Source organism: Nicotiana tabacum, chromosome 19 (assembly GCF_000715075.1).
Source record: "Nicotiana tabacum cultivar K326 chromosome 19, ASM71507v2, whole genome shotgun sequence".
Taxonomy (NCBI): Eukaryota; Viridiplantae; Streptophyta; class Magnoliopsida; order Solanales; family Solanaceae; genus Nicotiana; species Nicotiana tabacum.
Window position 1 is genome coordinate 76,392,956 of NC_134098.1, and position 58,325 is coordinate 76,451,280.

General features: G+C 38.2%; 2 protein-coding genes across 4 annotated transcripts; one reads left to right on the plus strand and one right to left on the minus strand.

Moving 5' to 3' along the window:
• The first annotated feature begins 22,365 nt into the window (after nt 1–22,365).
• On the plus strand, nt 22,366–24,898 carry LOC107790989 (pentatricopeptide repeat-containing protein At2g15690, mitochondrial). Its single transcript, XM_016612967.2, is given in 2 exon segments — nt 22,366–22,483; nt 22,486–24,898. Coding segments are annotated over 2 exon segments (1,977 nt in total). The 5' UTR covers nt 22,366–22,422; the 3' UTR covers nt 24,402–24,898.
• Nucleotides 24,899–25,790: 892 nt separating this feature from the next.
• LOC107790991 (calmodulin-like protein 30) lies at nt 25,791–30,278 on the minus strand. Of its 3 annotated transcripts, none has more exons than XM_075238027.1 (3): nt 29,039–29,194; nt 28,801–28,927; nt 25,791–27,241 (listed from the first exon to the last, which is right to left on the minus strand). In XM_075238027.1, the coding sequence occupies exon 3, from the start codon at nt 26,644–26,646 to the stop codon at nt 26,089–26,091; it is 558 nt and encodes a 185-aa protein (XP_075094128.1). In that variant the 5' UTR covers nt 26,647–27,241; nt 28,801–28,927; nt 29,039–29,194; the 3' UTR covers nt 25,791–26,088. The 3 variants fall into 3 exon arrangements, with proteins under 3 accessions (XP_075094128.1, XP_016468456.1, XP_016468455.1); XM_016612970.2 differs by lacking the exon at nt 29,039–29,194 and adding an exon at nt 29,711–30,278 and having other exon boundaries at nt 26,794–27,241; XM_016612969.2 differs by lacking the exon at nt 29,039–29,194 and adding an exon at nt 29,711–30,233 and having other exon boundaries at nt 26,794–27,233.
• Between the last annotated feature and the right edge of the window lie 28,047 nt (nt 30,279–58,325).

The window sequence follows — 58,325 nt, forward strand, 5'->3', positions numbered from 1 at the left end:
CACCTGCGACTCTTCCTTCCGCAGGTGCAGAAATAGGAGAAGCAGCAGCTTCAGCTGCATTTTCCAACTTCGACAAATCCGCTAACCACCCAAAATCACCCTGACGCCTCGGGACCTCAACCAAAAATACCTACAAGTCATATATCAACATACAAATTTAGTCGAACCTTCGAATCACTCAAAACAACATCAAAACACCCAATTACCCTCGGATTCAAGCCTAAGAACTTCTAAATTTCCAAATTCGGCAACCGATGCCGAAACCAACCAAACCACATCCGAATGACCTCAAATTTTGGACACACATCACAAATGACACTACGAACCCACTCCAACTTCCGATATTCTATTCCGACCTTAATTCAAGCCTAATTCCATTCTAGACCTCCAAATCACATTACGGACGCACTTCAAAGTCCAAAATCACCTAACGGAGCTAATGGAATCATCAGAATTCAAATCCGAGATCGTTTACACATAGGTCAACATCCAGTTGACTTTTCCAACTTAAGGTACTAAATAAGAGACTAAGTGTCTCATTCCACTCCGGAGCCGAACCAACTAACCCGGTATATCATAATATAGCTTAAAAGCATAAAGGAAATAGAAATGGGGGAACGAGACTATAACTCCCGAAACAACCGGTTAGGTCGTTATAATTAGATACTGGCAGTGATTATAACATCTGTAATATGTTGCAAGGGTTCAAGATAAGTAGGAGACTAAAGAAAGGAGAAGTTAATCTATAAGTTGGAAATGGTGCAAAAGTTGCAGCCATAGCTGTAGGATCAATTTCTTAAATAATGCCTTCGGGCAAAGTACTTATGTTAGATGATTGTTATTATGTTCCTAAATTTATTTCGAACATAATTTCAGCTTCTATGTTGGACAAGCGTGTGTTTCGCATTAACATAGGCAATGGTATTTGCTCTATTTATTATGGCGATAATTTATATGTGAATGGCTATCTCCAACATGATGTTTATGTCTTACCTAATGTGAATGCTAATTCGATTATGCATGTTTCAAGTCTTAAGAGGAAAAAAGATGATCAAATAAATCATACATACCTTTGGCATTGTAGACTTGGTCATATTGGAGAGAAAAGAATTAACAAGTTGTACAAAGAAGGGTACCTTGACAAGTCTGATTTTGAATCATATCCAACTTGTGAATCTTGTCTCAAAGGGAAAATGACCAAATCTCCATTTACTGGAAGTGGAGAAAGAGCTATTGAATTATTGGGACTAATTTATACAGATGTTTGTAGGCCCATGAAAATTCAAGCTAGAGGTGGATATTCTTACTTCATCACCTTCACTGATGATATGTCAAGATATGGATTTGTGTATCTTATGAAACACAAATCTGAATCTTTTGAAATGTTCAAAATGTTCCGTAGTGAAGTTGAGAAACAGACTGGTAAAAGTATTAAGGTCTGATAGAGGTGGAGAATATCTTAGTGAAAATTTTACTAGGTATCTCAAAGAGAATGGGATTCTCTCACAGTGGACACCTCCAACAACACCACAACACAATGGTGTGTCTGAAAGGAGAAATCGAACCTGTCACAACCTAATTTTCCCTCCGTATGACGTCGTGACGACACCTAGTCTTTATGACTAGGTAAGCCTAACATTTGCAGAATAATGAAATGAAAACATGAATTAAACAACTAACTGTTCATAATACACAGTAATCCCAAAATCCGGAACATCATAAGTCACAAGCTACAGAAGGAAACTAGTATCTCTATACATCAGAGACTAATAACAGAAGTAAGGAAAGTAAATGACATAGGAGGGAATAAAGGGGGACTCCGAGGTCTGCGAACATGGTAGATATAACTTGAAGTCTCCGTACAGCAGCAAGCACTCTCAGCTAGTAGCGGGGCTGATAAGAAGGACCTGCATCTGCACACAAAACATGTGCAGAAGAGTAGCATGAGTACACTACAATCGGTACTCAGTAAGTGCCAAGCCTAACCTCGGTAGAGTAGTGACGAGGTCAGGTACGGGCCCTACTGGAATACGATAATAAAGCAAGGCAAAAATGAAATATCGCAGTAAAATAAAGACTAAAATTTAACAAGAAAGAATTTATAGAAGGTAACAGCTCAATACACAGAAATACAACAGCGGATATCCCGAGATACTGTCTCGTAGTCCCAAACGTAAATGTGCAGGGGGATCTCCCGGAATACCGTTCCGTAGTCCCAAAGTAAATATACAAGGTAGGGGGATCTCCCGGAATACCGTTCTGTAGTCCCAAAGTAAATATGCAGTACAGGAGGATCTCCCGGAATACCGTTCCGTAGTCCCAAAGTAAATATGCAGTACAGGGGAATCTCCCGGAATACTGTTCCGTAGTCCCAAAGTAAGTATGCAGTACAGGGGGATCTCCCGGAATACCGTTCTTTAGTCCCAAAGTAAATATGCAGCGCATACAATAGAAATACAACTACATCACGAAATATTACAATTTAGACTAAGTACTAGTCAAGGAAGAAGCAGGAAATTCACTAAGCATGCTGCACAGAGTTCACATAAGCAGTTAAGACACGTAGACATGTTGTATTAGACTAAACAGGATAGCTACACATATTGGAATAACTCAATTAAGAATGAAAATAGATTGATACTCATTAAAATGGTATAACTCAAAATAAAAGGAAAACCAGGTTGCTGCTCAGCAAGAAAATTGGGTTTTTCCAAATCTAGACCGTGTACGTACTCGTCACCTCACGAACACGGCGCTCACATATCACAATAGTTCCAAATCTTAAGGGGGTTTCCCCCACACAAAGTTAGGCAAGCCATTTACCTCGAACCAAGCTCAATCAATCGGTCACAATGCCTTTCCCACGAATATTCGGCTCCGAATGGCCCAAAATCTAGCCAAAAATAATTACATGTTATAAATACAACCATAATAGACTCATCGAATTAATGAAATCAACACTTTAACAAAAATTTCGAAATTAACTCAAACATCGCCCATGGGGCCCACGTCTCGGAATCGGGTAAAAGTCACAAAATACGAACACCCATTCACTCACGAGTCTAACCATATAAAAATTACTCAAATCCAACCACAAATCCTCTTTCAAAACTCGAAATCTCTGTTGAAGAAGTTCTTCCATTTTTATCCCAATTTCAACCCCAAAATCCGAAATTAAAAAGGAAATTAATGGTAGATTACCGGAATATAACCAAAATGGAGTGTAGAATCATTACCCAATCGATATATCTGAAACTCCCTCAAAATCTCATCCCAATCCGAGCTCCTAACTCAAGTTTTTGATAAAATGGCAAAACCCCCGTTTTTGGAATGTTTAAGCACTGCCCAATGATTCATTAATCGCGATCGCGAAAAAAGTCTCGCGATCGCGAAGAACAACTTTGCTCCCTCAGAAATTTACTCTGTGCAGACGCGTAACACCTCACGTGAACGCAAAGAGTAACACTCAAACTCCACTGCTGCCTCACTTCTTCTTCGCGAACGCGGCCTAGCCCACGCGTTCACAGTGCATTGCCTGATAACCTTACGCGATCGCGTCTTCATCTTCGCGAACGCGAAGAGCAATTTTATCTGACCTCTCAGATGGCCTACGCAATCGCGAGATCTCCCTCGCAAACGCGATGAAGAAAAATGTCTGCAATAACACCAGAAAATCTGCCAACTCCCTAAGTCCAAAAATGACCCGTTGAGCATCCGAAACACGCCCGAGCCCCCCGAGACATCTACCAAATATACCAACCAATCCTAAAATACCATACGAACTTATTCAAGCCCTCACATCACATCAAATAACGCTAAAATCATGAATCACCCTCCAATTGAAACTTAAATAAACTTGAAACTTCCAAATCAACCGATGCCGAAACCAACCAAATGACGTCTGATTGACCTCAAATTTTGCACACAAGTCATATTCAATACTACAGACCTACTCCAACTTCCGGAATCAGAATCCGACCCCGATATCAAAAAGTCCACTACCGGTCAAAATCTCCAAAAATTCAATTTTCGCCATTTCAAGCCTAAATAAGCTACGGACCTCCAAAACACAATCCGGATACGCCCCTAAGTCCAAAATCACCTAACGGAGCTAACGGAACCGATGGAATTCCATTCCGGAGTCGTCTTCACACAGTTCAAACTACAGTCCAAATCCTAAGGCTTAAACCACCATTTAGGGACTGAGTGTCCCAAAACACTCAAAAAGCCAAAATGAAACCTCCCGGCAAGTCACAATAGCAAAAATAGATATGGGAGAAGCAGTAAATAGGGGATCAAGGCTATTACTCTCAAAACGACCGGCCGGGTCATTACATCCTCCCCATCTTAAAATAATCACCCGTCCTTGAACGAGCATAGAGACATACCTGAAGTGGTGAAAAGATGAGGATAACTGCTACGCATATCCTGCTCGGTCTCCCAAGTCGCCTCCTCGACCGACTGTCCCCTCCACTGAACCTTTACGGAAGCAATGTTCTTTGACTTTAGCTTTCTGACATGCCTGTCTAAAATAGCCACTGGCTCTTCAACATAAGATAGATCCTTGTCCAATTGGACTGAGCTGAATACGTGAGCCGGATCACCGTGATACTTCCGGAGCATCGAAACATGAAATATCGGATGAACTCCTGCTAGGCTGGGAGGTAAGGCAAGTTCATAAGCAACCTCCCCAACACGCCGTAACACCTCAAAAGGACCAATGAACCTTGGGCTCAGCTTGCCCTTCTTTCTGAATCTCATAACGCCCTTCATAGGCGAAACCTGAAGCAAGACCCACTCTCCAACCATGAATGCAACATCGCGAACCTTTCGGTCCGCGTAACTCTTCTGTCTGGACTGGGCTGTGCGAAGTCTATCCTGAATCACCTTAACCTTTTTCAGGGCATCCTGAACCAAGTCCGTACCCAATAATCTGGCCTCTCCCGGCTCGAACCAACCCACTGGGGACCGACATCGCCTACCATACAAAGCCTCATATGGTGCCATATGAATGCTGGACTGATAACTGTTGTTGTAAGTAAACTCCACAAATGGCAAGAACTGGTCCCAAGTACCCCCAAAATCTATCACACAAGCGCGAAGCATATCCTCCAGTATCTGAATAGTGCGCTCGGACTGTCCGTCCATCTGAGGGTGAAATATTATGCTCAACTCAACCCGAGTACCCAACTCATGCTGTACAGCTCTCCAAAACCATGATGTAAATTGCGTACCCCGGTCAGAGATGATAGATACTGGTACGCCATGAAGCCTGACGATCTCACGGATGTAGATTCGAGCAAGCTGCTCGGAAGAATAGGTAGTCATCACAAGAATGAAATGAGCCGACTTGGTCAGCCTATCCACAATTACCCAAACTGTATCAAACCTCTGCTGAGTCCATGGGAGTCCAACAACAAAATCCATAGTGATCTGCTCCCATTTCCATTCCGGAATCTCCAACTTCTGAAGCAACCCACCTGGCCGCTGATGCTCATACTTCACATGCTGGCAATTTAGACATCGGGCCACATACTCTACTATGTCCTTCTTTATCCTCCTCCACCAGAAATGTTGTTTCAAGTCTTGATACATCTTTGCGGCACCCGGATGAATAGAGTACCGCAAACTGTTAGCCTCCTAGAGAATCAACTCATGCCAACCATCTACATTGGGCACATATAGCCTGCCCTGCATCCTCAATGCACCATCATCTCCAATAGTGACCTCCTTAGCATCACCGTGCTGGACCGTGTCCTTAAGGACAAGCAGATAGGGGTCATCATATTGACGCTCCCTGATACGATCATAAAGAGAAGACCGAGAGACCACATAAGCCAATACTCGACTCAGCTCAAAAATATCCAATCTCACAAACTGGATGGCTAAGGCCTGAACATCCAACGCCAATGGCCTCTCTACTACTGGTAGATATGCTAAACTCCCCAAACTCTCTGCCCGGTGACTCAAAGCATCGGCCACCACATTGGCCTTCCCCGGATGGTACAAAATAGTGATAACATAGTCCTTAAGTAGCTCCAACCATCTCCGCACATGCAAGTTAATATCCTTTTGCTTGAACATATGCTGCAAACTCCGATGATCGGTGTAAATCTCACAAGGAACACCGTACAAATAATGCCGCCAAATCTTCAAGGCATGAACAATAGCTGCTAACTCAAGGTCGTGGACATGATAGTTCTTTTCATGCACCTTCAGCTGTCTGGACGTGTAGGCAATCACCCTACCGTCCTACATCAACACCGTGCCGAGACCTATCACGAGGCATCATAATATACAGTATAAGACCCCGAACCTGTAGGCAATACCAATACTGGGGATGTAGTCAAAGTTGTCTTGAGCTTCTGAAAGCTCTCCTCACATTCCTCTATCCACCTAAACGGAGCACCCTTCTGGGTCAGCCTGGTCATATGTGCTGCAATATATGAGAAACCCTTAATAAATTGACGGTAATACCCTGCCAAACCAAGAAAACTCCGGATCTTCGTAGCTGAGGACGGTCTGGGCCAACTCTACACTGCTTCAATCTTCTTCATATCCACCTGGATCCCCTCACTCGATACTATATGACCCAAGAATGCCACTGAGTCTCACTAGATACTAGCAGTGCATAATAAGGCTCCTGGGTCCTAGAAGGGACCGGAATACCACTGGCGACTGGAAGAGCTGAATGGACTGGGTGACTCACATAACCCCTACCATGGCGAGTTGCTGGGGCGAGCATGCCCTCCAATCTCCTAGCGATACTCACAGCCTACTAATAAGAAATATTCATCTCCAACTCCCTGGCCATACTAATCCGGATGCTGGGGTGGAGTCCCTCAATAAACCGTCGAAACCTCTCTCGAACTGTGGCAACCAAGGTCGGTGCATGTTGGGCCAAATCACTGAAGCGAATTGTATACTCTGACACAGTCATAGCACCCTGGTACAGCTGCTCAAACTCCGTGCGCCATGAGTTCCTGAGGCTCTGAGGGACATACTCTCTCAAAAATATGTCCGAGAACTGAGTCCATGTAAGTGAAGCTGCCTCAGCTGGACTACTCAACTCATAAGCACGCCACCACTGATAGGCTACTCCTCTAAGCTGAAAAGTAGTAAAAGAAACCCCGCTCGTCTCCGCTACGCCCATAGTACGGAGAATATGATGACACTCCTCCAGAAAACCCTGAGCATCATCTGTAGCCAATCTGCTGAAGGTAGGTAGGTGGTACTTCTTGTACCACTCAAGTTTGAGCTGCTCCACCTCAGAAGTTATTGCCCTAACCTCGGGGCTGAGTTAGAGCTACCGGCTGCATTGGTACAATCTCTGGAACCTGGTCGACCTGAACCCGCTGCTCTGGAGTACCGGTGATGGGAGTTTGTGCTCCTCCCCCGGCCTGAGATGTGGCAGGGGCAAGTGGAATCAATCCAACCTGAGTTAAGGTGCTGAACATGCTCAGAAACTGGGCTAGAGTCTCCTGGAGGGCTGGTGCAGGAACAGGTGCCTCAGGTGCTGCCGTCCAGCTGGAGCTATTGGGGGCTCCTCTGTAGCAGCTCGTGTGGGTGCTCTGGCTGCATCACGTGGAGGTCATCGTCCTCTACCCAGGCCCCGGTCCCGGCCTCTCGCGGCTCTAGCAGGGGGCGCAGGTGCCTGGTCATCAGATCCGCTTGTACGTGTCCTCACCATCTATGATACAATAGAATACAGAAGTTTAGAATTTTTGAAATCAACAATTTTTGCACGACAAGGAATCAAAGTAGTGAAATTTTCCTAACAGTTCCATAGCCTCCCGAAGATAAGTACAAACGTCTCCGTACCGATCTGTGAGACTCTAATAAACCCGCTTGTGACTCACGACACCTATGAACCTAGAGCTCTGACACCAACTTGTCACGACCTAATTTCCCCTCCGTATGATGTCGTGACGGCACCTAGTCTCTATGACTAGGTAAGCCTAACATTTGCGGAATAATGAAATGAAAACATGAATTAAACAACTAACTGTTCAGAATACACTATAATCCCAAAACCTGGAACATCATAAGTCACAAGCTACAGAAGGAAACTACTATCTCTATACACCAGAGTCTAATAACAGAAGTAAGGAAGGTAAATGACATAGGAGGGAATAGAGGGGGACTACGAGGTCTGCGGACGCGGCACATATACCTTGAAGTCTCCGTACAGCAGCAAGCACTCTCAGCTAGTAGCGAGGTTGATAAGAAGTACCTAGATCTGCACACAAACATGTGTAGAAGAGTAGCATGAGTACACCACAATCGGTACTCAGTAAGTGCCAAGCCTAACCTCGGTAGAGTAGTGACGAGGTCAGGTCCAGGCCCTACTGGAATATGATAATAAAGCAAGGCAAAACTGAAATATCGCAGTAAAATAAAGACTGAAATTTAACAAGAAAGAATTTATAGAAGGTAACGGCTCAATACACAAAAATACAACAAGGGATCTCCCGAGATACCGTCTTGTAGTCCCAAACGTAAATGTGCAGGAGGATCTCCCGGAATACCATTCCGTAGTCCCAAAGTAAATATGCAGCGCATACTATAAAAATACAACTACATCACGAAATCTTACGATTGAGATTAAGTGCCAGTCAAGGAAGAAGCAGGAAATTCACTAAGCATGCTGCACAGAGTTCACATAAGCAGTTAAGACATGTAGACATGTTGTATTAGACTAAACATGATAGCTACATATATTGGAATAACTCAATTAAGAATGAAAATAGATTGATACTCATTAAAATAATGTAACTCAAAATAAAAGGAAAAACATGTTGCTGCTCAGTAAGAAAATCGGATTTTTCCACAACTAGCCCGTGTACATACTCGTCACCTCACATACACGGTTCTCACATATCACAATAGTTCCAAATCTTAACGGGGTTTCCCCCACACAAAGTTAGGCAAGCCACTTACCTCGAACCAAACTCAATCAATCGGTCACAATGCCTTTCCCATGAATATCCAGCTCCGAATGGCCCAAATCTAGCCAAAAGGAATTACATATCATAAATACAACCATAATAGACTCATCTAATTAATGAAATCAACACTTTAACAAAAATTCCGAAATTAACTCAAAAATAGCACGTGGGGCCCATGTCTCGGAATCGGGTAAAAGTTACAAAATACGAACACTCATTCACTCACGAGTCTAACCATATAAAAATTACTCAAATCCGACCATAAATCCCCTTTCAAAACTTGAAATCTTTGTTGAAGAAGTTCTTCCATATTTCTCCCAATTTGAACCCCAAAATCCGAAATTAAAAAAGAAATTAATGATAGATTAGTGGAATATAACCAAAATGGAGTGTAGAATCATTACCCAATCGATATCTCTGAAACTCCCTCAAAATCTCGTCCCAATCCGAGCTCCCAACTCAAGTTTTTGATAAAATGGCAAAATCCTCGTTTTTGGAATGTTTAACCACTGCCCAGTGATTCCTTAATCGTGATCGCGGAAAAAGCCTCGTGATCGCGAAGCACAACTTCGCTCCCTCAGAAATTTACTCTACGCGAACGTGTAACACCTCACGCGAATGCGATGCATTAGTTGTTCATACCTACACGATCGCAATTACCCTCACGCGACCGCAAAGAGTAACACTCAAACTCCACTGATGCTTCACTTCTTCTTCGCGAACGCAGCCTAGCCCACGCGTTCGCGGTGCACTGCCTGATGACCTTACGCGATCACGTCTTCATCTTTGCAAACGCGAAGAACAATTTTAGCTGACCTCTTAGATGACCTACGCGATCGCGAGATCTCCCTCGCGAACGCGATGAAGAAAAATGTCTGCAATAACACCAGAAAATCTGCCAACTCCCTAAGTCCAAAAATGATCCGATGAGCATCCGAAGCACGCCCGAGGCCCCCAGAACCTCAACCAAATATACCAACCAATCCCAAAGCACCATACGAACTTAGTCGAGCCCTCAAATCACATCAAATAATGCTAAAATCACGAATCACCCTCCAATTCAAACTTAAAGAAACTTGAAACTTCCAAATTCGACAACCGATGCCGAAACCAACCAAACCACGTCCGATTGACCTCAAATTTTGCACACAAGTCATAATCAACTCTACGGACCTACTCCAATGTCCGAAATCAGAATCCGGCCCGATATCAATGTCACGAACCAAACTAACCCTGTCGTGATGGCGCCTATCGTGGAACTAGGCAAGCCGACTCATTTCCAAAACAAACCGATATTTTCATTTCAAAGAAAATTTCAAGGCTATCTAACATAAAAACCTTCGTAAAGGAGTTCAAATCAAAACAAAAGTGGGAAAGAAAAGCCCGACATCAGGGTGTCACTAGTCATGAGCATCTACTATAATTTGTCTAACAATATCGAGACTGACATAGCCTGGAAAATAACTAAATATAACTAAAGGAAGATAAGAGGGAGAAGAGCAGGGGCTGCGATCGTCAAGCAGCTACCTTGCTATCCCTGAGAAAATCTACAACCAGAATAATCAACAACTGCTACCGTGTCCGGCTATACCTGGATCTGCACACAAGGTGCAGGGAGTAACGTGAGTACGCCAATTCAGTAAGTAACAACAATAAATAAAGACTGAGTAGTAGTGACGAGCAATAAAGCATATAAAGTTCATATCATGAAATCTCAGTAAAATACCACATGCTTTAAAAATCAGGGTTTGAATAAAAACATCTCGTTTAAACCCATTTCCAGTAAAATCATTTAAAGATATTTTTCAACAGATTTTCAAACAGAGGCTCAATGCAAAGATGAGCAAAAAATGATGAAATCATAAACAACCCCTCGGGCAATATCACTCGTATACAGCCCCTCGGGCAAACCTCACAATCACTCATGCCTCTCGGGTATACCTCACAATCACTCATGCCACTCGGGCATACCTCGCAATCACTCATGCCTCCCAGTCACTCAGCACTCGGCACTTGGCACTCGCACTCAGTAGGTACCTGCGCTCACTGGTGGTGTGTACAGACTCCGGAGGGGCTCCTTCAGCCCAACTGTTATATCAAGCCAAATCATGGCATAAATCGCTCAGGCCCTCGGCCTATATCGAACATGCTGCGGCGTGCAGCCCGATCCCATAAATATCCTCACAAATCAGGCCCTTGGCCTCACTCAGTCATAAAGCTCTCAAGCCACTCGGGCATTTCAGTAAAAACAGGACATTCAGCCCAAAACAACATTTATATGCATCAAAATAGAGTAATAAAACTGAGTTATACAGTAAACAAGTATAACCATGACTGAGTATAGATTTTCAATCGAAAACAGTGTGAGGATAGTAAGAAAAGGCCCCTAAGGGTCCAAACAGCATTGGCACAAAGCCCAAACATGGAATTCAGCCCAATTTACAGAAACTCTTTCTAAAATACATAAGTATCATATAGTTTCAACAAAATATACAACTTTACAGTTGCTACGGGACCGACCAAGTCACAATCCCCAATGGTGCACATCCACACGCCCGTCACCTAGCATGTGTGTCACCTCAAAATAGTAAACTGATACGAAATTCGGGGCTTCATACCCTCAGGACTAGATTTACAATCGTTGCTTACCTCAAACCGATCAAATCTCTACCCCACGATGCTCTTGCCTCTCAACTCGGCCTCCAAATGCTTTTAATCTATTCACAATCAGTACAATACCATCAGTATATGCTAATGGAATGAATTCCACAAGAAAAACTACCAATTCAGACCAAAAACCCAAAATTGGCTCAAACCCGGCCCCCGGACCCACGACTCAGAATCAGGTAAAAGTCACAAATTACGAATACCCCTTTACTCACGAGTCCAACCATACTAATTTCACTCAAATCCGACTTCGAATTGACATTCAAATCACAAAAATTCATTTTATGAAGTTTCTACAATTTTTCCCAAATTTCCACCTCAAAGTACTAATCAGATGATGAAATCATTGATATATTCATGTATATTAACCAAATTTGAGTTAGAATTACTTACCCCAATGCATTTCTTGAAAAACCAACGAAAAATCGCCACAAACCGAGCTCCCTAGATCCAAATTGTGAAATAATGCCCTAAACCCCGTTTATAAAGTGCACCTCTGGCCTCCCACTTTGCGGTCCCCGAAATTTTGAGCGCGGCCGCTCTTTTGGTGGCTGCACTGCCAGGCTTCAGTATTTTGGCCATAACTTTCTCTACAAATTTCCAAATGATGACTTCTTAACTTTCTGGAAACTAGACACGAAGGGCTACAACTTTCGTGTTTGAATCATCTCAAAATTCCTTGTAGATCAAAAGATATAGGCTTCCGAAGTCGAACCAGCGGATCTGCAAAAATTTTCCCCGGAGTGCGGCCGTGGCAGAATTATGCGGTCCGCAAAATTCCAAGTGCGGCCGCGAAATTCTGCTGCGGTCCGCGAAATTCCAAGCGCCAGAACCATACTTGAGTTCCGAAAATGCCCGGACTAGCTCAAACTCATCCTGAAATACACCCGAGGCCCCCGGGACCTCAACCAAACATACCAACCAATCCTAAAACACCATACAAACTTAGTCGAACCTTCGAATCACTCAAAACAACATCAAAACACCAAATTACCCTCGGATTCAAGCCTAAGAACTTCTAAACTTACAAATTCGACAACCGATGCCGAAACCAACCAAACCACGTCCGAATGACCTTAAATTTTGCACACACATCACAAATGATACTACGTACCTACTCCAACTTCTAGAATTCCATTCCAACCCCGATATCAAATTTCCACTACCGACCGAAATCGCCAAAATTCCAACTTTCGCCAATTCAAGCCTAATTCCACTACGGACCTCCAAATCACATTCCGACGCACTCCTAATTCCAAAATACCTAACAAAGCTAATGGAACCATCATAATTCCAATCCGAGGTCAAATACTAAAAAGTCAAACTTAGTCAACTCTCCAAATTTAAAGCTTCAACAATGAAATTCTTTCTTCCAATTCGATTCCGAAATACCTACAAATCAAAACCGATGATTCATACAAGTCAAAGTACATCATATGGATCTACTCATGCCCTCAAACAACCAAGTGAAGTGCAAATTTTCAAAATGACCGGTCGGTTCATTACAATCAAAAAGTCCACTATCGGTCAAAATCTCCAAAAATTCTACTTTCGCCATTTCAAACCTAAATAACTACGGACCTCCAAAATACAATCTGGACACACCTCGAAGTCCAAAATCACTTAACGGAGCTAACGGAACCGACGTAATTCCATTCCGGAGTCGTCTTCACATAGTTCCGACTACGGTCCAAATCTTAAGGCTTAAACTTCCATTTAGGGACTGAGTGTCCCAAAACATTTCAAAAACCAAAACAAAACCTCTCGGCAAGTCACAATAGTAGAAATAGATATAGGAGAAGCAGTAAATAATAGATCGGAGCTATTACTCTCAAAATGTCTGAAAGGAGAAATCGAACCTTATTAGATATGGTGAGATCTATGATGGGGTTCACTGATCTTCCAATAAATTTATGGGGATATGCTTTGGAAGCAGCAACATACTTACTTAATAAAGTTCCCACTAAGTCAGTCTCTACAACACCATATGAGATATGGAAAGGACGTAAGCCTAATCTTAAGCATATTAAAGTTTGGGGTTGTCCAGCTTATGTTAAGAGACTTCAATCTGATAAACTTAACTCAAGATCTGATAAGTGTAGGTTCATTGGGTATCCCAAAGAAACAATGGGATATTATTTTTATCACCCTTCTGACTATAAAGTGTTTGTGGCTAGAGGAGCAACCTTTTTGGAAAGGGAATTTCTTTTGGAAGGAAATTATAGTGGAGAAATAGAACTTGATGAAGTTCAAGAAACTAATGAATCAACACAAAATCAAGATCATGAGACACAAGTTGAAGAACCTTTATTGGATGTTTTGAAGTTGACAATGAAGTTTTCATCTTTAACGGTTGAAGTTCAAGAACTAAATGTAGTTTAAGAACAGGTTAATGAACCAATTCAAACCAAATTGAACAACAACCAAATCCAGCACAAGGTGAATAAGTTGTACAAGCACCTCTTAGAAGGTCTACACGAGAACGTCATGTACCAACTAGATTAAATCTAATGGTACATGATGATGTATCAAATGAGGTTGATCATAATGATGATGACCCTAAGACCTATGAAGAGGCAATACAAAGTTCTGATTATGAGAAATGGCAAAAGGCCATGGAATCCGAAATGGAATCCGTGAAGGAAAATAAAGTATAGACTTTAGTTGAACATTCAAAGGATATAAAACCTATAGGTTGTAAATGGGTTTTTAAGAAAAAAATTGGAGCAGACGGAAAGGTGGAGACCTACAAAGCCCGTCTTGTTGCCAAGGGATATCGTCAGAAAGAAGGAGTCGACTATGACGAGACTTTCTCTCCCGTGACAATGCTCAAATCAATCTGGATTTTGCTTGCTATAGCAGCCTACTATGATTATGAAATATGTCAAATGGATGTGAAAATAACTTTCCTTAATGGTGAGCTAGAAGAGGATGTGTACATGACACAACTTGAAGGTTTCACATCTCCGTCTGATCATAATAAAATTTGCAAGCTATAAAGATCCATTTATGGACTAAAGCAAGCTTCTCGAAGTTGGAATATTCGCTTTAACAAGACAATTGAAAAGTTCAATTTTGTTAAATGCAAAGAAGAACCTTGTGTGTACAAAAAGGTTAGTGGGAGCACAATTATATTCTTAATACTTTATGTTGATGATATATTGCTCATAGGAAATGATATACCGGCATTGCAAAGTACCAAGATTTGGCTATCTGAACAGTTCTCCATGAAAGACTTGGGAGAAACAGCTTATATATTGGGAATAAAGATCTATAGAGATAGATCTAGGAAGCTTCTTGGGCTTTCCCAGTCCTTATACATTGATAGCATCTTAAAGAGGTATAACATGGATAATTCTAAAAGAGGCTATTTACCGATAGACACTGGAATTACTCTCAACAAGGAGGATTGTCCTAAAACACCTGAAGAGAGAGAACGCATGAGTAGGATCCCATACGCTAGTACAGTAGGAGCTATCATGTATACCACGACATGTACACGTCATGATGTGGCTTATGCACTTGGAGTGACTAGCCGATATCAGGCAAATCCTGGTGAGGAACATTGGAAGGTGGTGAAGACCATTCTTAAGTACTTAAGAAGGACTAAAGACCAATTCCTCATTTATGGAGATTCTGAGTTGAAACTTGAATGTTATACTGATGCAAGTTTCTCTTTAGATAGATATGATAGCAAATCTATTTCTGGTTATGTATTCACCTTAAATGATGGTGCAGTGAGTTGGAAAAGTTCCAAACAAGCTACAATAGCTGATTCAGTGACTGAAGCAGAATATATAGCAGCTAGTGAAGCTGCTAAGGAAGCTATATGGATGAAAAAGTTCTTAACTGAATTTGGTGTGGTTCCTTCAATAGAAGGTGTGGTTCCATTATCGTGTGACAATACTGGAGCCATTGCTCAAGCAAAAGAACCAAGATCACACCAAAAATCCAAACACGTCCTGCTACGGTATCACTTGATAAGAGAGATAATTGAATGTGGAGACGTCGAGATTCAAAAGGTTGATGGAAAGGAAAATGCTGCAGACCCATTCACTAAAGCTCTTGGAGCAAAGGAGTTTGACAAGCACAAGTGGAAATTGGGAATGAAGTACAAGAGCAATTGGCTCTAGTGCAAGTGGGATATTGTTAGGGATATATTATATATGCCCTAGATCCAATCTCATATTTGATGACATGAACATATGTTGGTGAATGTTATTTGATATAAAAATATATATGGCATTTGATATTCATTTATCATAATTATTATTAATTATTTGATTAATTTAATAAGGTCTTTGATTAAATTTTGAGACTTGTCATCATGATGGAATCATGATAATGAGAGTAAAGTCTCTTATAATTTAACCTAAATTTTGTTCTTGATCGTAGGATTATTAATTTGGACTTTAGTAATCCGGTTAGATCAATATTTATGTGATCGTCTTTATGGGATAAAGATTAGTTGATCTCATTAACTAAATAACATAAATAGATGATGCATATAGAGATATGATCACTGAATCGATTCATTGATTAATTCCTAATGGTTAGAATTACCATAAACTGTCAATATGATATTCTCTTGAAGAATGTAATGTAAGAGTTTCCTTTGACCTGATATCATCATAGTAATTGACAAGTTATTTATTGTGCTATGATACTAGACATCTATGGCACTAGGGCGATAGTTGAAAGGATATTGGGTACGATTAAATACTTGTAGAATTAGTGATTGATCAAGATGGAATCTGTCAACTCTTGGTAATGAGTTTAAGCTCCATGTTGTCATAAATTATAACCGACCAAATTAAGACCTTGGCCAGGGCGATTGAATGAAAGAAGAAAAGAGTTTCTTAGGTCATTCAATGGTCGATTATTTTTGACATGAACACATAGTCGGTCGCCTATTAGGATTTGACAGTTGAACCATATCCTAGGGTGACCCAGAGCTATAAGGACAGAAGGAATTAATACATTATTCTTCTACAGGTTCTTGAGAGTAAATTGTATACTTCATGCTATCCGGTCGTTAAGGAGTGTTGCTAGATGCCACCCTTGATTAGTATATTGATGTGATCAATTTACTACCGGTATAGTATTGAATCTATGGGGTCACACACTAACGAGTGTTCTGATCTTTGCTAAAGGATTAATTACTTTATTATTTGAAAATTAAATTAAATAATTTAATTAGTCAAATAAATTTAGTTATTAGTCCAAATAAAATATTATTATATTCTTTGCTAGCACATAGGATATAATTAATATTATGGACAAGTTGAAGTTTTCTATTTTAAATAAGAAAATTAAATTACATCTCTTGGTTGATATATATATATATATGTACTTGGTAATTATAATTAATATTTGTGTATATGAATTCCATAAATGAGTTACATGTTTTTATTTTAAAAGTATGACTAAATTGTAGAATTCAATTTAGAATTGAATTCCATAAATGAGTTACATGTTTTTATTTTAAAATGTTGACTAAGTTGTAGAATTCAATTTAGAATTGAATTCCATAAATGAGTTACATGTCTTTATTTTAAAATGTTGACTAATTTGTAGAATTCAATTTAGAATTGAATTCCATAAATGAGTTACATGTTTTTATTTTAAAATATTAACTAAGTTGTAGAATTCAATTTAGAATTGAATTCCATAAATGAGTTACATATTTTTTAAATATTTACCATAAGGCATGTGATTTGTATTTTCCAATGGAAATTATGTGTATATATATGTGTGAGTCCTAATTAAGAATTAGGGAGATATAGATCTTATACATATTGTAAAGTCATGTAAAAACCAAGAGAGTTATTCTTGAGAAGAAAATTGCTTTGAGAAAGTAATAGTGCAATACAAAGCCAAGATAGAAAATACTAGTACAAGAAAATTATTTCTTGTTCTTCTACCTTTGAGTTGAGTTTTTTGAGAAAAATTTCAACACAATATTTTCATTCAATTTGTTAGCGGGATTTCATTGATCAAAGAGTTGATAGCAAGGATCAGTCTCGATGTGGATACGCATAGAGGTTTCGCACTATCGAAGAAATTTAAAACGAGACTCTCTTCACCAGGTACGTCTTAGATCCTATCTTTGACATATAAATAAATTTTAAACACGAAAAGTTCTGCCTAGGATTGTTATTGTCTTCCGCTGCATGTTATGAACACCTCTACGCAATCCTACAAAACAATCATCAATACACCAAATTCATCAAAACCCAAAAAGATTTACTCCATAGACATGGAGAAGTTCTTCACAAATAAAATAAAAGTAGAGAAAAATATAAATACAATCCAAATCTGGATCTTGAGTGAGGAAGGAAGGATGAAATCCTTGTGCTATTTCTTCTCCCCCTTCTCCTTAGCTTCCCTAGGTCTAAAGTATGTCCAAATTTCTAGAAATGGTATTTTCCCATGTCTTTAACTATCCCCCAAATAAATCCCGGACGAAAAATACCCTTTTTAGCGGAATTGAAAATATACTCTAACATTTTTGCACTACCGCGCTGCATGCCGCGCCGCCCCATGCGGCACGCTTGTGAAAAATTCCAGAACAATTTGGAAAACACATTCCGGGCACATTTTGCATAGCCATGCCTGTAGTTTTCTTATAGTAAGTTCGTTTCTCCAATTTTTGACATCCAAACTTGGTACTCGACCCCCGAACGCGATCCCGATTTAATCCCTTGGGCTTCTACTGAGACTTCAAAGCTCCAAATAGCTCAAATTTGCTCTGCAATATCTAAATAACCCGAAATCATTCCTACACGGTATAAAACACACAATAAGTGTAAAATATTATTAATTAAAGCTCATCATAAGTAAAGTGCAGTGAATTAGAGTGCAATAAACGACTAAAATACGGGTTTCTAACCTAGCATCACCCATAGAGAATGAGGGGTTTGAAAAACCTGCCAAGCCAGGCTAGCAAGCAAAGCATTTTTCTTAGTTCTAAGTGTTTGAATATTCAATCCTCCCCTATCTGTCAAGGTTGTAATCTGCTTCCATTGTAAGAGATGTAATTTTTTCCTTGTAGCAGTTGTACCCCAAAGGAAATTGCGTTGGTACTATTCTATTTTATTAATGATACTTGTTAGAATATGGATGTATTGCATAACATGGTTGGGGAGCGTATTCAGGGTTGATTTGATGAGAGTAGTTCTCCCCGCCATGGTCATGAATTTTGTTTTCCACCAGCTAACCTATTTTTAAAGTTATCCAATAGGAATTGAAAGTCACTCATTTTGGGACGGGAATGAAATATAGGAAAGCCCAAATATTTACCAAAAGAGTTCCTTGATTGGGAATGATTGAAGAATAAAGTTCTTATTAGTTTGTGAGCAATTTTTTGAGAAAAAGATTTTGGATTTTAGAAATTTATTTTTTGATCAAAATGCTTAGTAAAGTGGTCTATTACATCTGTAATAGCATGACAACTTTTGGTAGTGATCTTAGAAAGCAGTATTATGTCGTCTGTAAAGAATAGATGTGAAAGTTTGGGGCCAGTTTTTGAAAGACGAATAGGTTGCCAGTTGAGATAGTCCACTGATATAGTAATACTATGCGAGAACATTTCCATACACATTATGAAGAGGTAAGGTGACAAAGGATCCCCCTGACGAATGCCTCAAGAGGGGTTAAAATAGGAAGTACAGGTTCCATTTATTGGAATAGAAGTAGAAGTAGTAGTAATATAGGACATGATTAAATTGATTATAGAAGATGGAATATTGAAGTATAGAAGAGTTTTTCGGATAAAGGACCATTCTAGGCGATCAAAAACTTTTTCAAGATCCAATTTTAAAAGCATGTTACTAGTTTTTCCTTTCATTTTTTGAAAGTGTGTAAGAGTTTCTTGAACTATTATAGCATTATCTCAAACCCTCTCCCCTTTCCCTGTTGGAAACTAGTTTGGGTTGGTTCGATTATTTTAGAAATTATAGGCTTAAGTCTATTAGCAATAATCTTGGTGATAAGCTTGTAAATAGTGTTACACAAGCTAATAGGGCGGTATTGTTAGATGGTATGCACATGCTTGACTTTAGGTATTAGGCAAAGATACGTACGATTGAGGTCAGGAGGAATCACCTTAGCTAAGAAAATTTGGTGACAAAACTGTTTGACCTTAGAGCCTACTTCTTGCTAGGTTTGGAAATCAACATTACTAAGTAGGCTGGAATTTGAGTCTTGATGTAAGTGAAAGGATTCTATGTGCTCCGTAGTAAAAAGAATTTTGGTAGTAAACAAAGATTTGTTGGTGGATCTCAGCGGGGTTAAAGCACCAATTACCAACGGTGTCTTTTAGAGAAGTTATCCTATTTTTTCTTCGTTTTTTTCTTTTTTTTCTTTTTTTAATATACTACTAGGTTATTCACCTAATAGTTATTTTATATAATAAGTCCCAAACTGGGTCAAAGGTACACACTGTCCAAGTAAAAATAATAAAACAAAACCAATGGCTATTGCTACCAAATATAATGTAGCAGTAGCATAATGATAAATGAAAAGTACAAAGCTAATAATTTGAAACATCCAATTGTTGCCCACGACAATGAATCCACATTGCAAATAATTCCATATAGCACCAACAATGCTCTCACCAGGCGCCATTTGTTACAATCCAATGTAGTTTGTATGTATTAATCCACATGTCGTAAAGCATTGCTTGTAGGATATCCTTAATGTGGTGCTGAATAACTTAGATTACAGCGTTGAACTTGTTGTAAAGCATAGAATTTCAAGCTTCAAATGATTCTTCAGATGTTAGAGTAAGAATAACAGATCGATGAGAAAGCCTATCATCTTATCAGTGCTGAAGCTATGTATAACAAAGTAAGGATATCTTCCAATTTTTTGCACCTCTTGGAAACTGAATGCTGCCTTGTTGAAATATTGTTGTTGTAATTTGTCTACCAACCCCCAGAATGATCATGGTAACATGCTAATACCACTGGGAATTGATACGACAACAAACAAACAGTCAATATGTTCAAAACTACAGCAACAAAAGTAATAAGGTGTGCCTAAACAGTAATGCATTATATTGCTGTGAAATGATGTTCTGTTGATATATTCGTAGAAGCACACTTGCACTTATAGCGCCAATGAATACTCATGTATTTGTCCTGAATAATCCATACAGCATATGAAAATCCTTCGTCTTTGAAGTGTAGACATATGGAAAAATTTAGTGTTAGAGTCACCATCATTGAGCCAAGCTATACGGGATTTCAATTTCCAAAAATCTTTTTCTAGTCGAAGGATGTTACTATAATCATTAGTTAATTGACTCTCTAGGTTTTGAAGGAAGGTACTTGTAGGATAATGAACTGGTGATTGGATGCCTGAGAGTCTAGCCAATATCTTACGCTTACGTTGGAAGATATTACCAAAAGTGTGTTTATTCTAGCGAATGACTACCTCTTTAAAGAGTTTTGTGGTATTACGAGAGTTGAGTTATTTGCCCAGGCTTGATGAACTAATTGGTGAAACTCGGGTTGTGAAGTCCACATAGTTTCAAAACGAAAAATCTTCTTGGTAAAAGGATGTCTATATTCTAAAGTGAGTAGAAGAAGGCAATGATCGGAATAGGTTCTAGGCAAGTGTTGTACTGTTGCCTCGGGATAGATTTTTAACCAATCATAGTTTGTTAAAATACGATCAAGTCGTTCTAAAATTATGTACCCATATCTATGTTTATTAGTCCATGTAAAACGGCTACCTCGAAACCCTAAGTCAATTAAGTTGCAATAGTTAAGACAATGTGCAAAGTTGTCCGCTCTATTGTTACTAATAGGCCGCCCACCAAATTTTTAATGGGAGCATAGAAGTTCATTGAAATCTCTGCCCACTAATAGTACACTATATTACATCCTATCTTGTAAATGGCTCCATTCGTTGTGTCAAAAAGTCATATGCCTTCATAAACTTATATGCATTTTCACATATGTACATTGCATGTACACAGTACAAAATTGCAAAATGTAGTAGGTGTTGAATCTGCTGAAAAGAAAGCGAGCGAGGAGACGTTTGGTATCTCATAGTAGGAAGAGCTTTATTTAGAGCCCGTTTGTACATAAGAATTTTTTTATTTTTTTTTTGAATTTTTTTTACTTTTTTCGAAATCAGTGTTTGGCCATAAAATTTTTAATTTTTATTTGAAGATGAATTTTGGAATTCTTCGAAAATTAAAAAAATTCCAAAAAACTGTTTTCAAAATTTTCACTCAGATAACTCACAAAAATTTAAAAACAATCCAAAATTATATTCATGTTCAAACACAACTCTAATTTTCAAATATTATTTATACTTGAAATTTTTTTTCGCCTTTCTTTTTAACTTTACAGTTCTTATGTCCCGCTTAGTATTAGTTGGGGAGTTCTTCTTTTATTTGAACCTTGTAAATCTTATGGTTAATTCATCGTTTTATTAGCTTAATAGTAACATCTATTTTCTTATAACGATTACACATTTTTGTGATACTGTGTTTTCAGTATGTTTTCTACTTCTAAAATTTTAACTCGAACTGTTTACCTGATTGTTTAATTTGGTCGAGAATAAACCCAAAACACAGTTTATTTTCAAAAAAGAAAAAGAAAAAGAAAAAGAAAATCAAAATCAAATGAATCTAATGGTCACAAAATTTCGGTTCACACTAAGATCCGACCCATAGCCCGGATTGCGAGCCCAACTACAAACAAAAAAGTCCAGATTACAAACAAGACTCCCACGCTAGGGTTTAACAAAGGGTTTTTTTGCTTGATTTTTTTTCTTTTCTCAGTGGTGCAAAATGGCTTCTCTAATGGCGATTCGCAGAGCTCGAATCTCCATTTCCACTTCCTCTCACAAGGTACGTTTATTTACACATCTTCGCACTCTATTTCCGACCTCAAATTCCCTAAAACCCTAACCTTAAACTCCCCGCTCTTATCAGTACCTCTGAAAACCCTATCAACATTCGCAGCACCAAACGATGCTCAACAAATTCCCCCATACCCCTCTGATTCACCTAGGGTTCCGCAAAACAGGGATTTTGCAAGCCCTGCTCAACAGTGGAATAATCAAACCCAGAATTATCCGAATAATAATCATATGAATATGTCGTATCCTCAATATCAAACTCAAAATCCTAATCAGGTTAATCAAGGTTATCCTAACTATGGAAATGTTAATCCCGGTCAAGGATATGCCAATCCTGGTCAAGGATATAGCCAAGGTTTTCAGAATCAGAACCTTTCTCAGCGTCCAAACATTAGTGACAGGCATAATATAAGCCCTAATGTTCAAAATCAGAACATTCAATATAGGCCAAACCCCGGTGAGCCTCGAAATAACCTGCCTCCTGGATATGTTAACCAATGGAATAATCAAAATCAAGGCTTCAGAGAACAAGGTAACCCTAGTGCAGCTCCAAGTTATCCACAAGGCGGATATCAGAATCTGGAACGCACACAGCACCCTGATAGGAATCAGAATTATCCACAGCCTGGTTCTGGTAATCAGTGGAGTAATCAAAATTACACGCCAAGATTAAGCTCAGGTCAACTTCCTCAGGCACAGAGCGTCCAGCCAGGAAGTGGGTTTCCGATAAATAATCAATCTCAGAACCAAGCTCAGGTTCTTCAGAATCAAGTGCCAAGTGTTCCTCCGCCTACTGTTGATTTAATCAGCTTGTGCCGAGAGGGTAAAGTTAAGGAGGTTATTGAACATATGGAGCAGGGAGTAGTCGGTGATGCGCAATGTTTTGAGATGCTCTTTGAGTTATGTGCGAACTCGAAGAAACTTGAAGATGCTAAAAAGGTGCATGATTACTTTTTGAGATCAAAGTTCAGGAGTGATCTTCGTTTGAACAATAAAGTTATTAATATGTATTCCAAGTGTGGAAGTATGATAGATGCGCGCAGGGTTTTTGATCATATGCGTGATAGAGATATGGACTCGTGGCATTTGATGATAAATGGATATGCACTGAATGGATTGGGGGATGATGGGTTGACATTGTATGATCAGATGAGGGAGTTGGGAATGAAGCCAAGCGAGGAAACTTTTCTTTACATTTTCGAGGCTTGTGCCAGTGCGGACGCCATTGATGAGGCTTTCATGCATTTTGGGTCGATGAAGAGTGAGTATGGAATTGCTCCACAGGTGGAGCAATACTTGGGACTTATGGGTGTTCTAGGAAAATGTGGACATCTTGCTGAGGCAGAGGATTATATCACTAAGCTCCCATTTGAACCAACAGCAGCTGTCTGGGAAGCATTAATGAATTATGCTCGTATACACGGCGATATTGATCTTGAGGACCGAGCTGAGGAGTTGATGGTTGGTCTTGATCCTTCTAAGGCTGTTGCTAATAAGATTCCCACTCCGCCACCGAAGAAGCAGTTAGCAATTAATATGCTTGAGGGAAGAAATAGAGTAGCTGAGTCTCGTAATCCAACCCTATATAAGGATGATGAGAAGTTGAGGGCTGCAATGAAAGAACAAGCTTATGTGCCTGATACCAGATATGTTCTTCATGATATTGATCAGGAAGCTAAGGAACAGGCTTTGCTATACCACAGTGAGCGTTTAGCCATTGCATATGGTCTGATTAGCACACCTGCTAGAACCCCTTTGCGCATTATAAAGAATCTCCGCGTGTGTGGTGATTGTCACAATGCTATCAAGATTATGTCAAGGATTGTTGGGCGAGAGTTAATTGTCAGGGACAACAAACGGTTTCATCATTTCAAGGATGGCAAATGTTCTTGTGGTGATTATTGGTGAATAACGGTGGCTAAATCAGTATTTGTAGACTGGCTGCCTCAATTCTTAGGATCATCAAGAAATCATCAAGAGTCTGCATGCTGGAATGAGTATGATGCTGAGATCCTTATAGATCTGTTATGACACTGTTCAGGATCATCTCAAATCACCAACAACTTGCATGTTTTGATAATTACAATGCCAAATATCACCATATCTTGCAATTTATGGATTGCTTGCTCTCTTGTGGATACCAAAGACTCCTAATAGTAGTTTGTATCTTTGTGTTTAAGAGATTAATCAGTGAAATGCCAGTCTCTGTTTAATATTCCATTTGTATCTGCACAATATTTTCACGGTGTCTTCTGGTTCTCACTTGGCAGGAAAATGCTTTAGTTGAGTTATATTATTGTTTCATGAAACTCAGAGATGTAACTTTTTTACAAATTGACTACTAGCTTGCATGCATGTGTGAGGCATCCGAAATCTTGAATTAATAAATTTAATAATTTCGTTTATTCTGTAAAAGTTGTACAACGCAATAGAACACCTTTTTATTTTAGTTGGATGACAAAATGGTCTTCTTAGGCGAAATATCTGGAAATTTGGCTTTTCTATTTTACATGTTATTTCTTTATTTCTGATGTACTTTCTTATTGCATGCTTAATTCTATCATTGGATTCTGAAACGTTCAATTTTAAGTGGTGGTTTAGATTTTCCAAATTCTGTTGATATTACTAATTCAAGTCTTACATTAACTGTGGACTATATAGTCCCTTGTCAGTGATATTCCTTTTGGTTTAGACTTTAGATGCTATAAGTTTCTTTTTGTGCATCACTCATGAAGAAACCTGCCCATCTTTGGTTTGTTTAAAGGACCGGAGAATGCTTTGAAAGAGGGGCAGAAAGCATTCTAAGATCTACGGTGTTAACACTTTTCTGCAAAATTATCATTGGGAACATATCGTACCATTAATCACTATCCGTGAACCAATTATTGGGTGGCTTCAAAAAACTATGTTTTTTATTAGTAGATTAACAGTTTTTCTTGTTATTTATTTGTTTAAATTGATTTATTTTAGGTCTTCTGTATGATTGTTCCTTATCCTTAAATATATGTATGCAAAAATTTTAGCTTATGTTAACGTGAACCTTATTTTTATTGAAGTCCTTTATATAGGTTCTTTTTTGTCTTTTCACCCCTTTGGCTCTTCCTCTTCTTAGAAAACGAAGTACTGGAGAAAAATTCCAAAAAATCCATCGTATTTGTTTATCCTTGTATGCATGTATTGGGTGTGTATGATGATGTTTTAATGAGTCACATTTCATTTTAGCTCCCTGATACTCTGAAAATGGATGTGCCACCTACCATGGCGTCATTTCCATCTTTTGCTATGTGAATTAATATGGGAAGCAATTAACTTTCTCATTTCTGATTAAACATGATTTTGCAAACATCATACGAGATGTACCACAGTGGCATTAACACCAAGAATTACACTAGTCAGCAGTACCATGCTTGGTACAATGGATCTTATTCTGAAACTTATGGTCTTGTGAATGCTATTTAACTTTTCATAGTTGCAAAACCTATTGGATGAAACCTTAAATTATAATGAAAATATCAAACTAGTAAGAACTATTGCTACCAGCATGCAGAAATCTTGCATTTATACTAGGAACATATAACTAAGGCATAAAAAGCTTCTAACAAAGTGTCATAGTGCGAGTCATCATAGTCATGAATTCATCCAAATCAATCACACCATCTCCATTTGCATCCACAGCCTTCACCATTTTCCTGCAATCTTGAAGGCTGCACCTCTGTCCGAGCCCCTTCTGCAACTCGTATACTTCCTGCACACTGATCTTTCCATCACCATCCTTGTCAAAAGTATGAAATGCACTCTTCAAATCCATAGTTTTGACACCACCTTCCTTCTTCTGCGCTTCCACAAACTCCTTGAAATCAATAAACCCATCACCATTTGCATCTGCAACGTCGAAAATCTTTTGTACTTCCCTTGTAAGGAGGTTTTTCTTCCCCATGGATTTGAGAATAGCTTTGTATTCTTCTGGTGAAATCTTGCCATCTTTGTTTGAATCAAATTTATCAAAGACTTTCTTTAGTTCATCCACACTAAGTTGGTAAATAGGCAATAAGCCTGAGTTTTGTCTCTCTTTGGTAAACATCCTAGTTGGCTTACGCAGGAAACTCCTCTTTGAGAGGTTGTATTGGAAATCAAGAAAGCTCAATTTCGACATTGGAGAGATTGTATTGTATTTGGGAGAAGATATCTAAGACTTAAAACTGGAATAAACTTGGAGAATAACATTGTAGCACAGGACCTTAAATAGTAGAATGGTTATGAATAAAGGAAACAGATATTCTGATGCTTAACGCAAAGAAGATAAGGAAGAATATTATTTATTCCTCAACTACTTGTAAGCAACAATATTCTCAATCCAACGTATGAAAGCATAAAAAGAACCAAGAAGGAAACAGCTGAGATGAAAAAGGTATATAAAGCTACAAATACATTCTAGATCCTCGCACAACTTGCTCAGTTGCTCCAACCGATTTCACTTCCTTCTCGAAAGTGCTTTGTTCTGCTACGGATGTATAGAATCTGTCCTTTATTTGACTTGAGAAAATTGGTTTAGAATTAGACCCTCACTTTTCCCCTTAAGGGATACAGCAATTCCGCGATGTTATGTGCCTCTTCACAGCTCTCCTAATGTATACTGGTTTAAACAAAATGGTACGAGTATGCTTTTGTCAAGGTGGTTTCAATCATCCAAGTCCGCCATCACTTCAATATCGTTGCGTAGTGTTATTTTTTGCACATAACCTGTAAAGCTATATAGTTATATTTTGGATTAAGATTCCAACATATCTATCACCTAACCACGAAAAAGAAGTGTAAACCCAGAAGACACAATGCACATATCAGTTCCATATTTATTAAATAATAAGTAAACAATAATCTTGATTTGCAAAACAGCACCAAAGTAGCTTTTAGGGGATAACTTTTCTATCGTTTGATTAAAGCTTCTCGGGGCTAATTTCTGAAGAATAAAAAACTTGTGCAGAGAAATCCCTGGGTGCATATGTACGTACAGCCGTCTGTGGAGGAGAATTCTTGTATGCCTTCTCATTTACAAAAATATTTGGTGGACCACATTAGATAGCATTAAAGGAATCAAGAACTTAAATACCATCACAGAGGTTGATAAAGTTAATTCACCAGAGACAGCCAGAGAAAGAACGATCTCAGGAATTTATTCGCCCTTTAGAGTCATGAACCTGAATTAAGTCCGAAACTACAAGCAGAAAACGCAGAATCTGGAAAACACGGAGGAAACACGCTTTTTCCTTTAGTTTAGAAAAGGTGGACAAATTTAGGCCCGTACATGAAATATGCTACATGACACAGATTATAGGTCAAAGGAGCAATAAGTAAAACAAGACCAAACCCGATATTCTCCCCCAACTCTTAAGACGTCAGACAGATGTAGAGATGCACAAGAAAAGGAAAAGAATGTCACATGATGCATATAGAAGTAAATTTCAAGATCCTGACTCTAAGGACTCTTGTTTTTCCAGATAAAGGATTTTTTTGAAAGGTTGCCAGAAGTATCACATTTCCAATTTAAAAGCACCTATACCAGCAGCACAAGCCCAAAATAGCAGCTAAACGAAAACCAAGCAATACAAATTGCTGAAATTAAAGACACATCAAGTAGAAAAAACTCTATGAAGTAAGGAACACATGGCTCCCACAATCTCAACAAGATGGTCGCTGCCTTACTGATTTAGAGTTTCCATTACAAGGATCTCTAATTTCCTCTATAGTAAACTATGATATTTGGTGGTCCATCTATTTTCTTAGTTCTGTTTTGATATCTCTTCTGAAGTCTATCTATGCACATAAAGAGAACCATTTTTTCCTTTTTTGATGAGTCCGTTAAGAGAAAAAAACTTCGGAAGATGAGAGACACAATACTGTGATTTTTGGAGGCTACTTTCTCACTTAAATCCATAAACTAACCAAGGTTTAAACTCACCACCAATCAGAACCATATATATAGTCCTTTTGAATCGTACTTCATTAACTAAATTTACCAAAGGGACAAACAGTTCTCCAAAGCTATGAAAGTCTCAATGAAAGCTAATCATCAACTAGTTTATAATCTATTCTTCCAAGGATTTTATATTCCAATTAGAAGGCGCTCCTGCTTCTTTACGACCATTTCTATCTACTCCTACTGCTTCCAGAACTTCAAACTAATCCTCTTTCTCTCTGTTAATCCCAATTTCAACAACTCCTAGTTCAAGCAAAAAACTACAGGCAACCAATGTTACATGAATGTTCATAGAAGATAATATTCAAGTAGGAAATAAAATTATGATAGTACCGATTCCAGCGCAAGGTATGCATTTACAGATGGTCTCTTTCCCCCTTTTGTCATAGTAACTGACCAATCCTGTCCCTTGGCAACTGCGACATTTTCCAGTCCACTCATAGACGACTTCCTTGCAATCCTGAAATAATGACCAATGGAAAACTCATCAAGCATAGGTTAAAACATACCTTGCAAGCAGTCTTCCTCAATTTATACACAGAGACCATAAAATTATTCATAAGAATCATACAGTAGTTGGCAATTCTATCAGTAAGTCTCATAGAATTCTGATAACATAGACACTGTGCTGATAGAATGCCTTAGCTCTTGTACGTCGTACATATATCGCTGCCTCGAACATTACTGCATAGGAACTTCTGAAAGTTTTCTGTTTCCTTTTTCTTTGACTAGCCCCCCCCCCCCCCCTAAATATTCCAAAATTATACTTGTATTAGGTGCTCCAAATGTCCATTCCATACATAAAAGAACTCGATCAAGAAAAATGAAATGTTTGTCCTCCTCATATTCATATTTAGTAATCATGTAATTAAGCACAGTGAAATCCGAAGTCAAGAAAAAAGAGGAACAAACAATAACCCACTGTCTAGAACTTCAACTATATATGTATATACAAAACTAAAAAGATAGTAATAAATTTTAAAAGTATGCATATGTGTTAAGAGGGGCACTTACTATTGAACTTAACTAATGAGTATACTGTATAGAAGTTAGCAAATTAAACGGTTCAAATAATTTTACCAGTCTTATCACCGTACATTAGGTCACTTCTACCAACCTTATCTCAACTCAAGACTCTCAATTAGAGCCAACAAGTTTGCAACTTTACCGAAACCCAACAAATAATACAACAAAATAAACCATTCCACGTAAAGAGAACTTAAAATAAATTTAAAACAAGAACCTCAATTACGGGGTCACACCGGAGCCGGCGGTCAATTTCGTCAGGCGAAACAGGGGAAGTATCAGGGTAAGTCATAGGAAGAGGAAGAACATCACTATCATCAGCTAAATAACTCTCTCTATTACGTGACCAACGCCTTTCTTTAGCATTCACTTTTGTGTTCTTTTTTATATTATTATTCCCAATTCGCTTATTAGCAATTTCGTCGGAGTTTTGGCTAATTTTGCCAAACCCAGGTGCTGCTGAGTCGGCAGCGGCGTAGCAACGAATGAAGGTGGGTTTATGACGAGTTAAAAGAGAAACTGTGGAAATGGAAGAATTTGGAGGAGTAAAGATTGAACGAGGATTTATTAAAGGCAACATTTGAAAGAAATTAATAAAGTGAATTGTAGTATCATAGAGTAATCGAATGTTGGTTTAATGTCATTTATCGGAGAAAAGATAGAAGAGTGACTGTGAGTTGTTTGAAAAACGTGGGTTGGTAGGAAAATGCTTTACTACGACAATATTGGAATATGTAAATCCAAATATCCACATTAATATTCGGATTTTCATCTTCAAAATTTTAGTAAATGTAATGTATCCTATCAATGTGGGGTGCTAATCATCGTTTTTCATATTTGTCAAGAGGCTTTCAACGGTTAATCTTGTCATTTCTCATAATTTTCAAAAGTTACTGTCAGTGTCCGTCAAAAAAATAAAAATAGATTTGGTATGTATGACTTTATTTGCAGAGGTGGAATTAGAATTTAAAATTTATAAATTTGATATTATAATTAAATTAATAATTTGTACTTATATAATGAAACTTTCAAATTTGGGTCAAAGAAATTGAGTTTTGTCGAACTAGCAAAGCGTGTGCTAGCTCTGCCATTGTTTATTTGCTTTGGATAAAAAGTTTTACAAGTAGAGCAAGCAGTTCTATGAGTAAATTTAAAGGTTTTCCAAAATGGACAGATAAATAAAAGGGAATAGATTCATGAATGCATAAAAGATATTGTCATGGACCAAGGACGTATTTATATAATTAGAGGTGAGTTCAATTGAACCAATCTTTTTTTAATATAGATCACACAAATATATGTGAAAAATCTTAAAAGTAATACAAAAATTAAGTTCTGAAATGTTATAAATAAAATTATATTTAAGGTGAGTGCCTATATTTTAGAGAGATTTTAGGGTTTGTTATTTAGTGGCTAAGTCACTTTTCCCATATAAATAAAGGGGTTTTATTCTATTGTAATTGATATCAAATCAATAAGAATTCTCTGTCTACTTTTCTCTCCAATACTCCTCTTCTTCTTTTATTGTTTCATAACATGTTATCAACACGAGACTATAACCAATTGAGTAGAGGCACTGCTTTGGTCACCAGGCTTTGGGATAAGTGCATACTGCTCAACTTGTACATGATATTGAGCATGATGATTGTCAATTGATACATGAACTTCCTTCGGAAATAATCCTGGATTTAATGTAAGTATATTACCTTATTTTTCTCTTTTAAATTCTTGAAATTCTATAATTTAAGTTTAAATACAAGCGAAGAAAATAAATTTTGATTATAACTCTAATAGAGTTTGTAAGAAATTATAACCACTCGAAGTAGTAAAACTTCTATGTCTTGCCATGATCAAATTCATGTATGACTATGAGTGCATTAAATGGAGACCCGTCCCATTGAATTTGCTTCATTCTCGTTCCCTTAAGAGAATGTGGTAGCAATATGCAATAAGTCTAAAAGAAGACAAAATTATTACCGTGAAGGTATCAATGGAAGTCGATGTGACAATTGACGAAATTATAGTCGTCATCATTGTGTGATGAGAATAATAAGGATTCTCAAAATAATCCTTCATTCTGTGAAAGTAATGTTTGTCATCGATTTGATATGAGATTTTGTAAAGCACATATAGATGATTATGGTCCATTCATAATATGAATGTGACAACATCTGATTTTATGAATACATATTCATTAATTCTTGAAAGAATATGAACGTGCTAGTGGTAGTGGATATAACACACTAATCTCTAGAAAGAGGTTTGAGACGAAATAAAAAATAATAATTTCATTATTATGGCATGAATGGTCATTGATCACATACCTATTGTGATTATGCCAAAATATTATGGCAATATGATTATTACAGGGCAAAAGTAATAGAAGCAACATATCTTGCCTATAATGATTTTGACCATGACCAAAATGGTAAACTTTCTCCTTGAAAGAAATATTCATCATATGGATGCTGATGAATATGTGGTACTACAAAGTTAATTGAAAGCTCTAGAAGAGCCAATTATACTAACTTGGAAATTTTTCAATTTTTGAACAAATTTTATATTCATTTCCACTTTTCGTTATGCGGCTACGGCCTGCTCGTATGGGAGAATATAATTCACCAAGTTCCAGAATAAATGAATTGTAAATGTGATTAAGAATAGATTGAGTGTGAATATGACTGTGTGATAATAGTGTATACGGTCGAAATAGATTTCGGCCTTCCTATATTTGATCGAGTTCGAATAGTAAGCAACCGGAGTGGGATTTTGGAATGAGTTCCGAAGGCAGTACAAATGAGCCTCGAGTCCGAAAGCTGATCGAGGAGCCGGCTCGATACTTTTATCGAGCCCGTGACCGAACCGGCCCGCAAGACATTGCTTCGAGGTCAGAAATACGCTACGCCCACCCAGGAGGTCGAACTCAAGCCAAAACCGAGGGTTCGACCCAATAACGAGCCCGAGTCAGTATCGAGCACACAGACAAGAGCCGTTACAACCTCACTAAGAGAGAGAATCTTGGCGGGAATCGAGGAAGAGACAAATCATCATGGGTCCTCCACTATATGCTTTATTTTATTATAAATAAAGTAGGATCCCTCTATTATAAAAGGGGGAGGATCCTTGTAAGCAGGACAGAGAAAAATACATTATAACAAAAGATCACTTCTCATATTGAAAGATATCTCCTCATGCTTGATTTATTTTACTTTATTCATTCTTTTGCTCACTATTCCTATTCTCATAGCCAAGAACACAAATATTTCTATTCCCCTGTACGATTTGTATCAAATTGTATCACATACCCTTAGAATCATACACAAATTTAACGTTATCTGATTTTTCGGGTAAATAGTTTGGCGCCCACCGTGGGGCTGAGGATAATAGTGATTTTTTGATATAAATCTTCAGTACACAGCAGTCTACAACTTCGAATCAGCAATGGCTTTACCTATCGACCACGAAACCGGCCTTCAAGATGAGACCAACAACTTGGTACCCGGGGTCGGAAGGCTGCTTGACGATGGCACTGAGGCTTGAATCGAAGTACCCGAAATTCGAGCCGAAGTACCGTTAGATGTCAATTCGCAAGTGGCTCTTGAAGCGAACCAACGTTCCGAATCGGAAAAAAACATTCAGGGCAGTACTCGATCCGTAGCTCGAGACACCCATAACGTGGGGGAAATCGGAGTCAGCTTGCGCATGATCTTCGAGATGTTACAAGCCCAACGAGTAGCGATAGCTCAGTTGCAGAGCCAAACTCATATACAAAGCAGACCAGATCCCGGTCCGCTTCGAGAAATCACCCCCAGAACGGAGCCCGCCATAGTGAAATCAAACGAATTGGAGTCAGCTTGCGCATGATCTTCGGGATGTTACAAGCCCAACAAGTAGTGATAGCTCAGTTGCAGAGCCAAACTCATATACAAAGTAGACCAGATCCCGGTACGCTTCGAGAAATCACCCCCAGAATGGAGCCCGCCATAGTGAAATCAAACGAGTAAGAATCGGGGACCACTCCCAAAATTACTAAATTGCTCGAGGAACTCACAAAACGAGTCGAAGCCAATGACAAGAGGGTGGAAACATACAATGCCAGGGTCGATCAGATCCCGGGAGCTCCACCAATGATAAAAGGGCTGGATTCAAAAAAAATCATACAAAAGCCTTTTCCCTCGAGTGCGGCCCCAAAACCAATTCTCAAAAAATTCTGTATGCCCGAAATTCCTAAATATAACGGTACGACGGATCCTAACGAACACGTCACCTCTTACATATGTGCCATCAAGGGTGACGATTTGGAAGACGATGAGATCGAATCCGTATTGTTGAAAAAGTTTGGGGAGACCCTCTCGAATGGAGCGATGATTTGGTATTACAATCTGCCGCCAAATTCCATCGATTCTTTTGCCATGTTAGCAGATTCGTTTGTAAAGGCACATGCTGGTGCCATAAAGGTTGCAACAAGGAAATCAGACCTCTTCAAAGTAAATCAAAGGGGTAATGAAATGCTGAGAGAATTCGTATCCCGATTTCAAATGGAACGCATAGAATTGGCACCGGTCACAGACGATTGGGCTGTCCAAGCTTTCACCCAAGGGTTGAACGAGCAAAGTTCGATAGCATCGCGTCGGCTGAAGCAAAATTTGATCGAGTATCCAGCAATAACTTGGGCAGATATACACAACCGATATCAGTCAAAAATTAGGGTCGAAGATGACCAGTTGGGAGCTCCGTCTGAATCCATGCATCAGAACAGGACAACTACTAAAAACCAAAGGGAGATCGACAGAGAACAAAGGTTGAACAGAGACCAATATCAACCGTACGTCATAGATCGGATGAACAACGGTTCAACACGCAACACCGCTCGGAACAATCGAAGGATTGATCGAGGGAAAAATTCTCGAGGACTTATGAGTAAGAACGGCTTTGATAAATATGTCGATCCTATAGAAGCACCTCGGTTATCAGAATATAACTTTAGCGTTGATGCATCCGCCATCGTGTCTGCTATCGGACGCATCAAAGACACTAGATGGCCTCGACCCATGCAGACCGATCCTGCCCAAAGGAATCCCAATCAAATGTGCGAATATCATGGCACCCATGGCCACAGAATGGAAGATTGCAGGCAACTAATAGAGGAAGTAGCCCGATTATTTAACAAAGGCCACCTTCGGGAATTTTTGAGCGATAGGGCGAGGAACCATTTTAAAAACAGGGATTTCGACAAGCAAAATGAGCAGGAAGAGCCGCAGCACGCCATTCACATGATCATCGGCGGTGCTGATGCCCCTCAGGGACCGGTGCTTAAACGCACTAAAATATCGATTGTGAGAGAAAAGCGATCTCGAACTCAGGATTACAGACCCGTAGGAACTTTGTCCTTCAATGATGAAGATGTAGAAGGGGTCGTACAACCTCATAATGATGCACTGGTAATATCCGTACTCATGAATAAAACTAAAGTTAAGCGTGTGTTGATTGATCCAGGTAGCTCGGCCAACATCATCAGATTAAAGGTCGTAGAGCAGCTTGGCCTGCGGGACCAGATCGTACCCGCAGCCCTGGTTCTAAACGGATTCAATTTGGCATGTGAAACCACCAAAGGCAAGATAATTCTACCAATAAACGTGGCCGGAACCATCCAGGAAACGAAGTTTCACGTGATCGAAGGCGATATGAGGTACAACGCTCTTTACGGAAGGCCATGGATCCACAACATGAGAGTTGTACCTTCGACTCTACACCAGGTCCTCAAATTCCCAACATCGAGAGGAGTCAAAATAGTGTACGGAGAACAACCGGCCGCAAAAGAAATGTTCGTCGTCGAGGAAGCCAAACCAATATCCTCGCCTTCGTTAGTATAGGGATCGGCCTCAGAAGGAGAACGAGACACCAAATAGCAATCACAAACATCGGCTTCGACCCAACCAGATAACCAGATGATCGAAGAACATGATGATCAGAGGGTCCCTCGATCCTTCGCGATTCTCGATGATTCCGACGCCACCAAATCAACAATTAAGGAATTGGAGCAAGTCACACTAATCGAGCACTGGCCCGAACGAAAGGTATACCTGGGAACGGGGTTGAGCCCCAAACTCAGGAAGAAACTTATTCAATTTCTTATCGATAACATTGATTGTTTTGCCTGGTCCCATTTAGATATAACAGGGATTCCACCGGACATAACAACGCATCGGCTAAGCTTGGACCCTAAGTTCAGACCAGTAAAGCAAAAGAGAAGACCCCAGTCCGAGGTAAAACACGCATTCGAAAAAGACGAGGTAACCAAACTTCTCAAGATAGGGTCCATTCGGGAGGTAAAATATCCCGAATGGTTAGCCAATATAGTTGTAGTTCCTTAAAAAGGAAACAAACTTAGAATGTGCGTGGACTATAAGGATTTAAACAAAGCATGCCCCAAAGATTCTTTTCCGCTGCCCAACATCGACCGTATGATCGATGCCACAGCCGGCCACGAGATCCTCACTTTTTTCGATGCCTACTCCGGGTATAATCAAATCCATATGAGCCCGGAAGACCAGGAAAAAACTTCAATTATCACCAAATATGGAACATATTGTTACAATGTGATGCCCTTCGGGCTAAAAAATACGGGGGCTACTTACCAACGCCTAGTAAATAAAATATTCGAAGAAAAAATAGGTAAATCAATGGAAGTTTACATTGATGACATGCTAGTTAAGTCTCTGCGCTCAGAGGACCATCTGACCCATTTGCATGAAATGTTCGAGATTTTGAGGAAATACAACATAAAGCTCAACCCCGAAAAATGTGCTTTTGGGGTCGGTTCGGAAAAGTTCCTCGGCTTCATGGTATCAAATTGGGGAATCGAGATTAACCCTGATAATATCAAGGCTATCGAAAATATCACCATCGTGGATGTCACACCTCCTTTTTCCCGAGGGGTATAGGGGAATAGGGAGTTTTTTTAATTTAAGTGATATTATTCGAAATGAGATTATTTATTTATTCAGACTCGCCACTTGGAATAATTTATGGTGTTCCAAGTCACCGATTTATTTTAGAATCCCAAATCAAGGAAAATTGACTCTTATTTATGATCTGCGAACACAGAAGACCGGGTAAGGAATTCTGTTAACCCGAGAGAAGGTGTGAGGCACTCCCGAGTTCCGTGGTTTTAGCACGGTCGCTCAACTATTAATAATTGGCTTAGTTATCTGATTTAATACATGTTTTAAAACTATATGTGCATTTTTATTCTGTTTACCGCTTTTATTACATTACTGCATTTTAAACTTTTATGGAATTAATATGAGACGAGTTACGTTGTCGTACACTCGTTGTTTATACACATCGCAAATCACGTCACGTGAAACGCACCCGCAATCTACAACGTGTTTAATTTTATTTATTATTGTTTGAAGTTGTGGTCGAGTCACGTGAAACGCACACTCGAATTGGAGATTACGTATCGTGACCATGCCACAGGAACCGTACCCACAGTCACGATGATTTATTATTAATCGCGCCTAAAGTAAGCTACGATGTTCGAATATTATTCAATTACTAATTTTAAAATTATTGTAAGGTCATGAGGTATGTAGTTATTTGTGGAAGAATTGGATTTATTATTTATAGAAAAGTGGGCTAGTTTAGAGAAAGATGGGCCAGCTATGTTATTTATTACTTTGGGTCTGATGAGACTAAATCTTTTGGCCCAAAATATTTTCTTCTCCAACAGCCCAAAAAAAAATAATTTCCTTAGAAACAAATCGTGGCCCAAGCAAATTATCCAACACATTATCCCATATTCTGTACATTTTTTAAACAAAACTAATGATACCACAATCTCATGAAATAAGCCAAATTATAGTGATTCAATAGACCCTTTATCTGGTTAAATAAACTCAAAAACAAAGCTTTGCAACTCTAAAATTAACATCATGGTTCAATAAACATATGAACAAGGAAACAATCAGATTCAAATGATCCAAATATCAATAGAGTGAACTACTACTTTATGCTACCTAATAATCACACCAATAGTCAATAGACAAGAAGGTAAATGGACAATTATAATCAGTGAAGAAAGGGAAATAACGGACCTTTGATATAAATTAACAGAGATGAAATTACAAGAGCGCTAAACAATTCAATGAGTGTTGACTGGAGGTTTCACCGGCTACGAAACCTCGAACAACAAATCGCGACTTGCAACCCCGATCGACCTTGCAAGACCGGTGATTTAGTGGCTTGTTTTTTGCTAGGTTTAAGGCTATTTTTTGAGGAGGTGATTTTTCGGGATTTTTTGAAATAAAGACGAAGAAAGAATGACACGAGTAGAAATTTTCTTATCCTAGAAGAAGAAAATAAATTTCTCTCAATTCCTTCCTCCCTATTTTTTTTCTCTTTCTTCTCTTTCTCTTTTTTTCATCACATTTCTCTTCTATTTATAGAAAAAAAATTCGGAATTTTCAGATTTTTATTTTTTATTTAATTTTTTATTTTTAATTAAAAAGAATTTCCACTTCCCATTTTTCTTATTTTTTTTAAAAAATAATTCTCCACTTTCCTTTACTTTTATTTTTAGTTTCTCACTTTTTTTTTTACTTTTAATATATTTAAAATCCCACTTTTTTACTTTTCTTTTTTTATTTCCCACTTACTTTTACTTTTTTTTTTAAAAAAAAATCAGATACCCTTACTTTTATTTTTTAATTCCAACTTTATTTTACTTTTTATTTTTTAAATTTCCACATTCTTTTACTTTTATTTTTTTAATTTTCCACTTTCTTTTACTTTTTTTATTAAATAATTTCTACCTACTTTTACTTTTACTTTTTAATTTTATATTTCTACTTTTCCTATTTTTTAATTCCCATCCGAAATTTGTTTTTAAAAATAATAATAATTAATTTTTATTTATTTTCGGTTTTTAATTCATTTTATTTAAAAATAAAGATAAAAATAATAATAAAAATAATAATAAAAAATATACATACATACATACATACATACATACATACATACATACATACATACATATATATATATATATATATATATATATATATATATATATATATATATATATATTAAATTCTGAAAATATTTACATAGTAGAAGGTGATAAAAATTCAAATATAGTCAAAAATTAGGTGCTCACAGCTGCCCCTCTTTGCTTGGAAACATGAAGAGTTTTCAGGCAAAGACTAGGTGAGCCACGTGACTAATTTTTGACCAAACCATTATTCAAAAGGAAAAGAAATAAAAGATAGGGTGCAACCGAGTCCTGATTTTAGACAGCCTACATATCCCGAGTTATAAGGAAATCATGTCGCGTGTAGTTCAAGGAGAATGGTGGAATGATGAGTTGAGGAGTCGAGTGAGGTTCCGTCGAGGCTCCGGTCCGCGGTCCTGCCATTATATCAAAATAAAAAAAAAAGAAACTAAACAAGCCTATCAGTTATGAGTTACAAGATTTCTATCTGTGAGTCTTCAGAAACTTGATCTTGAGTCTTGACTGGTTCTTCATACAGACTCTGATCTAAACCTTGATGCTTGCTAGCTGTAGGTTCTAGTTCATTGTTCTATAGCTTCTTCTAATCAAAACGGGACTCCAATGCTCGTGGCTTCAGTCATGTCTTAGCATTTCACATCTTTTCAATTGCTTTTGCATTTTGGATTCACTTATTTTTTTTAGTTTCTTTTATTCTGAATTGAGACTTCTTCTTTTGGTCATCTCGAACCTTGTGCCTCGAGGTAAAACCTACTCAGACACCAAAACAAACAATCGAACGAAATTTTTCTGCCCCAGTTTGCACTAGGAAAATTTTGTGAGTTATTGTAACAAAATTCTAAACTACTTCTTTATTGAAAGCAATAAAAGGTCGGGAGTGGTGTACCCTGAAAATGTCATATTTTTTGGGGGGGATTGTGTTCTTTTATTGTCAAAAGGATATCTCAACTAAGGATTGGTGTACCTTATGTTGGGAAAATGTGCCAGGGAATGGGATACCCTATATTGGCAAAGATATCGGGGAATGGTGTACCCTGCATTTAAGATCAAATCAACTAGGGAGTGGAGACCCTATGTTGGAAAAAGCGACTAGGTAGTGGAGACCCTATGTCAAAAATAAAATCAACTAGGGAATGGAGACCCTATGTTGGAAAAGACGACTAGGGAATGGAGCCCCTATGTCTACAATAACATCAACTAGGGAGTGGAGACCCTATGTTGCAAAAGCGACTAGGGAGTGGAGACCCTATGTCTAAAAACATCAACTAGGGAGTGGAGACCCTATGTTGGAAAATAAACTAGGGAGTGGAGACCCTATGTCTAAAAATCATCAACTAGGGAGTGGGGACCCTATGTTGGAAAATCATCAACTAGGGAGTGGAGACCCTATGTTTGAAAAGAGACTAGGGAGTGGAGACCCTATGTCTAAAATATTATCAACTAGGGAGTGGATACCATATGTTGAAAAATCATCAACTAGGGAGTGGAGCCCCTATGTTGGAAAAGAGACTAGGGAGTGGAGACCCTATGTCCAAAATATCAATCAACTAGGGAGTGAAGACCCTATGTTGGAAAAGAGACTAGGGAGTGGAGACCCTATGTCTAAAACAAAATCAACTAGGGAGTGGAGACCCTATGTTGGAAAAGAGACTAGGGTCTGGAGACCCTATGTCTAAAATAAATATCAACTAGGGAGTGGAGACCCTATGTTGGAAAAGAGACTAGGGAGTGGAGACCCTATGTCTAAAAATCATCAACTAGGGAGTGGAGACCCTATGTTGGAAAAGCATCAACTAGGGAGTGGAGACCCTATATTGGAAAAGAGACTAGGGAGTGGAGACCCTATGTCTAAAATATCAATCAACTAGGGAGTGGATACCCTATGTTGGAAAAGCGACTAGGGATTGGAGACCATATGTCTAAAATAAAATCAACTAGGGATTGGAGACCCTATGTTGGAAAAGGCGACTAGGGAGTGGAGACCCTATGTCTAAAAATAAAATCAACTAGGGAGTGGAGACCCTATGTTGGAAAAGAGACTAGGGAGTGGAGACCCTATGTCTAAAATATCAATCAACTATGGAGTGGATACCCTATATTGGAAAAGCGACTAAGGAGTGGAGACCCTATGTCTAAAAATATCAACTAGGGAGTGAAGACCCTATGTTGGAAAACACAGCTAGGGATTGGAGACCCTATGTCTAAAAACATCAACTAGGGAGTGGAGACCCTATGTTGGAAAAGAGACTAGGGAATGGAGACCGTATGTCTAAAAATTAGTGACTAGGGAGTGGAGACCCTATGTCTAAAAACATCAACTAGGGAGTGGAGACCATATGTTGGAAAAGAGACTAGGGAGTGAAAACTGTATGTCTAAAAATTATCAACTAGGGAGTGGAGACCCTATGTTGGAAAATCATCAACTAGGGAGTGGAGACCCTATGTTGGAAAAGAGACTAGGGAGTGAAGACCCTATATCTAAAAACATCAACTAGGGAGTGGAGACCCTATGTTGGAAAATCATCAACTAGGGAGTGGAGACCCTATATTGGAAAAGAGACTATGGAGTGGAGACCCTATGTCTAAAATAAAATCAACTAGGGAATGGAGACCCTATGTTGGAAAAAAGACTAGGGAGTGGAGACCCTATATCTAAAATAGAATAACTAGGGAGTGGAGACCCTATGTTGGAAAAACGCAGCTAGGGATTGGAGACCCTATACTACCATGATTTTCAACTTCTTTTTTTTTTTTGTTATCCTTTTCATCATCATTTTTTTTTGTTTTCTTTTTTATTTCAGAGAATGAGTAAATGCGGGAAAGAATTTTTTGGAGAAGTCTTCCCTGTTGGAGTGGTTGCTGCAAAACTGTTTCTAGCCTTTGCGCAATTTCTTTTTGGTTGCACTTGCTTCTTGCAAGGTTGCTTTTGGATTGCACATGTTTTCTATTTTTTTTTTCAAACAAAGAACAATTTGTCAGTTTAAAACGGTGGTTGGTTTTGTGGCCTTGATTGTTTCAGTCACTTGATCTCGGCCCCTTCAGCTACAACTGGTTGTTTCCTCAATACCGATTGCATTTCTATCCTTGGAGAACCTCTGGCTTTCCCAGACTTTTCCATGACGGTCAGTCACGTGGGACTTAACCTTTTCAACTTTATTTTGCCTTTATGGGTATTTGACTTTGAATTTCCTCTTTCAACAGTTTTTGATTTTTGAAGCATAGGCCACCATGGCCAGTCGGAGTCGACTCGATGTCCCTGCCGAGGCTGGATGCCCTTTTTTTTGCATATTGGCTTGTATCAAGTGAGAACCCTATAAATCAGTATTGTCATCCTTTCTTTGTCTTAATTTCGGAACAGAGTTAAACCGAAAAGGATTCAAAGAAAAGCAAACAATGGAATGGACAAATGAATTTAGACAAGAGGTGTCACTTTTAGGGAAAAGAAAGAAGGACTTATCTGGAGTGTATACAGACTTCAATGAACATGACATGCCTCTTGGACTAGATGCCCGATCTGTGTAAACCGTCCAACTCTCAGAAATTCATCACAACTCTTGCTTTGAGACTGAGAAACTTTGCCCAGGACTGTGTCGATGCCAGTGACTGTGAGGATCCTCTTTTCGATCAGTGGCGCCCTTTGCATGTTTTCACCAGCTGGCCTCTCTCATTTCTCTTCTCACCATCGCCTTATAATGCTCTTTGTGAGTTTTCACTAACAAGACTCTCTCATTTTCGAATTTCTCTGCTTACCATCGCCTTATGGTGCTCGTGAGGTTTTCACCAATAAGACTCTCTCATTTTATTTCTCTCATTTTGTTGTATCAAATCCGAGTAACTGTATCCTCCCATTTTGAATCTCTTTGTCGATTGATCGGAAGGACTTGAAAAGGATTTGGGTAAAAAGGATTTTGATTGAATTACAACTTTGGAACCTTTCAGACAAAATCATTGTCAAACCATTATAACATCTGCCCCAGTTTCACTTTTGGAGGAATTTGGGTTTTTGTTTTGGTGTAACAGAACCCCAGAGAGAGGTTGCATACGTATCCTTTCGGAATCAAGTCGAACGTAGTTCAAGGAACATGAACTTATTTGGATTTTTGTTTTGTTTTCTTTTTCTTCTTCTTTCTCTTTTTTTTCTCTTTTTTTTTCTTTTTTGTCTTTTTTCTTTTGTTTTTCTTCTCTTTTTTCTTTCTTGTTTCTTTTTTTTAATAACATCTTCAGGTTCCAAAGAGGGTAATCAAAGAAAGGTAACCGACTCAAAATGGTTAGCAAAAGGGTTAATGATGTTTGGATAGCGAGAATGAAATCCTTCGTCATCCCAATCAGAGAACATTAATGCCACATAGAGGGTCAAACATAGTACATTTTGACTAAATCCGTGTTGATAGTTGTTTCAGGGACATTTCCTTGTTGCTTCCCAGGCACAACACTCTCTTTTGCAGTACTCTCGTTACAATGTATGGACCTTTCCAATTAGGAGCCAATTTTCCTTTAGCTTCTTCATGAGGTGGGAGGATACGTCTCACAATGAGTTGTTCTATTTCAAATTGTATGGGCCGCACTTTCTTGTTATAGACACGGGCTATTCTTTGTTGGTACAACTGCCTATGGCAAATTGTGGCCAATCGTTTTTTTATCAATTAGTGTCAATTGTTCCATTCGGTTCGTGGCCCAATCTTTATCCTCAATCTCGGTTTCGACAATGACCCGGAGAGAGGGAATTTCAACTTCTGTAGGTTTCAATCGGGCTTGGCATAGGCTTATTCTCATACTGTTCCGATTTTTTGTTTTATTTCCTTAACCTCATTTTCATTGCATTCTGCTTCTTGATTCATTATTTCGAAGTCTGACAGAGTTTTAAGATCTAAGTCATGAAGTCCGCAAGTATGTCATGTTATTAAAATCTGCATGAATCAAAACTGAAAAGAGAATAAGAAAAGTGACAAAATTAAAAAAAATAGACATTCCTAGACAATGAAATATTAATTTCATTTGATTTTTTATTCTTTTCTTTTCTTTTCTTTTTTTAAATTTTGAAGATAGAAGGGTTTACATCGAAAAGTAAGACAATAAAGTAAAACATCCGGATCACACCCTGAAATAATCCGGACGCAGAAATGATAGCAAGACTGGCTACCGAGACTCCCGTCTGATGGGGAACTTTCAGGCTTGGCGACCATTTTTTAGCTTTTCTTCTGTCTCGATAATGGATGCAATGGCCTTCCGTGTCGGATCAAATTCTTTATCTTCACAAATCATTTCGACTAATGGCACATTGGTGTGAGTAGGCAGAGGATTGTTCATCATATTAGGGTCATTTTCTTCCACTGCTCTTTTGAGAGTCCAACAATCTTCAGTATCATGTCCCACTGCTCTGGAGTGGTATTTACATCTAGCATCAGCTCGATGCAAGGGGGACTTAGGGTTTGGCCTGTTCGGGGCTAATGGATGTAGTATACCTAGCCTAACTAGCTTTTAGAATAAGCTCGAGAATGATTCACCAACATGGGTGAATTGATTCAATCTCGGGAGACTCCTTTTTTTTTGATTTTATTTTTTTGATTTTTTTTTTCATATCTTAATTTCTTTTTCATTCTCTTTTTTTTTTGTCACACTTTTCTTTCTTTTTCATTCAATTTTTTTTTTCGGTTTATTTTTTCACTTAATTTGTTTATGGCTATGATCGAATCCGATGGGGATTGCCTACGTATCATGACGCCGCATGAATCAGATCTCGCGTAGTTCGGGAAAGATTAGGAATAAAGTAAACAAACTAACTCTTTTTTTCTGGATTTTGAATTTTTTTTATTTTTTTTTAAATTTTCGAAAGACTTATAAAGAAGAAAGAATTTTTTTTTTGATTTCGATTTCTTTTTTTTTTTTGAGAATTTTTGAAAAGAAAGAAAATATTATTTTGGATTTTTTTTTTAATATTTTGGGAGAAAGACTTCTAAAAAAAGGTAAAAAAATATTTTTGGATCTTGAATTGATTTGTTTCTTTTTTCAAATGAAAGACTTCTATAAAGAAATATTATTTTTTTTTTGTTTAAATTTTTTTTTATTTGGGATTTTCTAAGGAAAAACTTCTAAAGAATGAATTAAAGAAAAATATTTTTGGATTTTGACTTTTTTTTAAAAAAATTCCAAAAGAAAAACTTCTACAAAAGAAGGAAAATTTTTGGATTTTATGTGTCAAAGAAAAACATATAAAGAAGGAATTAAAGGAAAATATTTTTGATTTTTTTGAAAATTGGGGCCGGAACCAATGAGGTTTGCCTACATATCTCACATCCGGTGAGAATCAGACCCGCGTAGTTCGGTCAATTTTGACACAACAAGAAAACATGACCTTTGTAAACATTGGCTTATTTTATTTCTTTAAAAAAATAATTCGGCAGAGTTTCAGAATTTTTCAAATACCCACTTTTCACTCTTGTTTTATTTTTTTTAAAACTTCTCTTTCTCTATTCTAGAAACCGGTCAACATGCAAGCCGAAACAAACATATGCACAAGTAGCACGTAAAAATACATCAGGATGGTCTTTTATATTGGGTATACCTATCCTAGACGGACACAACCCGTGTGTTGAGTCCTCAAAGTCAAATGCACGTGATGCAAACAAACGTACCTACTAGGGATCCGGCATAATGTTATGTCATTCTAAGTTTAAATCCTGGGTGTATTGTTCTAGACTTGGCTTACCCGAACGGACAACTCGAGCCGAAGTGGGGCAGCGTACCAGGAATACAGAAGCTTCACCAGCTTTGCAACTTGTCCGATCCTCGTTCTAAAATTAGGGTATGTCTCTAATAGAAAAGAAGCCACGCGAAGCGCACGCTTCCCAGAAGATTCAGAAGACTCAGAGAGAATAAGTGTTTTCGTAACAGTTTATATACAATTCAAGCAATATCAAAGCGGTAAAAAGCGGCATTTAGCACATTAGGCTCAAACACGTAAAAATCAGATAATAAATAAAAGCCAAGTATAACAGCTATTCTAAGCTCGAATTCTGAACCCTGAACCAGAGATTCTGGGTTCTTATTCCCCAGCAGAGTCTCCAGAGCTGTCACACCTCCTTTTTCCCGAGGGGTATAGGGGAATAGGGAGTTTTTTTAATTTAAGTGATATTATTCGAAATGGGATTATTTATTTATTCAGAGTCGCTACTTGAAATAATTTATGGTGTCCCAAGTCACCGATTTATTTTAGAATCCCAAATCAAGGAAAATTGACTCTTATTTATGATCTGCGAACACAGAAGACCGGGTAAGAAATTCTGTTAACCCGAGAGAAGGTGTGAGGCACTCCTGAGTTTCGTGGTTTTAGCACGGTCGCTCAACTATTAATAATTGGCTTAGTTATCTGATTTAATACATGTTTTAAAATTATATGTGCATTTTTATTCCGTTTACCGCTTTTATTACATTACTGCATTTTAAACTTTTATGAAATTAATATGAGACGAGTTACGTTGTCGTACACTCGTTGTTTATACACATCGCAAATCACGTCACGTGAAACGCACCCGCAATCTACAACGTGTTTAATTTTATTTATTATTGTTTGAAGTTGTGGTCGAGTCACGTGAAACGCACACTCGAATTGGGGATTACGTATCGTGACCATGCCACAGGAACCGTACCCACAGTCACAATGATTTATTATTAATTACGCCTAAAGCAAGCTACGATGTTCGAATATTATTCAATTACTAATTTTGAGATTATTGTAAGGCCATGAGGTATGTAATTATTTGTGGAAGAATTGGATTTATTATTTATAGAAAAGTGGGCTAGTTTAGAGAAAGATGGGCCAGCTATGTTATTTATTACTTTGGGTCTGATGAGACTAAATCTTTTGGCCCAAAATATTTTCTTCTCCAACAGCCCAAAAAAAAATAATTTCCTTAGAAACAAATCGTGGCCCAAGCAAATTATCCAACACATTATCCCATATTCACTTAACCATTATGCCTACGGGCTACATTACTTCGAGTTCGAATCATTCACTTGACTACTAAGCCTACAGGCTACTTTGTTTCGAGTTCGAGCAAGCACTCACTCGGCCATTACGCCCACGGGCTACATTACTCCGAGTTTGAATCATTCACTCGACGATTACGCATACGGGATATTTTTATTCCAAGTTCGAGCAATCACTCACTCGACCATTATGCTTACGAGCTACATTAATTCGAGTTCGAATCGTTCACTCGACTAATAAGACTACGGGCTACTTTTATTTCGAGTTCGAGCAAGCACTCACTCGACCATTACGCCTACGGGCTATATTTCTTCGAGTTCGAATCATTGATTCAACTAATAAGCTAAGGGCTACATCACTTCAAGTCTGAAAAAACACTCGATCAATCATAGAGACTACGAAGTCCAAATTCGATTAAATTGTTTAGATCCTTGTAAAAACATTCATAAAGGCGTGAATAAAATCTTCACGAAATAGAAGCAAGTCGGAAAAATTATCAATATACAAAATTATCTACATGGTTGATTACAACGTAAAAACTAAAGACTAAACTTCTTGGTCATCCTCAGGAACGGTCTCTTCTTTATCGGGCTCCCCCCTCCTCCCCTGGGATCCGATCTTGCTACCATCATCATCATCATCATTGCCATCAAAAGCAAAGGCTTCAGCTTCAGCTTCGAGCTCTTTAGCCTTTTTTATCTCTTCAGCAAGGTCGAAACCTCGAGCATGTATCTCCTCGAGGGTCTCCCTCCGAGACCGACACTTAGCAAGTTCGGCAATCCAATATGCACGAGTGTCGGCAGTATCCGCCGCCTCTCGTGCCTCCATCTAAGCAGCCTTGGCATCAGCCCGGTACACGGCAATGGACTTGTCTGCCATGACTTTCGACGACTCAACCTCCACCTTGGCCTCAGCAAGCCGTGCTTCAAGCTCCTCGATCCTCTTAGCCTGAGCCGAACCGTTTTGCTTGATGCTTCGAAGCTGAACATTGGCCGATAATAATTTGGCCAAGATGGTTTATTTTTCCGCAGCCAGGCGGTCGATAGTCTCCTTCCACCGATTACATTTAGCCTTGATTTGATCGACTTCTTCCCGAAGTAACCCGATCTTTTCAACCTTTTGCTGCAGGTGAGATAACGAAGGGTTAACTTCCACAGTTGAGTCAAACCCATACTCTAACAGAACGAGGCTCGCCTGCTTATCTAGTTCGGCCTCTTCTTCACGAGCCTTAGCCAAATCTGCTTGAAGGTCCTTTATAGCCTCGTCCTTTTGGCTGCAAAGAAGTTGCTGGGCATCTCTCTCCCTCGAGACCTTCTGAAGCTCGACCTTGCACTGGCTAAAGGTCGACTCGAAACCTACTAATGGCCTGCACAGTAGGGAAAGAACACAAGTCATGTTTGGGAAAAGAACGAAGAAACCAAGTACAGTAAAATCATTACCCGAGTAATGAAATGTTGGTCCTCCTCTAGGAGAAGAGAAGCATCACCAATATCGTAGGCATCATCGACTCCAGTAAAGCAATCCCGAAAAGGATCCCCTACACTAGAACCTTCGCCCATATCGGGGGTCTTCAATTCTCGAGCCTCCTTTAACGCCTCCTCAGAAAAGGCTGGAAGAGAAGGAAAATGACTCACTGTCATGGTCCCAAGCGAATCGCTCGGGATGCTCTGATCAATACTCGGGGTACCAAAATCGACCCCGACCGGTACAGCCGCCATCGGCTCGGAAACTCTTGCAACCTCGATAACTTTCGCAGATTGGATCACCAAAGCTGAGGCATCATCTTTTTCTTCTTCTTTTTCTTCCCTCAGTCGTTGGACCGAGTCTATCGAAAGAGTGATTGCCTTCCTCCTCACCCTTTGAGTTTTGGGCTTGGGGTCCTCTGACCAAGAGACAGCTTTTCGCTTCTTATCTTTTCCTGGTTCCGGGACCGGGGACTTGGTTCCTTCTTCACCACTCGAAGGCCTCAAAACGGAATCCTTGGTTACACCTGCATGAAAGGAAATCGGTGACGAATGGAGCATAAAAAATATTTTTAAGAACACGAGAAGCAACCCTTACTATGATTCTTGCCCTCCCATCTACCTTTTACCAAATCACGCCAAGCGCGTTCGGCATAAGAGAAAGTCGAGGCTAACTTCCGAACCCAATCCTCGAGGTCGGGTACCGCTTGTGGCATCCAAGGGGCAGCTATAAATCGGACAAAGACATCAGATAAAATCGAAAAAAGATACGAAAAGCAATATCTTATGAAAACCACTTACGATCGAAATTTCATTCCTCAGGGAATGACATCTTCTCTTCCGGAATAAGGTCACGGGTCCTCACTCGGATATAACGGCCCATACAACCCCGATCTTTGTCTTCGTCGATGCTCGATATCAAAGCCTTCAATGCCCGACGATGAAGCCTAATTAGTCCTCGAAAGATTTGAGGCCGATACGGTCATATGAGGTGATTCTGGGAAAATTCCAGTCGTCCGACCTTGTTGGAGAAGAAGCGAAGTAAGGTTACTATACGCTATAGAGAGTGATGAATTTGACCAAGGGTGACCTGATATCTCTTGCAAAAATCGATGATCACCGGGTCGGCGAGACCCAACGTGAAGGGGTAAGTGTAAACACTTAAAAACCCCTCCACATGGGTGATGACGCTCTCTTCGGGGGAGGGAATTTGTAACACAACCTCGGAACCCCAGTTGCAGTCTTTCCTCACAGTCTCGAGATGACCCTCAGTTATCGAGCACATGTACATCGACACATGCTCACATCGACCTGGAACAGATGAAGGATTCTCAACCTTAAAATCGATCTTCAGAGTATACGGGCCGGGAACATACTCATAGGTAGGCGGGTCCACTGGCGCCTTATCTCCGGACGGCCGTGAAAAAGAAGCTTTCTCCTTCTGAGGTACAGTTTTTGAAGTTTTGGCCATTGATACAAGAGAAAGAAAGGCAAAGGAAGATGAAAAATTGATGCAGATAGCTCTGCAAACGGCGGAATAGAGAGAAAGGGTAAGAAAATTTGGAAGAGTGAAAGATGTAAAAGTGGTAAATGTTAGATAGAGAGGTTATTTATAGGCTTGTATCGTGACGGTTCAATATCAGAGGTGACCGACCACCGTTTGACATGCATTAAATACTTTGAAAAGACTAAATCGATAGGACAGTTATCACATATGTCATGATCGAGCCCTGTGAAAACGTCAGCTTATAACCTGAGAGAACGGTCGAAGATCATATCGATTCTCACCACATCCTTCCTGAGAAATAAGGGGACTATCTGTATACAGTCGAAATAAATTTCGGCCTTCCTACGTTCGATCGAATTTGAATGGTAAGCAACCGGAGTGGGATTTTGGGATGAGTTCCGAAGGCAGTACAAACGAGCCTCGAGTACGAAGGCTGATCGAGGAGTCGGCTCGATACTTTTATCGAGATCGTGACCGAATCGGTCCGCAAGGCATTGCTTCGAGATCAGAAATGCGCTACGCTCACCCAGGAGGTCGAACTCAAGCCAAAACCGAGGGTTCGACCCAATAACGAGCCCGAGCCAGTGTCGAGCTCACAGACAAGAGCCGTTACAACCGCACTAAGAGAGAGAATCTTGACGGGAATCGAGGAAGAGACAAATCATCATGGGTCCTTCACTATATGCTTTATTTTATTATAAATGAAGTAGGATCCCTCTATTATAAAAGGGGGAGGATCCTTGTAAGCAGGACAGAGAAAAATACATTGTAACAAAAGATCACTTTTCATATTAAAAGATATCTCCTCATGCTTGATTTATTTTACCTTATTCATTCTTTTGCTCACTATTCCTATTCTCATAGCCAATAATACAAACATTTCTATTCCTCTGTACGATTTGTATCAAATTGTATCACTTACCCTTAGAACCATACACAAATTTAACGTTATCCGATTTTTCGGGTAAACAAAAAGTATTGATAAAACAAAATTAATAGATGATAAGTTAAAGAACATACAAAATTGACTTAACTTAAAAATTGTTAAGTGAAAGAAAAAAGCACATAGAACTTTATCGATTTAGGAAAAACTATGAGCAGTAGCAGTATAAACTAGGAATTGAACTACGAAAATAATTAGATTAAACGCTAGATATAAAATCTAAAAAGTTGTTAGTACAAGTGTCACACCTCATTTTTTCAGAGAGGATAGGGGATAAGGGAGTTTTTCCAATTGAAGTGATATTAATCGAAATGAGATTATTTATTTATTTTCAGAGTCGTCACTTGGGATAATTTATGATGTCCCAAGTCACCGATTTATTTTAAATCTCAAATCGAGGAAATTTGACTCTGTTTTAAAGTCTGTGAAACCAGAAGACCGGGTAAGGAATTCTGTTAACCCGGGAGAAGGTGTTAGGCATTCACGAGTTCCGTGATTTTAGCACGGTCGCTTTACAATCATATACTTGGCTTAATTAATTTATTTAATTACGTATTTTAAACCTAAGTGCATTTTACCTTTTACCGCTTTTAATTATGGCATTTATGGATTTAATCTTTAAAACAGACTATATGTGTGTAAGTCTGCTTTGTTTGGGGCACTAAAATCATGTCACGGGAACGTGTACACAATTAATTGCGCTTTATTAATTTAAAATTATTTGTCAAAGTTGCGCGAACGCATATCTCGATTTAATTTTGGATATCGGGATCACGTCACGCAGACATGTGCGCAATCACGATAGTAGTTTAAAATCCGCGCCTAAAGCATTTCTACGAGTGTTTAATTAGGACGTTTTATTTACTAAGATTTTTTGACCATGTTCACACGAACATGTACCTTGGTTTGTTTTTGGCATCACAACTATGTCACACGTGCGTGTATATAATTGTGATAATTAAGTTGATTATAAATACCTTAAGTTATGCTTATGTCTCTAAACTAAATACTCTATGTCATATGGCTAAGTATACATGTTCAATACTATGTGATATGTTTGTTTGTATTAGATGGGGGCAGCCTATGTATTATCTGTCAAGTAGGCCCAGATTTAAAGTTTGAGGCCCGATAAGGACTAAGTCCAAATGAACTCTAACCCAAGACATATATTATTCGTTATTGGGCCTAGCTAATGAATTCAGTTCTAAAGAATTTGGGCATGTTTGAGTCTAATTGACTCTGGCCCAATGCATATTCTAAGGCAACTAAATGAATTCAGTCCAAACGATTTGGGCCTAGTGATCATGGAGTCCAAATGACTCTGACCCAATACCATATTATTAAGCATTCAATCAATTAGACACATTTAATTCAAGAAGGTTTGAGCCTAATAATAGTCCGGATAACTCTGGCCCAATATTCATTTGTGGATAAATTACTCAAAAAATGATTTGGGCCTGATGATAATGAGTCCAAGTGACTCAGTGCATATTTGTGTGAATGAGTTCAAAATTAAAATTTGTAACAACAATTATCAGATTTTTACCTATATTTTGTTTATCTAAAAAAATTAACATGGGTCTTGGGATACGAACAAAATAAAGTAAAATTTTGGTTAATTTTTGAATAATTTCCTACTGATTGCCTAAGCCTCTTAGTAATTTATGTTAAAGTGCTAAGTTTAAGACTCATTGTGTATTTAAAAATAAAAATTACTGCCTTTACTTGTATTATCAATTTAATTTATTAGCCAAAATTTCAGAGTACAATCTTGTAGACCCAATTGATTTGGGCCTAAAAATGTACCCTGATTGCTATTAAATTTGCTTGCAAAACCTAGTTTTTTTTTATGACTTAGAACTAATGGAATCAGATTTACTATATTTGATTTTTTTAAATGAAATGGTAAAACTACTAATTAAACTAGCACATTGTATAGGATAATATAATATAAAAGCTAAATTATTACATTAGTGATAACAAATATATCTATTACTACTTTATAAAATTTTCTAAAAATGTGTGTGTGTGTGTGTTGTTTTTGCTTCTACTATTACACACGCACATACAGATTTTGTGAATATATATAAAGCTTTAAACAGGTTTTTTACAGTTTTAAGAACATTCTAACATAAAGCTACCATGACTTAAATGACTCAAGAAGTATAAATAACTAACCACTCTCAACCAAACAACTTTATGCAATATTCAAATAGAACACAGATTTTTAATAACAAGTGGAATCATAGTCATGATACAGCAAGATTTAAACATTTACATTATTTAAGAAAGTAACTTGATAGCAGCAAAAACAAATAAGTAAGAAAATAGGTCTCTGAAAGTTTGAAGTAAAGCAGCAACAATGAAACCCCATAAGGTGGGAAGAACAACCGAATTTTTAAAAGAAAACATGAAAGGATTGTATATTTTTGCTTCTGAAAAATCAAGATTGATTTTCAGAAATTTTTCTTTTGGAAATGAAGAGAAAACCTTAAGGTAGTGCAGAGATTTCTGTGTGTTTTTGTGTGTGTAGGTGTGTAGCTATTTCAGTGTGTATATTGTGTGTCTTAATGTGTCCGCCGTATAATGAAAAGGGAAGAGTGTATTTAGAGTAAAGGAGTGAAAAGGGATGAGAATTAAGGTCCAAAAGAATCTACTAGAATTCCCTATAAATTAGGGAAATGGCATCTTTCTTAACAGAAATGGGCAGTTGTCCAATTTCTAGTACCTCCCTTATCTCAGAAAATGGACAAGTGTCTAATTTTTGGATATTTTTGGATCTTATCCCTATTTTCCTACTCAACATTGGGACAGTTGTCCCTATTCTAGAAGTTTCTAGTATTTTCTAAATAATTTTCAGAATTAGGATTCCAAAACTGACCCTTAAGGGTCTTGGAATTACCTCAGAACCAGATTGGTTATGGGCCTGAGTCAGGTGACTCTGGGCCTAAAGACTTTGGGATCTTAAACTTTTTACAAAGATATGGAGCCAAGTGGAACGGGCCAATTAAATGAAGCCCAGTTCTCAAACAATAATTAAATAATAATAAAAAATAATTAATTAATAATAGAATAACAGTAATTAGTTTAACAAAATAAATAAACAAAACAGTAATGCTAAAAAAAATAAACGTAAAATTAATGAAACTAACAACATAAATGCAAGAAACAGAGAAGCAAAAATAGGAAAAATAAACTACATCTAACACTGTTTTCACTTTTGTCCTAACTAAATCTGTTTGATTAATTAATTAATTTAAAATAATGGACAATAATAAAAATAATAACAACATAAAAATAAACACACGCAATAATATGAAATTAAGAAAAAAAACAGAAAATAGCAGAAAATATATTAAAGAAAAATAAATAAAGATCTAGCCGTGAAAAAAATCTTCATGCCAAGACTCCCATCTGGGATCTGAGATCCTTGATGGGAGATTTTGGCAGGAGGATTATTAGGCGAACTAGGTATGATTTTAGGGTTTTTGAAAAAATAAAAAATAGATCTAGGGTTTCGGAGACCCTAGATCTTAGATCTAGGGTTTTTGGCGAGGTTTTTGGGGATTTGGTTGGTAGGGTGAGGTTCAGGGAGGTGATCAGGAGAGTGTATGGTATGAGTTTGAGGGGTTTTGGAGGTCCACCGCCGCTGTGGGCGATTTTCGGCGACGGCTTAAGGCGGTGGTTAGAGAGAGGTGAGATATGAGGGTCGTCTCTAGGGTTTGGGGTGTTTTAGAGAGAGAGAGGTGTGAGAGAGAGGGGGTGAGACGGGAATGAGAGGGGTAGGAGAGGGTTTGGACATATATATACCAAGTGTCAGGCCAGTTCCGGACCGTTGGATCCAGTGAAGATCAACGGCCAGGATCGCCTGGCACTTAAACGGCGTCATTTGGTTTATTATGGGGCTGGACCGGACGGAATTCTGAGCTTGGGTATTTTGGGTTAAGTTTGGATTGGGCTGGTATTAAAGACTTAGCCCAGTTCGGTTTTAGGCTAATTAAACCCCATTTGTTTAATTAATTTTAAAACCTAACTAATTTTAATTAAATCTTAAATTAAACATTAAATTATCTCAGATTATAAAATTACACTAATTATCTATTTATATTATTTTCACAATTAGTCAATCTTAAGTTTTGAAAAGAAAAATTAGTCTCAACATTGAAACTAAAAAAAATGTCAAACATAAATAATTTTTGTGAATTTCTTTTAATAATATAATTAAATTGCGCAATTAGATGTTAAATTAAATTAAAAACCTAATAATGCAAGATGATGAAGGTTTAAATATTTTATTTTTATTTTTCATAACTTCAAAAATGAAAAATGCAACTAAATGCAAATAATTTCAAATAATTAACAAAAATCCTAAAAAAAATCTAAAAAATAAATATGAATAATTTATTTATTAATTTTGTAGGAATATTTTGGTAGGGTAAAAATTACATGCTCACAACAAGTAAACTAAATTTTATTGCAATTAAATTAATTATCTATAAATATAATTGAGGTCGCTTAGCTAAAAGAAAAAACTTAATAATGTTCCAAACGGCTTATGTTGAATTGAAACTGATTAATAGTTTGCTTTGGCGGTTTTCCACCAAACAATTACATAACTTTTGGAACAATCCTTAGACCGTTAGATTTTTACCTTTTCGTCAGTTTCACACGTGACGGAAGTTTTACTAGATCAGTTTACAAGTAGGAGTAACATTTTACTGTCAAAGTTTTTTATAATTAATAAATTATTCAACTCTACTTAAATATATAAAGTCATTAAATTACTTTTTGTAATGAAAAAGCACTCAACTATCAAAAAATCACAAAATGTTTGAGGAGGAAACAAAGCAGAAAAAATGTTAGCGGGCATAATCTTAATTTTATAATATTTAGATAAAATTGAGTGACTGTTCTATTACCAAATTTTTTTCTTGTATTACTTTGACGAAAATAGTTTTTTCATTGCAAAACAAATTTAATAAATAAGATACAATAAAAGAAAAATAATGTGAATATATGTGAAATAAACCACGTAACATATTTAGATAGCCCGAAATAATTGCGCTGTCAATATCTTGTTCCATTTAAAAGCCGAAACCCAAAAGGAGAGAAAAATTGTAATGTCTGATTTGCAGTCCAAAGAGAAATAAAAGGACATGATATAAAGGTGTTAATGATCTTGAATATTTGTTTCATTTGGAGCATATTATGCATCAGCAGATTTGGTGAAGCAGACCCTAATGTTTCTCTTTAGTATTATGCGCTTAATTAGCTCTTGCAATCGATGACGGGATACATTTAGTGATTGGTCCATATAGTGATGACAAAATGGTTAAATGAAAACAGTTAATCACCCATATTATCCATTAAAAAAGTTTAGAATAATAAACTTTTTAAAAACGGGTCAAATATTGATAAGAACCATATTATCCTTTTAGAAAATGTATAACCAATGTGTTTAACTTTTACATTTGTAAAGCAGGTTACTCAAGTTTGGGAGAGTAGGAATTCTCCCAAAAGTGATCATATTCAAGAAGTCATGGATAATATGGTTACTCATATTATTCGCCAGTTAATCCGTTTTTTATCCGTATTAAATATGTATCGGATCGGATAATTTATTCATTTTTTTATTACCTATTTTCGACCTGAACAATATCCGACCCGACCCGCCCGTACTCCTATGTCCATATAATAGTGATGAAGCCAAAAAATGGAGCGAATAATATTCTAACATGAGCCCCATTTTCCCCGTATTCTATAGAATTAAGAAATGTTCAAATTCACCCCTAAACTTTGCGAAAGATCTTTTGGGATATACTATTAACCATGCAGTTTAGCATAGTATTTTTTATAGAATAATTATTTATTTAATTTATTCAATTCAATAAAGTATTATTTTAAATAGATCATTTGTTACATGTGTGTCCTTTAATTATATAGTAGACGATTTAGTGTATGGAGTCTCTTAGTTTATGCACAGAAGATTAAATTATCGGTTCTCATTATGTTCACAATCAAAGATATTACAACAACAACGACGACGACCCAGTAAATTCCACAAGTGGGGTCTGGGGAGGGTAGTGTGTACGCAAACCTTACCTCTATCTCGAGGGGGTAGAGAGGCTGTTTTCGATAGACCCTCGGCTCAAAAAGAAGAAAAGAGACAATATATCAGTACCATCAACAAAAATCATAGGAATAATAAAAACATCACAAGAACCAACAAATAGATAAAAAGCAAACAATAACTAGTAAATAAGGCCCGACATTTTGAAAACGGAAGAGTTGTGTGAACATAACATTGACCACTAGCAGTCTAAGACAAAATCCTGTCAGACTAGTCTCACACTGGTACGTGTTAGAAATATGCTCAACTACCTCCTAACCTACAACCTTAATGTTCGACCTCCACATCTTCCTATCGAGGGCCATATCCTCAGAAATCTGAAGCCTCGCCATATCCTGCCTGATCACCTCTCCCCAATACTTTTTAGGCCGCCCTCTACCTCTCCTCGTACCCACCAATGCCTACCGCTCACACCTCCTTACAGGGACATTTGGGCTTCTCCTCTGTACGTGCCTAAACCATCTAAGCCTCGCTTCCCACATCTTGTCATCCATGGGAGCCACGCCCACCTTCTCCCGAATATCTTCATTCCTAATCTTATACATCCTAGTGTTCCCGCACATCCACCTCAACATCGTCATTTATGCTACTTTCATCTTCTGGATATGTTAATTCTTAACTGGCCAACACTCAGCCACATACAATATGGCCGGTCTAACCACCGCTCTATAAGACTTACCTTTGAGCAGGGGTGGCACTTTCTTGTCACACAGGACTCCAGATGCTAACCTCCATTTCATCTACTCCACACCTATATAGTGTGTGACATCCTCGTCGATCTCTCTATCCCCCTAGATAACCAACCCGAGGTACTTAAAACTTTCTCTCTTGGGAATGATCTGCGATCCAAGCTTCACGTCCATTCCCGCTTCCCTCGGCTCGGCATTGAACTTGTACTCAAGATATTTCGTCTTAGTCATGCTTATCTTAAAACTCTTAGACTCAAGGGCCTGTCTCCAAACCTCCAGCCTCTCGTTAACGCCGCTTCGCGTCTCGTCTATCAGAACATATCGTCATCGAATAACATACACCATGGCACCTTCCCTTGAATATAGTGTGTCGGTGTGTTCATCACTAGGGCAAATAAGAATGGGCTCAGCGCCGATCCTTGGTGTAACCCCATAACAACCGAAAAATGCTCAGAGTCGCCTCCCACTGTCCTAACCCGAGTATTAGCTCTATCATACATGTCCTTAATCGTCTTAATATAAGCAACCGACACACCTTTAGCTTCTAGGCATCTCCAAAGAACCTCTCTAGGAACCTTGTCATATATTTTCTCCAGATCAATAAACACCATTTGCAGATTCTTCTTCATATCCCTGTACTGTTCCACCAACCTCCTAATAAGGTGGATAACTTCCGTATTAGAACGACCCGGTATGAATCCGAAATGGTTGTCAGATATAGACACCGTCATCCTTACCCTCGCTTCTACCACCCTCTCCCAAACTTTTATGGTATGATTTAATAATTTGATACCCCTATAGTTGTTGCAACTCTGGATATCACATTTATTCTTGTACAACGGAACTATCGTACTCTACCTCCACTCATACAACATCCTCTTCGTCCTAAAAATAACATTAAATAACCTAGTTAGCCACTCCAAACCTGTTGTACCCTCACACATCTAAAATTCTACCGGACTCTCGTCAGGTCCGGTAGCTCTACCCTGCTCATCTTACGCATAGCCTCCACGACTTCCTCAACCTTGATGCGCCTAGAGTACCCAAAGTCATGGTGGACTCGAAACCCTAAGTCATACAAATACAATTATTCATAAGAA

Excerpts from the sequence above, each read along its gene's own strand:
- LOC107790991 (XM_075238027.1), bottom strand. The coding sequence starts at position 26,646 with ATGTCGAAATTGAGCTTTCTTGATTTCCAATACAACCTCTCAAAGAGG.